At 42.2% G+C, this 60,511-nt stretch overlaps 9 non-coding genes and 1 pseudogene across 9 annotated transcripts; 7 read left to right on the forward strand and 3 right to left on the reverse strand.

Moving 5' to 3' along the window:
* Positions 1-923: 923 nt before the first annotated feature.
* Positions 924-995, forward strand: trnaa-ugc (transfer RNA alanine (anticodon UGC)). Its single transcript has one exon. It is a non-coding gene; the product is annotated as a tRNA-Ala (tRNA).
* A 1,246-nt stretch (positions 996-2,241) lies between these two features.
* trnak-uuu (transfer RNA lysine (anticodon UUU)) lies at positions 2,242-2,314 on the forward strand. The gene has a single exon. It is a non-coding gene; the product is annotated as a tRNA-Lys (tRNA).
* Positions 2,315-10,419: 8,105 nt separating this feature from the next.
* Positions 10,420-10,513, forward strand: trnai-uau (transfer RNA isoleucine (anticodon UAU)). Its single transcript has 2 exons — positions 10,420-10,457; positions 10,478-10,513. It is a non-coding gene; the product is annotated as a tRNA-Ile (tRNA).
* A 9,264-nt stretch (positions 10,514-19,777) lies between these two features.
* On the forward strand, positions 19,778-19,870 carry trnar-ucu (transfer RNA arginine (anticodon UCU)). Its single transcript has 2 exons — positions 19,778-19,814; positions 19,835-19,870. It is a non-coding gene; the product is annotated as a tRNA-Arg (tRNA).
* A 5,566-nt stretch (positions 19,871-25,436) lies between these two features.
* On the forward strand, positions 25,437-25,524 carry trnay-gua (transfer RNA tyrosine (anticodon GUA)). The gene is given in 2 exon segments: positions 25,437-25,473; positions 25,489-25,524. It is a non-coding gene; the product is annotated as a tRNA-Tyr (tRNA).
* A 3,490-nt stretch (positions 25,525-29,014) lies between these two features.
* trnal-uag (transfer RNA leucine (anticodon UAG)) lies at positions 29,015-29,096 on the forward strand. Its single transcript has one exon. It is a non-coding gene; the product is annotated as a tRNA-Leu (tRNA).
* A 3,351-nt stretch (positions 29,097-32,447) lies between these two features.
* Positions 32,448-32,520, forward strand: trnaa-cgc (transfer RNA alanine (anticodon CGC)). Its single transcript has one exon. It is a non-coding gene; the product is annotated as a tRNA-Ala (tRNA).
* A 9,883-nt stretch (positions 32,521-42,403) lies between these two features.
* LOC138243824 (5S ribosomal RNA) lies at positions 42,404-42,522 on the reverse strand. The gene has a single exon (XR_011192442.1). It is a non-coding gene; the product is annotated as a 5S ribosomal RNA (ribosomal RNA).
* A 537-nt stretch (positions 42,523-43,059) lies between these two features.
* On the reverse strand, positions 43,060-43,168 carry LOC138218761 (5S ribosomal RNA; annotated as a pseudogene).
* Positions 43,169-43,705: 537 nt separating this feature from the next.
* On the reverse strand, positions 43,706-43,824 carry LOC138216288 (5S ribosomal RNA). The gene has a single exon (XR_011179999.1). It is a non-coding gene; the product is annotated as a 5S ribosomal RNA (ribosomal RNA).
* Between the last annotated feature and the right edge of the window lie 16,687 nt (positions 43,825-60,511).

Raw genomic sequence — 60,511 nt, forward strand, 5'->3', positions numbered from 1 at the left:
CTTTAGACCGTCGTCATGTCTCTGTGAGGAACGGGTAGGTAGAGAGGTTTAACAGATGCTCACGATGTTTCACACGGGGTGTTACCTGTTGTAGTGTTTCAAAAGATGTGTTAGCGGACCACAGATTATCTTGAAAAGATTTGGGTTTGCACTGGCTGGGATTCAAACCTGACTCAATTATTTGGAAGGCGCCTGTACCACCAACGCACTTCCGAGAAGCACCTACAAATTATCACAATCCTCTCTCTCACCTACAAAGTTATGGAGACACAGACGTCCAATGAAAGCTCAAGGCTCAAATCCTTTGTTGTGATATCATTTTAATTAATATTAGCTTTGATAAGGTGTCATTTTTGCCACTTAAAGGTAAAGTCTGCTCCTTTTCTCCTGGTATAGAAAGAACGTGTTCCATCTTTGTTTAAAAACACCACTAAAAGTAAATTATTCAGCTCTACCGCCTGTGAGCATTGACAAGACATCTCAAAAGGACATATTAAATAAGAACACGATCCTTCCTGTTACCATTCCTGTGGTTGGGGCGTTGTTTCACCCTTTTGCGTTAAATCATCAGTACTGCTGTTTTTCTATGGATAGTTTAATCAAGAGCACTTAAAAGATGCAAAAAGCTTTCAAATAAAATAGAATTGAAAGACAGTCGAGTAAGGAGGTAGAAAAAAAGCACTCCCCCGTCTGGGAATCAACCACCGTCGCCCATGTAACTGGATACAAAAATAACAGATTAATTTGTGCCCAGTCTCTTTAAGCTTCGATGCGATTATTTTTCCTTCCTTATTTCTTCATTCCTATGAATTTACTCTGTTGTAGAAGAAACGCGAAAGTGGGAAACTGCAGGCATTCTTCGTGAGTGGTGTGATCAGTGAGCATTTGCACATCTCTAAGTCTGTTCCATAAACTTTAGCATCGGGGATGTAGCTCAGTGGTAGAGCGCATGCTTTGCATGTATGAGGTCTCGGGTTCAATCCCTGGTATCTCCAGGTGCTTTTATATTAGAGTACTCGCATCGCAATCTTCTGTTGAGTGAGAACTCTTTGCTCGGGTTCAGAGAGAGCCAGGTTTACACAATTAAATGCAGTTTACACAATTAAACTCGACGTGCTGCAGGGTTGCGCTGCTATTTTAAATGTACCTCTTTTAGTTCTGTTAAATCCTAAATTATTTGAACTAATATTTTAGTTCAAAGTCAGGAAATCCAGAGATTGCTTCACACTTGTCGTGGCTGTTGCAGAAAACACCTGTTGAATCTCACCCGGGATTTCTTGATTGATCATTCGGCGAGCGAATCCTCCTTCTGAACTCAGCACTAAACTGAAAGCTTCACGAACTCCTCACTCCGTGTCCTGTACTGCTCTCGTGTAGATGTGAAGCACAGCCGTAAACACACCTTGAACTTTTTCCGTTTGTTAAGGAAAATGCAAAAGAGCATGACAAGTATTGATCGTATAAAATATCCATGGCACAACTCGAGAAAGTACTGAAGGACTACACATCGACTTTTGATGATTACAAGAGATTCAAGAAACACAATCGTCCGCACCTGGGTTTGGATCCTGAACGCTAGAGTTAAAAGAACATAAGCGATGGATATGACCTATAAACTCTTTTAATTGTCTTATAGTTTATGAAATAAAACAATTTCTAAATGAATTCTAACTGTTGATAGACGATTTATTGAATTTTAACAAAATCACAATTACAACCCTTTTCGGTTAAACTGTTATTCACATGCTCTAACGTAAATAAACGTTAGTGTCTTCCGGTGTGTGAGTCAATTTCTCCAAAAAAATATTTGTTAGTCTGGCGGGAGGCTGTGCAAGGTGTTAAGAAATAGAATTTCTAAAAGACAGACTCCCTAAGCTTAACATCAAGGCTGTTTTCTCTACAGAAATGCTCTTTAAATTTCAGCACTGTTGCAACTCCCTTTATAAAGGGTGTGCACACGTATACAACCAAGGCATTGAAAGTTTTTTTTTTAATTATTGTTCCAAAAAATGTTCCATTTGTTTTCTTTTTAATGTTGTTGATTAAAAGATTTTATTAAATGTGAAAAAAATCTGAATGTGAAAAAAGGTCAAAATGCTATTGAAAAAAATCAGTAATGTGAGGAAAGATGGACTGTGGGAGCCCCTTAACTACCCATGTCATGCTGTATTTCTCACTCATTCTACTGGGAATGGTACACGTGACTTGCGAGGATCCCGACAGTGTTGACTTTCTTTCAGAGCCCGGATAGCTCAGTCGGTAGAGCATCAGACTTTTAATCTGAGGGCCCAGGGTTCAAGTCCCTGTTCGGGCGGATGTGCTGTTCTTAAGTCTATTGTGAATGTCATTCTAAATAGTCTTTTATCTTTCACTCTTCTAGCTGTACTGTGGTTATTTTAAATGTCCATTACTTGTATTTACAGTAGTGTATTTAGTGTTTCATTTCACAAACCGAAAATGTTCAAGTAGATCTTGTCACTCTACTCCACATCATTATCTAAATTAAATCACAGTAGAGTACAGTAGGACACGCAGTGAGAGGCTCACACAGTGAGTACTCTTGAATACGACAAGAGGAAAGGCACACTGCACATCTGCAGAACATCACGTCCGAGTTTACAGTGACAGCAGAGGTTGGAAGCGAAGTAGTTTTTTATTACTCGCTCGCTGAACGATCTCTCAAGAAACCTCGGTTGAGATTTAACGGGTGTCTAATAATCACGTTCAAAAAGGTGACGATGTTTTTTTTTTTTTAACTAGCCTTAATGGCATCGTGGTGTGAGTAGATCTTAAAGCAGCTGCAGACAGAGTACCCGTAATGGCAACACGTTTCTGCTTTGAGTTCGGCTTTTCTTATTTCTTCTGCAGAACCAGTGGTATCGGAATATACTGATCCGCATAAGAAGCGCTTTCGGGTTCTGATCATTTTTATTGAGCGCTGCTCTAAACTTTACATTTGCTCGGGCTAGTTTTCCCCATGAAAAAAAGACATATCCCTAATTACATGATTTCACTTTTTTTCTTATCAACGAGTAGAAAGAAATAAAATATATACTTCATTATAAGTACCACAGGCAAGATGCCGTTGCGTTCAGGTCGCAGTTACCCCTGGAGACGTTTGTTAAAATCTCACTTCTAATAAAGAGGTCTTTCTCGTTAGAGTAGGATCGATAGAAGCCTTAAGCGGGGGAAAAAATCACAACATCTCGCATTTCACGTGTTTAATGTTAACTGTCTCAGTGGTTGCTTTGGTGATTGATGGCTCTTCTCCCTCGCAGGGTGACGGCAAACGTCTTCAGGGAGGGAGTCTCCCACGCACGGCTTGTCTTTATCAAGAGCTGAGACAACAGAAACAGACTTCCACCTGACATTAATTACTTCTTGAGCGTTTATGACCGTCTTTAAAAGTTGAGAGCAGGTGAAAAAGTCTTTGGAAATGAGGAAATGACTGCCGACAGTAAACAGAGCTGACGCTCAGCTGCAGACAAGCGCTCCTCGTTAGTACAGTATAGTGCTGAGTACCCCCGCTTGTTGCGCGGGAGACTGGGGTACGTTTCTGTGACAGGGCGCTGGTTTAATTTTTTAACAACCTGACTTCACTTAAAAAGTGTGTACTGTGTACTACGTTTCGGACTAGTTAGTGCGGTAGAACATGGAGATCATCTCCAGCTTTGAGCTCAACTGCAACAAGAAGTCATGCTAAATGTAGTTTAGTGAGTAGACATCGCGAGACAACAGAACGAGAGTAGAAAGCAGGAATATAAGGTGTAAGGGCATGATCTGTGTAGTTAACAAAATAGTTAAAATAATATTAAAACGTCTCTTTATTAAGATACACAACATTTATGGCGACGAGAGATGAGTGCTTGACGGACTCAAAGCGAGCAGAACACTGCAGATTTTAGTTCTCTTGCTGGTAGAAACGAACTTTTGAATTTTCTGACTGTTCGTTTAGCTTGCCCATTGGAAGATATGGCAGCCGCGCCGAGAAGCTTTGCTTATGCCCGGCTTTTTTCACCGCTTCTACTGAACCTCGTAGCTCCGGATTTGTATACGGAATACAAGATATGGATGGAGTCGTACAGATTTTTTTTAAATAGCCGGTGGATCTACAGAAGCTCAGGATGCCGTGAGACGCTACATTACTGCACTGTATCGGGGCTCCCGTGCAGCGGATTTTCGCCAATCTCCCTGGAGAAAAAGGTACATATGAACAGACTGTAGCTGCCTTAGACGCTTACTTTACACCGCGGAGAAATGTGGTTTTGGAACGGCATAAATTTAGGCAGAGAACTTAGTCTCAGGACGAATCTGTTGATGCTTTTGTGACTGCACTAAGAGAATTGGCTAAATCTTGTGACTTTGGAGTATTGGAAACTGACATGTTAAGAGATCAACTTGTGGAAAAATGTGCACATAAGAGACTATAAATTGCTGCAGGAGGAAGGGCTGACTTTAAAAAGAGCTCTTACAGTCGCTAGAATTCATGAAGCAGCTCAAGCAGAATCAAGAATGCTTTCTGACCACAGTGACAAAGTGACACTGAACGGGGCGCTCGCTCAAACTTTACAAACAAAAGCCGAGCAGCAGGACACAGTCATGCTAGAGAAATAGAAGAACAGGGGACGGCTGACATTACATGTTACAGGTGCGGACTAACAACGCACAAAGCAGATGAATGCGGAGCGTGAACAGCAAAATGTCTACACTGCAAGAAAACAGGACATTGTGCACATGTCTGCAGAACATCACGTCCGAGTTTAAGGACAAGTATACCTTTTATTGTTGTTGCTGCATCCAGGCGATGTAAACCAGATTCAGAAAAAAATAATTTGAACAACCTTATTCCCATGCTTACTCAAAGGCGCGTTGGCCAAGTGGTAAGGCGTTGGCCTCGTAAACTGAAGAGCGTGGGTTCAAGCCTCACCTGTGCCTGTTTCATTTGTCACCACTTTCCTTTAGTTTCAAAGTCTTAAAAAAACTTGCAATGTAGGGATCTCAATAGTAAGAGAGCATAACTGTCGCCAGTGATTAGTATTCGTGCATATCCTGCCTTGTTTTTTAGTCGACAAAGCTTATCTCTCTTCACACCCATCTTCTGAATGATCACCTCAGCATTGGGAAGGAACGTGCGCTTGGTACAGCCCCAGACTCCATGGTCTGATCACAAACAGATCTGGTGAGCTGTCAGTCCAGGTTGGAAGTAACGTTCGAAAGCACTAAAAATCTGACTTAGGAACAAGAAGACCATGTTTTTTTATACGAGTAAACGATAAAATAATATACTGCCTGCAAGACTATGTCAAGTTCAAGTTCAAATTCAAGTTAAAAGTTCAAGTTTATTGTCATTATACTCATACGCAGGTATATGGAATAACGAAATGGTATTTAGCTAGCTCTCGGACATAAGTAGTACAAAGAAAAAAACACAACAACAATACAATTGTATAACAAAAGAAAGAGACAACAGCCGATGTGCAAAAAACAACAACAGGCAGTGTGCAAAACAACAAAAAGGTAACAGGTTATGTGCAAAAACATGCATCAAAAGAATGAAATAAAGGGATAGAAATGATGGGGAGTGAGCTTTTGACATGTATGGTAGAGGTAGATTTTCAATGTGTGTTTGGGTTTTTGGTAAGAAAGAAGGCACTGTGAGGCTCAGATCATAGGTGAGAGGTGAGGTGAGAGTGAGAGAGGCTGGGAGTTTGATAGTTTGATAGTGCGGGGGTAAAAACTGTTTCTGAGTCTGGTAGTCCGGACCCGAATGCTCTGGTACCGTTTTCCATGTCATGCTAAACGCCATAAATTGTGTTTGTCCAGTCATATCAATCGTTCTAAAGTTACGGAAAATCGGATGCGACTGGTACAATCAGCACACATTTTTCAGGATAGCCAAGCGGTTTAAAACAGCAAATTCACAGCTTCATGTCTTTTAAGCTTTGTGTTTCGCTCTCCAAATAGAGGCACGGGTTCAAATCCCATTCCCGACAGTCAGGCGTTTTACCCTGACTTTTTTATCTCTTTACACTGTTTCAGTGTTGTTGTGCTCGCTCACAATCACAGTACGAGGAAAATGGAGAAACTGCTTAGCAAAAACATAACGGACAGAAAAAAGCTTCGTAAACACGTGAATGTGATTAGCAGCAGTAAGGTATGCATTCAAATGTTTAAGGCTGATTTAAAAAAGCAGCAGAAGAAAGGTGCAGCACAATGCAACACAATTTGTGAGAATTCGCGGGTTTTTATGCTGCTTGGACTTCTTTCAAGCCTATGAGGTGACCCCCGTTTTATTTTCATTTTCAAACTTCAGAACCGAAAAACAAAGAGGTTTCATGTGTGACAGCATTCCGTTGCAAATACCGTTTCCACGATGTATTCAGCGATGGGAATGAAATATTTTAGTGCTGGCTCTGCTTTAAAAAAAACACTATTGTTCCAACCCCCAAAAAGACAAAAGTGGCATGCCTGAATAATTACCGCCCAGTAGCATTAACATCTGTGGTGATAAAATGCCTGGAGAAGCTGGTGTTGTCACACATCAACTCCTCCATCACAGAGTCCCTGGACCCCCTGCAGTTCGCCTACCAGAGCAACAGATCAGTGGATGATGCTGTCTCCCTGGCTCTGCATACAGCCTTGGAACACCTGGACACTAAGAACTCGTATGTGAGAATGCTGTTTTTGGACTACAGTGCAGCATTCAATTCCATCATACCCAGTCAACTGGTGACAAAGCTCAGGGGATTAGGTCTGTGCAACTCTGTCTGCAACTGGCTGCTGGACTTTCTTATCGAGAGATCACAGGTGGTGCGGATAGGCAATAAAACATCAACACCACTCACCCTGAGCACTGGAACCCCACAAGGCTGCTGTCTGAGTCCAAGGTTGTACTCCCTATTTACTCACGACTGCACAGCAAGACACAGCAACAACCACATCATTAAGTTTGCCGATGACACCACTATAATAGGACTGATCAGTGATGATGACGAGTCCACTTACAGGGATGAAGTTGTACAGCTGCTTCGGTGGTGTCATAGCAATAACCTGGACTTGAAAACGAAAGAGCTAATAGTGGACTTTCGGAGACACAGGCCACACACTCACAGCCCACTCAGTATTGATGGAACGGAAGTGGAAACAGTCACCAGCTTTAGGTTTTTGGGAATTCACATCTCTAAAGATTTAACCTGGACTGTGAACACTGACTCTATCATGAAGAAGGCTCAGCAGCTCCTTTATTTCTTGAGGTGCCTCAAGCGATGGGGGATGCCAATACATGTGTTGGTGAACTTCTACCGCTGCACTATCGAGAGCGTCCTCACCAACGGGATCACCGTGTGGTATGGCAACACCTCTTCGCGAGAAAGAAAGGCACTGCAGAGAATGGCCCAGAAGATCATCGGCTGCGGTCTCACCAAGATTAAACAGCTCTATGAGGACCGCTGCCGTGGTAGAATTCTGGCCATCACAGAGGACAGTCACCACCCCGGGCATGAGCTCTTCACCCCACTGCCCTCAGGCAAGAGATATAAGAGCATACGGACACTTACCACTAGATTCTTCAATAGCTTTTATCCACAAGCAGTGAGACTGGCGAACACATTTAGCCATCCCCATCGGACCACACCTACACCATCACCATCTACCTCATTTTAATTTATTTATTGTACGTCTCCAGTCATTGTTTACACGTCTGTATTGTTTATATTCAAACTGTCTGCATGTTTACTTGCACATTGTCTATTGTTTGTTTGTACATTGTCTTGATGCACTGTTTGCACTTTGTTTTGTTTTTTTTACACTTGTTTTACAATCGAGAGACTTTCTGTAAGTAAGAATTCCATTGTACCAGCACCGGTTACATATGGCAATAAAGTTCAAGTCAAGTCAAATGCGAGGAATTTCAGAAAAATCTGGAAAAGCAACGCTTGCAGTAAATTACAAATTTAAAGCGTGTAGTCAGCATGAACAGAACAATGCAATGCTCTGGAAAATATGATCTGAAGCTGCAATTACTCTTTTATCTCGGGCAGTTCATTCCGATACGATGTTTCCGCAGAATAAATGAAATGCCGAACTCCAAACATGTTCTTGCCATTATTATTACTCCTGCTACTGTAGTTTTAAGCTTTAATCAGTGGGTATGTAATGTTGTAAAGGGGCTGGACTACTTTGTTCCGTCAAAATTCCATTATGTGAATTTATGCTTTTTTAATATAAGCATTAACAATACAATGCATGCTCAAAAACCGTTACTTATTAGCTTAAGAAGCGGCAGTGTTTTGACAAAGTGCAGTATTCAAACAGTAAATGCTGAAGTGTTTAATACTTGATTGAGAGCAGATCTCCCTCGATTTAGACAAACTTTTGTTCGGCCGATGATTTCAGATCAAAATCTGAATCAAGTGGAAAGAAAGCTGAATTACGCTGGGTACTGGGTATCACTGTTACACCATCAGGTCATGCTAAGAGGATTTGGGGGATCAAACTGACACAGAGGGACCCAATGTGGGGTCTGAACCCACAGTTCTGAGATTAAGAGATTCATGCTCTATCAACTGCACCTATAACTCTTGTGCTACAGCAGTAATGTTTCTGGGTGTGGATGAACATGACATAATAGGCTGACAGCAGGAACACGTGGCCCACAGGCAGTGACAGTATCGCTATCACATTTGGCTGCAGTATATTGTGTTGAGAGCAGCAATAACTTTCCTGCAGAGATGGGAGTGCCTTTCATACAGCTCTTTCAATCGGACAGAGTAACAGGAACCGACCTAAAGTTTCGGCTGTGGATCCATCTCCGCATGGGGGAAAGAGACAGTAAAATAGCAATGAAGAAACAGAAAGAATTGTGCTCGCTGCAAAGTAGGAAAGAGGTGGTCAGATACATAAAACAGCTTGGTGATAATTTGCAGCGACAGTTTTATGTTATTTAGTACACGGATTTCTCTTCATGTTCCTTAAGATGTGTAATTTGTATGTTGGTTGTATGAGAACAGTTTCTTCTCAAGTCCTGTCAATTGACAGTGGAGAGCTAGCTGGTGCACATCTTCAAGAAGACTCTCTTTAAGGCAATTACAAGTTTCTCAAACAAATCTGTGTCATATTTTTAAAATAATTTAGCTAATGAGCAATGAGAGTATAAATTAATTCTCCCAATCTCCATACAAAGATAAAACTCCATGTGTGAGTCTAAGTTTCTTTGAGGCTACTGATGTACGTCATTATTGGACATTCCCAGTGATATTGACTAAGGAGCTCAATTTTTACATGTTGTAGTTCAACATGTGCAAAACATTCGTATCCCCTGCAAATATCGGCAAGGTCAGTGATATTCTCAACAATGCGTGACATTGCAATTCGTGCCATAATTTTTCCCAATGTATTCTGACATGCCAAGATCAGAGGGTCATATTTAAAAAACTGGTGCATTAAAATTGTTTGTACTTCAGGATTTTGATAGTCTGTTACATTGTCTTTCACACATCAGTGTCAGAACTGTGAGACATTTTCATAATCAGGGGGGAGGCCGTAGAAATAAGCAGAAAGTGCAATCACTTTTTCCCAGTGTAAGTCCGTGTTATGGTGAGTTTTTAAAATTGGTTTGCGATTTTCTGAAATATATTCCATACAAAAATATAGTTTGGACAGTCGCTATTTGGATATTCCCTTTCAGTGAAGATGTCTACAGTTTTCCAACCGGATTAGTACTGATCGAAGAGAGCCATCTACAGGCGAAAGGCGACATAACATCACAGCAGCAGCATTTAAGGTGGAACGAAAAACACGCATAAGAAGCTGGCGAATAAGAAGCCAACTTCAGCCTCGTAGCAGACCCTGGGAGGCACGCTCAAAATAATCATCTTTCCCAGTACTTCAGAGTCTTATTTAGATCGCTTCACTGCAATTTTATTTGATTGATTGGAGATGTGAAGCCATCAAGCCTGAACTGCGCTTCACATTGAAATTGAAGCCATTTCTCATGTTCTCTCAGTGTCGAGGAAGCAATTGAGTGTAAAGGAGGCGACTTGAAAATGAAACGTGTAATCACCTTACAGAGGGTCTTCACGACGGGGTGCGTCAGCTAGTTCTCCATTATTGTCAATTTACTGGACTTCTGAAGAAACCTATCTACAACGAAAATACAAACTGCACAGTTCAAGGCACATGAAGAGAAATCAGTGTGCCGATTGACTCAAAAATGTCGCTACAAACAATCTACCAGGCTGATTTACTTGTCCGACCACCTCCCTCCGTCCCCCTTTGCTGTTAGCACAATTCTTTCAGTTTCTTTTCTTGTATTCTCCTTGCTATTTCAGTGTTCCCCATGTATAGATGGATCCACAACCGAAACCGTTTTCACCCTGTGTTTCTGCACCGTCAGTCTGTATGAGGAGCACACTTTGCACAGCTCCAGTGGCGCAATCGGTCAGCGCGCGGTACTTATACAGCAGTGCACAGCGAAGTTATGCCAAGGTTGTGAGTTCGAGCCTCACCTGGAGCAGTGTCTTTAGCTACTGAAAGCAACTGTCAAGTTTAGATATTATTAGGTATCTGATGGAGATAAATTAACATCAAACGAAGAAGTAAAGGTTTACTTCGAGTCACAATCAAATAAGGCTCCACAGCTGAAACATTGTGTTTCCTTCTCTTTTCAGCATGGAATAAACCTTGACTTTTTCCTTTGAAGCCCATGCATTCTGACGCAGCTCCCTACTTAAATTACCATCAGCTGTGTACCTCCAGCTGACCTGTACACAAATATATGAGAGAGGTCTACTGAGACGAGAGGAGCACTGAAGACTTGAAAAAGCTCTCGAATTAGACTGTGTTTTTGTTGTTCCCTAGATTTGTTTTTAATGTTCTTTTTCTTTTGAAGTTGTTGCATTTGTTTTTTTTTTTTGTAGTTGTTAGACTACTACAGGGATTTACCTGGGTTCCTGGAAGACTTCTTGTTTTGTGTTTGTTGTGTTTTCGGGTTAAAATTGTTTTTTTTCTATTTATAGGACCCCACGCATTACTATGGGAGTAGATAACTTTAGTTCTTACATTGTACCTGAAATTACCACATAAACTACTACTCTGTTTCCCTTTTTTTAAAAGGCACAAGTGAAGTTTGTTTTTCCTTGCTGCTGATTGGTAGCTACAATGGGTCAATTGCAATAAACCCTTATACAATAAACTCCACTGAAATTTGTCAGCAGCTCTGTACTAAACCTGTTCTCAATTGCAACAAACCTAAAATAACAGCTGCTGCCCGTTAGATGTTACTGCATTAGGAGTCTAGCTTAAACCACCTCTTCATAGGTTTTAAGCTACTCAGTAGCGGACTAAGCAGAACAATCGATCACATTAGAACTGTCTTGAATGTAATGGAAATAATGTACTCATTAAGTAACAAGCTTATGCACCACTTGCTTGAAAATTATTATTATATTTAACTAAAATTGCTTTCCAGACACCACAAATATTCACAATGAATGTTATCATTACACGTATTTACTAATAAAAGTGTTATTTATTAATTATTATGTATATCTTCCATGTATATTTTTATTAGTAGCTGTATTACAAGTAATGCATATACAGTCTTTATTATAGTTAGTTTTCAGTTATCCTGGGGAGGGAAGAGAATGGAAATTAAGGAAATAAAAATTTAAAGGGCTTTTAAGTCTTCAATGTGTTCTGTCATAGCTGTGTGTTGTCACATCTGGGTGTTAGTTTAGTATATTTGTTGTATTATTTATTGTGATTTAACACTACACTTGTGTTTCTCAGGAGAAAGCAGTAAGATTTTGTTTTATTTGAGGGTACAGAAAATTGTATTGTACGCCCAAATGTAAGGTTACGTTAAGAAAACATTATTGTTACCTTTTGCAACGTTATTTATTTAAGACGGTTCTTCAGAATAGTGTCCCTTACGTATCTGTGACTGTGGTCCAACAATAACGGTGCTGAAATAGCCGGAATGTGTGGGAAGAAGATGGAGATGGAACAGGAGGCTTATTCAGTCGATAGAAAGGTTGTGTAGGACTGAACACACTACGGTTATGGTACTGGGTTTAAGAGCATTACGATCCTACAGTCTCCTGATCCGTAATCAGATGCGTTATCCAATGTACCACTGGCCCTTGTACCGCATTCCTCAAGTGCACCACTGTGAGCTTGCGCCGCTACAATAATACATCGCCCCAGTCCAAATTTTCTAAAATTAAATGAACACTTCCATTAAATTTAATGTAGAAGGATGTTGCTTTCCATAATGATAAACTGTGTGGCAAGACAGGCACCACTGAGACTCAACCCCAGGATCTCCTGTTTACTAGGCAGGCACTCTAACCAACTAAGCCACAGCATTCTCACATCCTAGTGTTAATTCTGCATCAGCAGGGTCAGCTTGTCAGCACGCCTGTCTCCATTTGGTGGTTTGAGCTGACGTTGCCATGACGTTGCCATTAAATGCGACCGAGAATACTCCAACCGGCGCGCCGCTATGCCTGCCGTCGGAGAACTAAGCCATGGCACTGGCATCAGATATCCCTTTTACAGCCACTTGGACACATCTCAATTGCTCTGAGACACCTGCATTCAGTGTGCGCTGAGCCTGCTCGCTGAGAAAAGTGACGAGAAATGGCTTATGTCCAAGGAGTTCAATATGCTTTTTATGTTCAATGGGGTGTCCACTACAGCTAACACTGAAGCGCAGCACAGGCTCTGTGGTTTGACATCTCACAAGGTAAATGTTGAAATTGTAGGTGGAAGAGGAAAATTACCCTTGAGTATGGGGAAAGAGGCAACTCATGTCCGGAGGGGGCTGAAGTGTGTATGGAGGTGGCCAAGCGGTTAAGGCAATCTCCTCTTAATACATGATACTCTGCACAAGTAGGTTTGAACCCCATTCTCCTCGAGGAAGGGCTTTGACACATTTTGACCTTTTTAAACTTGGTGTGCTTTCGTTTTGTTTCTTCGCTCCTGTATTACAGCAGTAATATTTCTATAGGTGTATTATCATGGTAGGCTGACAGCAGGAACACGTGGCCCACAAGCAGTGACAATATCAGAGGTGTCTGCAGTGTGTTGGTTTGTAAGCAACGATAAAATAACTTGACATGGAAGCAGGTGTGCCTGCATTAATACAGCTCCATCGAGAGGAAAAAGTAACACAAGAACCGACATAAATTCAACAGCACGTTTCTGCAGCTGAAAACAGAACATACTCCACGTGATGATTGAGCTCACAACCTCGGTATAACTCCACTATAAAAGCACCACAACCTGACCAATTGCGCTACTGGAGCAGCACAGCACAGTAGCACATTTTCCTCAGTGTACTCAAACAGTGCTTCTTCCCTAGCCTACCAGCTTCAAGACTTTTTTAAATTGATCAAAGATTCATTGGAAAAGGTTTGTTGATGGGTCAGGTGGGAATCACACCCAGATTCACTGCTTGCAAGGCAGCTATGTTCATCATTATACCCAGGACTGGCGCCAGGGGAATGATCTGTAGGGGGGGTCTGAAATCCTGAGGGGGGTAGTGATATTTCGGTTTAAATGGAGCCATTGCAACCATCCAAGTGAATTCTCGCAAGCATGCCACTGATTAGTATTTCATGTTAGAAGATAACGACAAGCAATCTGGTATTTAGTGATGAAGAACAGTTCCACGTTCATCAGAACTCACGTGATTATTTTTGCCTGGAGCATCAACCATCCAAGTGAATTCTCGCAAGCATGCCACTGATTAGTATTTCATGTTAGAAGATAACGACAAGCAATCTGGTATTTAGTGATGAAGAACAGTTCCACGTTCATCAGAACTCACGTGATTATTTTTGCCTGGAGCATCAACCATATGTGTTCATTTTTGCAACAACATCAACGGTAACGAGGTTCTGAATCATTAAGAAATCATTGTAAAACCAACAGAAAGTAGAAACTTCTATAACTACAGTCCTAGTTATATAACGATTGTAAGTATAAGGATAAACTACTGCAAGGCATTGGTCCACCTGAGCAAATAAGGTCATAATAATGTTGACACCCCAAAACATAGACACTATGTAACGTGCTGTTCCTGGACAGATAGCCCTCCTGCACATTAAACAGTCTGATGTAGTAACTGTGAATTCGGGGTTAGTGTAGTTATCTGACCATTGACAATTTATCCAAAACTGAGGGGGGTGGGACTGTTCAGTTGAGGGGGCGATTTTGGCATGCCAGTAACATTTTGACAAAACGTCCAAGAGTTACGAAAACACTTACTTTGTGTATAAAGTACATTGTGTACACACTGTAAGTTCAGAACGCGAGAAATACTGCTCAATATGGGATCCTGTCCAGGAATATCAGGGCTGTAAGGGGGTCAGATCTATAGATGTAGTAAACACATTAGTGGAGACAGTGTGTCTGCCCTCTGTGTGAGAGCCAGACAGGAAAAATAATCTGTGGTCTGGGAAGAAGAGACCCTCGTTGGAAGAGCGGTGCTTCTCACAGGAGAGAATGAAAAAAAATATTTTTCTCCTTGGGGGAATTAAAAGCACTTATGGGGAGTGGTGTGATGGTAGTGCATCTGATACCACATCAAAAGGTTGTGTGTTCAAATCATGTTGAGATCGGATGATGTATGTTCAGGTTCAGCTGGTGCCGAACCCAGGAATTAGACCATGCCGTTTGGTTTTATCTGTACACCACATAGATAATCTAAATGAAATAACAGAGCAGTACAGGACACGCATTCAGGAAATTACACAGCAAGTCATTTTGAACATGACAAGAGAAAAGGCACACTGCACATCCGTGAAACATCACGTCCGACTTTAGAGACAGTTACATCACAGAATGGAAGTTTCAGGCCCCTTTTTCATTACAGGTTCAAACTAACCTGAAAGTTACAGAGTTTTAGGTCACTTTTGTATTAAAATGTGTCTGAAGCCTATAAATATAATTTGCCCTTTTTTAAATTGTGGATGAAATCCAATCCCATGTACCAAGACCTTACAGTATATTCATGTTAATTAAAATGACTAATGCTATTGGACATTAGCTGGTGCTTTTTGTAACGATTTGCTATTTCATGCTGGAAAGAAGGAAACCTGACCAACGTTTGCTTTCAGGTGCGGTTCATTCACATAATGGACTTCTATTTCTGAGTAGCCTGATTTAAAAACACACGAACCCGGTAGAAGTCGAACCTCCAATCTCATGATGCAAAATCAGACGCGTTATCCATGAAACCACTGGCCAATCATGTAACTGAATTGCACCATGGTGAGTTCAGCACTGCAACTAGTAATTACTAGTAATAGTAATAATCCCATCCTAAATTTCTAAGTGAGAAACGTGTTTTCTACATTTTTATCAGTTTTAAAATATCATCTCTTTAATACAGACAAAGGGTTTGTGTTTCACTTTGAAATTCTGATTGATTTAGAATTCAAAGAAAAAGATGCTTTCTTCAACAACGCAGTGCAATTATGACATCTTTCACTCTACTTCTCTCTTGTAGTAAAGCAGACCTTGCAGTGTGAGCATTTACTCTAGTAAATTAGGTCATGTATCATGTTAAATCACTTCTTCAAAACAAAACATTCCTGGTGCACGTTTTCTCCATGAAAAAAATACATTTTTCCCTTACATGATTTCTCTTTTTTTTTGCATCAGAGTACAGAAAGAAGAAAAAAGGGAAAAGCAGTGTCGCAAAAAAACTCCATCGCCCTTGGGAGATGTCAAGCTCATCGGATATGAAAAGTGCCCAATAAAAGCAATTTCTTTTCATTTATCTTAGCGTCAGGGCTGCTATTGTGTGTAGAGGAGGCAACTTGCTCAGCCAGCAGACTCACCGCTTACTGAATACAGGTATGTTTTGAGTGTCATGCTGATCGTCTTATAAATGCAAAAGAAACTTTTAAAGCTGATAAAGTTTTCCATTGTAATTTGCATGTAGCTACAACGTCCCTGGAAGAGAGATTTTATCAGTTGCACGTAATCAGTATTTTTTACGTTTTGTTTAGTACTGGAAATATATATTTTTTTAATTTTTCTAAAGAAGATCTCAAGAAGTATTGCCAGGACCTTCCTTAAGCATTCAATAGCGATATTAATGGATCAGAAATGTAAGGTAAATTGGTGATCTGAGCCAAAATAGTCCTTACACGCCTCCTGGAACAGTGTTCATATTCATAGCAAGTTATATTCTTTTTCAACCCCAAACGTTGCTATTGCATTAAGCTTTGTGTGACCATTAGAGGTTTCGGTAGCTTCTGGAGAGCGCACTTTTCCAAACTGAAACCTATAAGAACATTATTCAAGACGCACCATGTCCCAGAATCATTCATCGGGACTAGGATTAATATCAATGGAAAGTACTTCAAAATAAAAGATTTAACTGAAATATTAAAAGAGTAGGAAAGCATTTAAAGTAGAAAAAAATCAGTTCAGATGATATTTAATTTTTTGAGAAATGGGCACATACATCAGCTCAGTGAGCAGTGCGAGGTGCTCTTCTGGAGATGATGTTAAATTAGTTAAAATCATGTGATAGTTAAAAAAGCTTAATACTTAGTTAAACAGCCAGCACAAATGGTTGCGTTTGTGATTATGTCACTTCTCTACTACAGCAGCGTCGGTAAAAGACCCTCTGAAAGCAGTAAGGCTCTGCACAGCTGAATTCGTTGCTATTTGGAGAAATCCACAAACTCGTGTTTTTCATGTGCTTTAAAAGACAGCCATACTCACCGACAAAATAAAGACACTGCTGCTGATTTTTTCCGAAGCACAGTTGACCTTTCTGAGCCAATTGATGAAGCTCACCCAATGAATACTATAGCAGAAGGTGGAGGAAAGTGCAACTTTGTAACTATCACAACCACAGGAACAACTGCAAGAAGTAGAATCAATTTCCCATCGAATGGTGGTGTTGTCTGAGGTACGCGATGTGAGCGTGTGCAGAGAATCCCACAATCTCTTCAAAACTTGGACAAAGTATTTCTGATGGAGCGCTGTGCGCAAAGATTGAATAAGCTTTGCTCCTGCCGATGATTCTGCGTGAAAAAGCACAGCATTCAAGTTTCACAGACAAATGCACCATGCCTACTGTAGCGGCGAGGCTTATTAATAAGAAAGAATTAAGTGTTCTGAGCCTTCCCAAATGAGGCCCCATTTCTGTGTTCATCTCTGTGGTGCAGCCACAGAGAAACTATTCATGCAGGCTGATTTAAGGTTCCTGATAAGGACAGCTCCCAAAGGGGATGCACTTAGCTAAGCCTGGCTATCATGATCAATGGTCATCCATTGGTGCCTATCTGTCTAGGGAGTGCCAGTTGGACATCTGGACTGCATTCCTAAGTGTCAGGAGTAAGTGACTCATATTTCACCTTGATCAACCAATCAGGGGCTGGTAGGGCCGAGTAACTCACGTGGGACTCTGATGCCCATGGAACTTTCAGCCAATCAACGAGCTGAAGTTCCTCCAGGTAAAAACAGGCAACACAGAGAGCCTGAGAGATTCAGTAAGATTCAGGGAGATTCAGTAAGATTCTGGAGAGGATTCTGTGGACTGTTCTAAAGGGAATTCAAAGGAGAATTCCAGGGCAGGACGGCCCAGGAGCAGAAGGCTCCCAAGGGCAGGACATTCTCGCAGCGTGCCTCCTGACCATCCTGAGACTCAGCTCGGACAACCACGGAACGGCCAGTGTGTCCGAGTGCCAGAACTTTCCTTTGTTCTAAGAGTCTAGAGTGGAGGTTGCCAGAGAATAACCAGCAGCAGGCCTCGTGAACAGGTCGGAACTGTGGACAGCTGAATCACTATTCAGAACTAGCTCTTCATCAGGAACGAACCGGTCCTCTTCCTGACTTTCTGGGACCCACAGTCATCTTTTCTCCTGTGCACAAACTTTGCTAGTTAAAGCCAACAGTGAGCATCAGCAGTGCACCGTCACAAGCCGCACAGCACAGCCTGGCACCGAGCCAGAGAGCGCGGATTGGACAGCAACAGCCTGCAACTGTTTGTTTGTGCCCGCAGGAGATCTGAATCCCCAGAAATTGGATGAGTATTCAACTTCACTGCATTACAGCTCGAGAATTCCATTGTTATCCAAACCAGTTGATATCAATTTAATTCCTAAGAGTTATGTACTTGTTTTGAGTATCTAATGTAGAAGTTGTAACCAAGTTCACTTTACGAAACGGTCTTAATGAATGATATACTGAACGTATGTCCTCTTGATATGTGTAACACTTTGTAACTGATTGAATATATATCTTTTGTATTCTGATAACCCTCTCGATAAGATCTGTTAGGTTTACATGCATATTCTATGTATTAATAAATGTATCCTCGTGTATTAGCACCTGTGTGTGTGCGTTGTTTGAGTTATGTCGCATGGTTGGACTCTAAAGCCATCAAAAGAATCAACTTTGTGATTTACTGCTACAATAAATAATTGTCTCAGTAAATGCCCAAACCCTGCAGAACTGGTGCCTTCAGAGAGCCACTACAGTTACATATTTGGCGTCCCTGAACGGCCAGTTTTTCTTACACTACAGAACCAATTTTAAAAACAATTGCGGCACACTACGATTCACACTGACTCAAAAGTGATCACGGCAGATGTTGTTCCCTGCATAATGCTGAAGGGACCAAAGAGCATTGCTGTTGGGAACACAAAATGAGGTTTTTTTATGCCTTGATGTTAAGCTGACAAAGACTATCTTGAAACACCTAGTTCAGTCTCTCGACAGACTGCCAAGCAAAGCTTTTACCCATTGACGTCGCAATAGAAGGAAGGTCTTAACCCACCAACACTTAGCAGTGGCAAGATTCAAACCTAACCCAGCGAAGAAAATGGAGCACAAACCCAGCACTTAGACCACCCAGCCACACTCCTTACACCTTACTCTCTTGAGAACGTCGGGTGGGTTCAGCTCTTGTTGTGCGACGCGTGGAAATGACTGCATCTTCATTTTCCGAGATGTTTCCTATCACATCTTTGTCAGCTCTGAATAAAGTGCTTCTTTGGAGCAGGCTTCAGACCTTTTATTTTATTTATAAAGGAGGGCCATTCAGAAACATGTAATTCCTGTTTTAGAAATGCTTTGGGCGGTGTGTTTTATATAATGCACAAACAGTATTCTGATTGTATACTGTAGACCTGTGTAGCAATCATACTGGACGTGACTGGGATTCTGAAATGTTTCTTGAAAAGGTATTCAGGGCTGCTTGAATCTATAATAAAAAAGTGACCCGAAACTTCCAACCTTCCAATCACTGATGTCGCTCTCCCTAAACCTGTACGGGATGTTTTGCTGATGTGCAGTGTGCCTTTACTCCTGTATTAAAAACGACCTCTCTTGTTGGGCGGAGTTGAAGGAGAACTTACTGCACAGAAAAAGTACGTAACGATAAAATATTTCTGCGCGTGAAACACATCAATCGTTCAGCATTTCTAAAATGTTTAATTGAATTGACAAAGAAATCCTCTCCTTAAACTTCGAAAAGGATTATCTGTTATCCAGCAGGCGTAACACTGCAGTTGCCCGTTTCTCACAGGTGGTTGAAGTTGTGGATAACATTTAGCAGGTTTGGCACCATGGCTTAGCTGGTTAAGACGCCTCACTAAAAACCAGGAGACCCTGGGTGTGAATCCCAGCGGTATCTATTCGTAGACAACAGGCCACTCATTGTCAATATTTATGGAGCTTAATTTAAAGACAACGGGAGAAGCATGAGTTACAGCTTTCTGTAGCTGTTTTATATAGCGATGCATCGGTTGGCTCTGTGGCGCAATGGAGAGCGCATTGGACTTCTAGGCTTTGATAGAATGAAGTCATTCAAAGGTTGTGGGTTCGAGTCCCACCAGAGTCATGTATCATTTTGATTCAACCTTTCAAAATCCTCTAGGGATCAGTGTTGATCAAGTCAAATAAAGGACTTCTTAAGAGTCCACAGTTGAAAATGAACCAGCAGCCACAAGAAAGAAATTAGCACTGGACTGTGATCACATTACTCCTGTCCTGGACTCCTTGCACTGGCTTCCTGTCAACTTCAAAATCCTCATGCTCACCTATAAGGCTCTCCATGGCTTGACACCACAGTACCTGTCTGGGTTATCGCCCTACTCCCCACCTCACAACCTTCGCTCTTCTAATTCTGGTCTCCTATCTGTCCCCCAGTCCATCTACACTCTATGGGTGACAGGGCCTTCTCCTGTTTTGTACCAAAGCTCTGGATCTTTATTCCCAAGGATATCAGAGAGTCACCTTCTCTAAACTCCTTCAAATCCAGACTCAAAACCCTCTTCTTTAGAAGAGCCTTTAATGAACTATTCTTTACCCCTCTGTTCCTACTGTATTTGATACCACCATCTATTGTCTCCTCTAACTGTGTATTCTCATCCTGCTTATCTTGTGTATTTTTTAACTTTATTGGTTTCATTCTGTAAAGCACTTTGAAAAGCCACCTTTAAAGGCACTATATAATGTATAGATTATTATTATTAATAATAATAATGAACAGCGCATTTAACACTGAGCACATGCGGTCCTTCTTTGCAAAGGATTGCAAAAGCTGGGAATTAGCCTTTCACTCGTGTTGTTGAAGACCGTATCCTGGCTTTGTTGCAGGAAATGTCTGGATGCCATCACCGGATCAAGGAGAGGATCAGGGTTTTGGGAAGTCTTTTTGATGCCTGACACTGTGTGTTTCCTGGTTGTAACGGGTGTCATTCTGGACCTAAACAACAGAGAACACCGTTGAAATAGCTGAACTGCCTAGCGGACACTTTGTGGCCTTCTTCTGACCTGTATTTAATGCGATTCTCTGAAAACTTGGCACGTTATATCTGTGCTACCTTTATGGAGGGCACACTCATAAGAATCATAGATTCGATCACAAGCATCTAAAAATGAGCCTGAGAAAATGACATCACGCTATGAGGCTGAATGGCACAAATTCTCCTGTTACTTCTGCAGCAAATGTGTGTTTTTTGCTTCTTATTTGGCAGCAGTGGGATTCCAACTCACACCCCCAAAGAGACTAGAGCTTTAATCTAGCTCTAAATTAAAAACTAGGTGACTTGTAATGGCTGGTAGGAGAGGAAAGGTATAAATGCTTCTTTTTTGGACAAAGTCTTTATCTTTTTTTTCACCAGTTGTTTTGATCAAATTATTGTAACGCAGTGCCATATTAAGGTATAATATGTACATGAACGTCATGTCTGAGTCGATGATGGCAGCTGAGTATCGCTGGAGGACAGTTCATCATGAGTGGGTAAGCCTGCATAATGAGGGAGAAGAGATCGGCCTCTCTGATGCAGTGTCCAGTGACACTAACCTTCTGTCCTACTGTTCTCTGCTAATGTAGATGGTGAATGTTTATTTAGGTGAATGTAAGGTTTCATTCTTGTAAAATATTTCCGAGCACTTTTTTTGTTGCTGAAAATTAATCCTGAGCATTTGAATGAATTCCGATATTGTCACCTAATTCCATACATTGTTTCATCAAACTAGAACATTTAGAGGAGGTCAATTGCATTTATGAATTGCATAGTGATAGTATTTCTTTCCATTTAAATACTTCAGTCAAAAATGTAGAGAAGGTGCTCCTGTTTTCACCATTATAAGAACTGTGATGCACCAGTAATATTTACTCTCATAAAAGTATTGTAATTGTATTGTTCTGTTCTGTAACAATCTTGAGTGACACAAACCTTCTGTTTTACTGCACTACACTTCTCCAGAGGCCAGTTCAGCACACAAGGATCCTCAGTCAAACAAACACTGCAATCGCTTGATAAACGCTATTTCTCATCCTTTCTCTTAGTGTCGGTGCTACTATTGTATGCAAAGGAGGTGACTTGACAATGAAGAGAGTCTTCATGAAGGTGTGTGTCGGCAAGCTCTCCACTGGCAATTGACTGGGCTTGTGAAGAAATCAATCTCATTCAACAACCATACAAATTGCACAGCTTAAGGCACATGAAGCGAAATCTGTGAGCTGATTGACACAAAACAATGTCACTTCACATTATCTGCAAAGTTGTTTTGCTTGTCTGACCACCTCTTCCTACTTTACAGTGAGCACATATATTTCAGTTCCTTTCTCCCATGTGGAGATGTATCCACTGCCAAAACTGCTGTCTGATTATTTAAATTATCTGTAAAACTGTTACATGACTTCATCTAATTGTAAATTTATAAGACGGTCTGTGAGACATTTGTGAGAGTAGCTGAATCCCAGGGCTGGTATGGAATCACACACAGGCGGGTCTTCTGTGTGATCTGAGTCCCACTGCTCAGAGCTACAGACTGGTCAAATGGTCACTATTGTAGACACGACCATCGGACCATAGGCTACAAATAATCAATATACCGATCATAGTGTCACTACTGGTGTTTATTACATAAATACTGTATATAAATAATAAGATAATTCCACACTCATAAAACATTTATAAACATTTTGGGAGGCTGACATACAGTAAAGAAAGTAATACTGAAGGGTTTGGAAGTCCTGGAAAGCGTTAATAGATCCTTCTTGCTTTCGACCTGGAACAGAGCCCACAACTGCCAGATCAGTGACCCCTGAGCCCAGTTCACAGAGAGGAGAACCAGGAGCTCTTCTATGTCTCTAAGAGGGCTGGGAGGAAAGATAAAAGGGGGAAATGTGACATGAGTCCAGGCTGTTCTGTCTGATATTGTTCATGTAGCAGCACTGATTGTCTGAATATCTTCTGGTTCTGGATTGTGAGGATAGAGAGCAGTACGGAGTTGAGATCCTGTCTGAGTGTGAGTCTGAGCTGTGAATCTCACTGAGAAGAGAATAATGATTTTTTATTCTGCCTGAGAATTTTCCTGAGAATTTTTTTCTTTTCCAAGTGGTGTTACATCCCCTTCAGATACTCTACACAGACTGCCAGAGAGAAGAGGATAGAGAGATGGACAGATAAGAGCACACACAGCAAGAGACACCGACGTCTTGATTTACTTTGAAGCAAGTGTTAATTTCTTTTCTGGAACAAGTTGTTTCTGAACTTCAAGAAATTCATACAACTTCTGAAAGATAAAATACAAATCTTGCTTCTCAGGACAGAACAAATGCTTCCAAAAAATGCCAGTGATTTTTTCTCCTTTTAACGAAAAGTGGAGAAAAACAACAGCAGTGCAACTCCGTCGGCTTGATTTAGCTTAATACAAGTATTCACTTCCTTTTCTGTAGATTACAGCCTGCGAAAGATGAAATGAACTTCTTGGTTACTCTTAGTCAGTGCAGAAGAAATACTGCCAGCTGGCAGGAAAATGACAGTATTTTATTTTCTTTAACTACAAGCATGTGAGTTGTGAAAAGCAACGGGAATGTGTCCCTGTGCAGCTGTTAAACAAAGGGCTGGTGGGTCAAACGTACTCAGGGACGTGCTTCAGATTGTGATGATGTAAACAAAATCTCCGCTAAAAATTGAAGGGATTTCTTCGCAAACCCTCTTGAATGTGGCAGGAAATCTTTGTGTTTTACTCGTGTGCAACTACAACAAGTAAACAAATAAGTACCTAAGTCAATGTCCAAGAAAACCATCTTCACGTGTGGAATTTTTCTTTAACTGGCTGTTGGGAGAATTCATTTATACACCCGTTGTATCCTTAGCAAAAATATTTTAAAATTAGAACACAGATTTGTTGGAGAACTTGACAATCCTTGACAATCATTATTAAATGAGCATTATACAAATGTGCGTTGATATTTTTAATATGTACCTTAATTGTAATATATATATATACATAATTGCTTTGATATGGATGTTCATTTGAAGGAATTGAGGAAACTATGAAGGATCGCAGAACAACCAAAGATACATTTGGGCATCTGCTATTGGTAAAGATGAAAGAGTACCTTAAGTGTGAAGCTTTCATACACACGAGAGAAAAAAACAGTTTTAATGCACTTCATTAAACTGATGGTATGCTTATCAATCGTGCATAAAGTGTACATAGCAGAGGATGGTTTCGATCCACCGACCTCTGGGTTATGGGCCCAGCACGCTTCCGCTGCGCCACTCTGCTGACAGCTGTTATAATGTGATTCAACACAACTGCTCTATCTTTGCTTTCTAAAAGTGCGCCCGAGATGAAAAGTCTAAACGGTAAACGCAGACGTCACTTTGAGCACTTGGTCTTTTATAGCACAAATCATCACCCGCTGCTCTACATGGGCGTGTCTTCAATATCGTTGAGAACCAAACCTTCTGCTTTCCGAGGCAACTGATTCTTTCGTCGTTAATTCCCAAATCTTCAATGAGAATCAGTGAAACGAAAATCAAACACATGTACACACTCGCGTCCTAACCTGAAAGAAAAATCTACACCCACTTTATAATACTGAAAATGATTCAGGAAGTACAGCAAAGTTCTAAAACCAGCGAATGCATCTGCATACAGTACATAAAATGTCAATTTTTCAAAAGTAAAATCTTCAGCTTTGAAAGATTACCATCCATATATTTTCGTTTTTCTCTTTTTTTACATAACACGCTTTCGAGAAACAAACTGTCTTTTAATTAAGGTTTCATTAGAAAATGTGTATCTTGGTTTGCCAAGTTAAAATCGGCACATCCCAGTGGGCAAAAGATGTAGAATATACGACTATTGAACGCATACCAGACGTGTAACTGTGCTCCGTAACTGGTCTAGAATGAAATTGATTATATGTTTATTATACATAAATGGTTGTAGTTCTATTATACGGATAAATTTAGAAGACTACTATACATATATAGTTAAAGGTCTATTATACATCAAAGAAAGATTTTTATAGGTGTAGAAACTAGTAAATAAAGCCAATGATTTATTTTAGAAATTTATTCTTAAAATATACAACTATTCACACCTGAAAAATATGTAGTTCAAATTATACATTATATACAATATTGTAATCAACAAATGTCTAACCATCATAAAAAACACAACTAGTAAACTTCAGTTACAAATTCTAGTAACATGGCAATATATATATATAGTAATGACAAACACAAACTAATTACATGAACACGGTAATATTTAACTCAAAACCACATTTCGAAACTTCTTTATTTCCACGAAAATATTATTAATGTTGCACAAACGCTACTTTCTAATAAAGACAGAAAGAAACTATTTGTTTTGTGTCTCATGGTGATCCTCCTCTCGATACTAATGAAATGTTTAATATGATCCCTCGAGAAAAAAAAGGAGTCAATTTCCGCCTGGAATGATTGATGCCCCATCAAACATTTTGTAATATCCCTGGAAGTTTATACAGTAGAATCCTGGTTCGTGGCTTAAATTCAAGGTAAACAAGACTAAGGAAACGAGTTGGAAACTTGATGTCGAAGTGGGATTTAAATCACCCGGAACATTTCACTACATTGGGCAGTATGTGCTAGGGAGCATTGCTTGACATCCCTTCGATAGCTCAGTTGGTAGAGCGGAGGACTGTAGTGGAGTCAGTAGGGAATCCTTAGGTCGCTGGTTCGATTCCGGCTCGAAGGAAGGTGCTTTTTGTGTACTCTAATCAAAGAGTTAAAAAAGCGAATCTGTTTCATTCAGACATTTATCAAAAGTTCAATAAACGACGAAGTAGAGGTTCCTGTTCCGAATTCAGCCCACGTCTGATTGTCTTGTTTTGGCCAAGATCCGATCTTTGAATTAAGGGACTACTCTGTCTGCTTTGTAATTCAAAAATACATACAAATGTCAAGTTTTTTGTAGATATAAAGGTGTTCTCTGTTTTCAAAGGATAGGTACTTAATTGGCATAATGATTTGGTATTGATTTTGTATCGTTGTATTATGAAGTTTGTGCTTTCTGTGTTTTTATCGTATTGTGAACTTATTTTTTAAACAAATGCTTACAAAGGCAAACAGGGCACACATCTGTTTATACCAGTGGTGAATTGTACATTTGTACAAGCTACTGTGCACTTCTGGGAGTATAACAGGTTCGATATAAAGTGGCAAAAATATAAAAGGGGAATATACCCCAGACTGCGTATAAGCTCTCGTTGTGACTGTTGTTTTATTTTTAGATAAAAATGGCGTACTGTGCACGAAATGTTGCAGAAACACAATTTGATATTTTAATAATTATTATTTTAATAATTTGATCAAATTGAGGCCCAGGATCCAAATCTTCAGTTCTGATTTTTTTAAGTGATATCTTTCCTTCCTGTCGTGGAAGTCACACGATGTGAGCAATTGTTTTTTTTACGTTGCGATCCAAAGATCCTCAGGCGCACTGTAACCAAACCAGGATGGATTCTGCTCGGAGCCGGACTGAGCTCATTCTCACTCCCTGTGCTAAAAACAGAATTAGCTCTTCCCCGAACATCGTCTACAGCTGCTGGATGGTGCTCTCCGTCTTACTGCTCTGGCAATTACTTTGACGAAAGACAGATCACTTGTGCGCTTTTAACCTTCTCGCAGCTACAGCTATAGCCCTGAAAAAAGCATTAGCTTTATCAGTTTTTACATTAATCTATTTTGAATCAAAGTTTGATATTTTTTTTATTGCATTTTACATTACAATTATAATAATAATAATCATTATTATTATTACGCACACTTATATAGCGCTGTTCTGGATACTCCACTCAATGCGCTTTACAGGTAATGGGGACTCCCCTCCACCACCACCATTCTCCTGAATGATCACAGAGAGTCAGGACCTCGGTTTTACGTCTCAGCCGAAGGACGGCACCTGTTTACAGTTTAGTGTCCCCTTCATTGTACTGGGATATTAGGACCCGCATGGACCGCAGGGTGTGCGTCAAGCGACAGAAACCAGACGTGTGTCGGGCTCGGCTGCGAGCAGGACAATGACATCACAGGGACAAAGTAGAGGAAATCAAAAGGGTTCTATAAAAGACCTGTGTAAGCTGTTGGTTTGCAGTCTGGACTCTAAATCCTCCGATCCGATTTTAAATCTCTCTAATACCTGAGCTGCGGCTTCTTCCGAGTATTTATTCGTATACTTATTATGTGTAAGTGTATAGATGAAACCTTTCATATATTGTTCAGTTTAAATCAAAATGCTTTACTAATACAAGAGAGAAGTATAGTATGAAGGATGTGACAAATCTATGATTTCTTGGAACAAAACGGTTTTTATTTGCATTCGAAATGAAGCGGAATTTTAGCGGGACACACAAACCCTTTGTCCTTTTTAGAGTTTTTAGAGTGAACAGACATAAATGTAGAAAACGTGTTTTTTAGCACTACAATAGCAGGGTCAGTGGCATAATGAATAACGCGTCAGGCCTCGCGTCAGAAAATTATAAGTTGGACTGCCGTCTGGCTTGTTGCGTTTATACCACTTACGTTGTTTTATATAAATGAACTCCACCTGAAAGCTATAGAAAACACTTTGGGTAAGTTGTCTGCAGCCTCATGCGAATTTCGACAACTTACCCAAAACACTGTACTGTCTGGAGATCAGCTCCAGCTCTGAACTCAATTGCAATGAAAAACCATGCGTAACAAAACTGGAGAACAGCTGAACTTGTGTTCAGTTCGGTGATGAGGGACCAGAACTGTCCTTGTTGTAATTAGCACGAACTGCACAGGCTCTGAATCAGACCATGTCAATTAGTCTGATCAATGTAGGACACGTTAATGTAGAATTATTAAAAGGTTTATTAGTTAGTTAGTTCAGGTTTACCCACCTGAACTAATGTAGAATTATTACTTGGTCTGTCTCTTGTTTGTATATAAATGAATGTCTCTGACAACTTAATGTTAGTTTTACGATGTAGGTCAGGCGTTGACATATGCACGAGTATACTAAATGTCTCACTCCTGATTCAACTCATGTTCTATAGGAGATTGGCGATTCCTCCTGTTTCTCATACAACCATATCAGAACAGAAGCCCATTTCACCCAGCTCTGATTCAAGATCGACTTGCATCTTTATCCCTTTTTTGTTCGTGATCATTATTTTCTTTAGTTATGATCAATATTGAACTTTTTCTAAGTGAAATGACAATAATCAAACATGCAGGCAGATTTTTGAAAAGTATTCGGAATTGACAGGGTGCCCCTTTGGAACAATCGTCAGAAATTGTGAGAAAATGAAAGTTATGTAAGCTCTCACACAAAGCATTGAAGATTGGAATCTGAGTGTAAAAAAGTTACCCGTCTCCCAATGATAGGCAGGGATACACACCATGACTCGAATAGACTCAGCGAACTTTAACACCTATGATATTACGAGTGCTTTGCACGTGTCGAATTTCAAGAAGGAACTACTACAACAGTTGTGGACATAATTCAATACCACCGGCAAAGTCCAATGCTGGCAACATCTGAGAAAATAATGTTCACTCATGGAATTTGGTCTTTGAATGGCTGGCGGGAAAATTCATTTATACTCCTGTTGCACCCTCAGCTGAAACATGTTAAAATAACAACGCAGATTTGTTGCAGAACCTGACAAGAATTATTGGGTTAGCACTGTATGTATTCTTGTATATTTACTTTAATTTTAATATAAATGTAAACATGCATGCTGTATAAGCTATTGTAATTTTAAAATATGTTAGCTGAGGATGCGAAGGGGGCTATTATACCTTGTGAAACACGCAAGGAACTGTAAAAAAGGCTGTTATTTGAATAAAATTGGCGATCACAAGAAAACCACAATTTATGTGGTATTATCATCAATATCCTTCAAAATCTACGTTCAAATGAAGGATTTGAAGAAACTATGAAAAAAGCAACAGTAATAGCAGAGGATTTTGATTTTTGCTCTTCAAGTCAGCAGATCACCGTAGAGTTACACCCCTACAAACAGCACAAAGGATGAATCCCACCACCTTCATTATTGCTGTGTTTGTGCCAGTGAAAGTAGCGTTTGTGTTATTGAAAGCATCTCGGAAGATGAAGGTGCAGTCACTTCCACATGTCATGATATCATTAGATCTGACGACAAGAGCTGAAGCCCCCCCTAGTCCAAGCCAGCAATGTGAAGATGGGTATGGAGGAAGGTAGCGTGGCTGAGTGGTCTAAGGTACTGGATTTAGGCTCCAGTCTCTCTGGGGGTGTGGGTTTGAATCCCACTGCTGCCAAATATTAATGTTTTAAGACCTGCAATACAATCAGTAAAAGCGCTTTTTGTTAGGCTGCGGGAGGTGTTTAGAGATAGACTTTCTAAAAGACAGGCTTAACATCAAGGCAGAAAAAATATTTTTTCTCAATAGAAATTCTCTTTGGCACGTTCAGCTTTATGTAGGGAACAACGTCTGCCGAGATCACTTTTGAGGCAGTGCACATGATAGTGTACCGGCAAGTACATTTAATATTGGCTGTGGTGGTGAGCTGCTTTTGTCTGTGAAACTTTTAATTCTTCACGCCGAATCGTTGGCAGGGGTAAAGCTTATTAAATCTTTGAACATAGCGCTCCATCAGAAATACTTTGTTCGTGATCAAAAGAGATCAGAGGATTAACTTCATGGATTCACATAGCATACCTTACAGGAAAGATTTAAAAGGGGAATTGATTGTGCTTCCTGATGTTGTTCCTGTCGTTTCTTTGGATACAAAGGTGAATGTTCTTTGACGTTCTGCTAGAGTATCCACTGGGTGGGCTTTATCAATCAGCTCGGAGAGGTCATCAGTGCTCTGTCTCTGGAAAATAATCAGCACTGTCGTTTTTCCCTGTGCTGTCTTTTAAAACATATAAGATCACGAGTTTACAGATTTCTCCAAATAACAACTATACATTTTAACCCAGCGGTTAGCATTCCTTCAATCCAATAGTTTTACTCCGGGTAAAAAGCAGCGAAATATATAGAGAGATTATATTCAAATATTTAAACGTTCTTATTGGATTACCTGTATGGAGATATCGCTCAGAATTCCTAATATGATTTTGAGTTCAGTTTTGCTTTACTACTTTCAGAGTCTTTTATTGACCTTGCTGAAGCAGAGAAGTGACATAATCACAAATGCGACTTACCTGTGCTGCTGTTTTTGGTTAATAATGATTATTGCAAGGAAAAAAAACAGCTCCTTGCATTAAGAGCAAGAGCAACCAACACGCTCGCTTGTTGAGTTGGGTTTTTTTTCCGTGGTGCTCTTCCTCAGATGTAAAGTTATTTGGCGAGCAAGGACCTCTGAGAAGGAGCCTGAATCCATCAAGAACTCAGAAATTCTAATATCGCACTACTGTCTTGTGTACAGAGATCTGCTTCTTCCTTTTTGAGTGTTTTGGTGTTTAAGAGCACGCTTCCTACCTCGAATGTTAGTTTCAGGAGATGTGCTACCGGATAAATGATTATCTTGAAAAGGTTTGGGGATGCACTGGCCGGGATTAAAACCCGGCTCAATTATTTGGAAGTCACCTGTACTACCAACACACTTCTAAGAAGCACCCGCACATTTTCGCAATCCTCTCTCTCACCTACAAAGTTATGAAGACACAGACGACCAATGAAAACTAATTTGATTCACCCAAGGCTTCACTCTTCTGTTGTGATGTTGTTTTAATTAGTGTTAGCTGTGATGAGGTATTGTTTCTGTCTCTTAAAGTTTAAGAGTCTGCTCCTTTCTTCCTGGTATAGAAAAAAACATGTTCCATCGTTGTTTACAAACACCACTGTAAATTATTTGTCCATCTCTAAAGCCTGTGTGTATTGACAAGGCAATTCAAAAGCACATATTAAATAAGAACACGATCCTTCTTGTTACCATTCCCGTGGTTGGAGCGTTGTTTCGCCCTTTAACGTTCTTCTACAATATTTACAGACAGGGCTTTATCACTGGAGTTGTGTGCATCGGTCCATGAACATCAACTGTACTGCTGTTTTTCTATGCGTAATTTAATCGCAAGCACTTAAAAGATGCAAAAAGATTTCAAGGAAAACATAATTGAAAGACAGTCGAGTAAGGAGGTAGAAAAACGCTCTCCCCCATTGAAGAATCAACCACCGTCGCCCATGTGACTGGATATAAAAATAAATTATTCATTTCAATTATTCATGAAGGGTGGATTGTGGTCAGTGAACATATGCACATCTTTAAGTCAGTTCCACCATCTGTGCCATAGGGGATGTAGTTCAATGGTTTTCATGTATGAAGTTCCGAGTTCAATCCCTGGCATCACCAGATGTCTTACATTATTGTGCTCACATCGCAATCTTCTGTTGAGTGAGAACTCTTTGCTCGTGTTCATAGAGAGACAGGTTTACACAATTAAACTCAGTCACACACGAAGTGCTACAGTGTTGCTCTGCTGTTTTAAATGTACCTCCAAAGCATTTTGTTCTGTTAACTACCAAATGATTTGAACTAATTTTACATCATATTCAGGAAATCCAGAGAAGGTCATCAGACTTTTAGTGGCTGTTGAAGAAAACACCTGTTGAATCTCACCAGGGATTTCTTGAGAGATCATTCAGCAAGCGAGTTAACAGGGGTTAACGTAGAGAGTGGCGGAGGTGGGATGTCAGGGCTTGACGTCACTGCTTTATGCAAAGAATGGAGGGGTGGTCGTCAGGGCTATATGACTGTGCTTCACGCAGAGAGTGGTGGGGGTGTGATGTCAGGGCCATACGACAGTGCTTTACACAGAGAGTGGCGGAGGTGGGATGTCAGGGCCTGACAACACAGCTTAACGCAGAGAGTGGATGGGTGGGTGTCAGGGCCATATGACACTTCTTTACGTAGAGAATGGCGGGGGTGGGATGTCAGGGCTTGACGACACTGCTTTATTCAAAGAGTGGAGGGGTGGGTGTCAGGGCTATATGACAGTGCTTTCCGCAGAGAGTGGTGGGGGTGGGATGTCAGGGCCATATGACACTGCTTTACACAGAGAATGGAGGAGGTGGGATGTCAGGGCCTGAAAACACAGCTTAACGCAGAGAGTGGAGGGGTGGTGTCAGGGCCATACGACACTTCTTTACACAGAGAGTGGTGGGGGTGGGATGTCAGGGCCATATGACACTGCTTTATACAGAGAGTGGCGGGGGTGGGATGTCAGGGCCTGAAGATACTGCTTTACGCAGAGAGTGGCGGAGGTGGGATGTCAGGGCCTGACAACACAGCTTAACGCAGAGAGTGGAGGGGTGGGCGTCAGGCCATACGACACTTCTTTATGCAGAGAGTTGAGGGATTGATGTCAGGGCCATACGACAGTGCTCCACTCAGGCCTCTGCTTGAATTTGTACTCCTCCTCTCTCCCTACCTCTACCTCTATGATATTTGCACTTTCTGGAGAGGCGATTTTCTCCACTTCAGTAGCCCGATTGCGTGGAGAGGGCTGTAGAATGTGGCACCGCCTTTCCTGCTCCGTCCATGACAGGCGTGCTGGTCTCTGGAGAGAGAGCACGGTCCATCAGCGCACTCCAATAAAGGCACTGGAAGCAGCTGAAACACATTGGCGAAGCTCAGCACTGGGCCGCTGGGCACATCTTACCACTGTTTCCGTAGTGTAGTGGTTATCATGTTCGCCTCGCATGCGGAAGGCCCTCGGTTCGAAACCGGGCGGAAACAGACTGGCTTCTTTTGTCGCATACAAATGGGTTGAACAACTTTTAACTAGCAAATGGAAGAGGGCTGAAGTAAGAGACAAGATGTAAATAGGGTTAACTTAAGTCAGTTCTGCCTGAAAATTAGACTTCTAAGCAACAGGGGTTTATGGCAGGAAAGGGGGTTAACTGATAAGGATTCCAGATGCGAGGGGGCATAATCTTAAACTGACCATTTGGCCAGGGTCTCTTAACTGGCCAAATACCACGACCCCCCCCTTACCATAACATCGAATGACGTCTGAAGCAGCAAGGAAGGACTATATAACCTAAAAGTTTGTACCGGCACATCGAACAATACTTCGGTTTTGTTGTTTCTTGTGGGAAACAAGACTTCGGCTTTATTGTTCCTTATGTCCGTCATGGCAGTGAACAGGTCCTGGTTACAGGATCTCTAAAAAAGGAAATAAAGACTGAAATCAGATCCGACCCACCATGCTGCCACGGTGACGGTGCACTGCCCAGTGAAAGTGGCAGCCTGTCCCTGGACTGTGGGTGGAAACTGGAGCACCTGGAGGAAACCCCCACAGACCAGGGAGAGAACATGCAAACTCCACACAGACAGCACCCACACCCCAGGTCCAGCACTGTGAAGCATGCCCGACGATGCGGAAGGGCTTTCCGGTTCGCAGGAGCTGGAGGTGAGGACTGAGCTGGGGTCCAGTGTGCAAGAGTGACTACTGATGTCGTGTGTGTGTGTGTGTGTGTGTGTGTCTGGATCATTGTGAGCGCCGTCAGGTTTGTGTATTTGTTTAAACAAGAGGATGTGTCTGTGCGGGTCTGAATCTGTGTGAGGGTGCAGCTCTAACTGTTCGCGCGCGGGCGTGTCTATCTCTCTACAATGCATGAGGGGCTAAATCTGCCTCTGAGAAACTGACTTTTCAGAAGAAAAATCTATGAAAAGGCACGGCCTGGCCCTCTTCTCTTGCTCCCGACGTATAACACACTGGGGGATGAAGCTGGTGTCTTCAGCTGTAACCCTAGCTATTTATGCAAACAGCTCTTTTATGAAAAGCAGCTCTAGGCCTAGACAAGAGGAACAGATAAAATAAATCTTAGATTTATGGCTTATTCAAAGCAGACTGAGCGCTGCTATACTGTATGTAGGAGCCAGAGATGAAGAATGAGCTATTTAAGGAAATCAGGAGTGTGAGAGAGGGAGTGTGTGTTTTTCCTCCCAATAGAGAAGGCTTGTGGTTCTTTCTGCTTTTCTGCACAGGCTGCCAACATAAGTACGTGTTGGGTTCTTGGTTTGAATGCTCGAGTTGTCAGGCTGGCGTTTTTTGTTCCTATTGGAGCCCATAATTGTGAACAAGGCGCTTGAGGACGTCTCTGTGCAGGTGTGCGTTTGTAATGACGTGTGTGCGCATCTCTGTAGCGGATGTTTCAGTAAAAAAACGCATTTAAAACATTCAACCTTTTCATGTTCCTAATATTCTTTCATTCTTCACAATAATAACTAAGGTTGCTGCTGGAAGAGGTGTGAGTGGGGCCAGCAGGGGGAACTCTCACCCTGTGGTCCATGTGGGTCCTAATGCCCCAGTATAGTAACGGGGACACTGGAAAAACTGTAAACAGGTGCCGTCCTTCAGATGAGACGTAAAACCGAGGTCCTGACTCTCTGTGGTCATTAAAAATCCCGGGGTGTTTCTCGAAAAGAGTAGGGGTTTTACCCCAGTGTCCTGGCCAAATTTCCCATTGACCCTTACCAATCATGGCCTCCTAATAACCCCCATTTATGAATTGGCTTCATTACTCTGCTCTCCTCCCCACTCATAGCTGGTCTGTGGGGAGCGTTCTGGTGCACTATGGCTGCCGTCCCATCATCCAGGTGGATGCTGCACATTTGTGGTGGTGGAGGGGAGTCCCCATGTCCTGCAAAGCGCTTTGAGTGGAGTGTCCAGAAAAGCACTATATAAGTGTAAGCAATTATTATTCATTATAATGTAATAAGTCCATTATTTCTCACCCCTCCATTGCAAGGCATACACAACACAAACACCAGGAACAATTATCTCAGAAGTGAATTGCAAATGTATTGAGTTGTGATGCAACTGTAACTTGAACCTAACATGACTGTGGCGTGCATTTTTGAAATTGCATTTTCACAGCTGAAATACAAAATGAAGCTGATCGCAGTCCAAACTCAAGGTATTGTTGTAAAACTAAATATTCAACATGTTTCTACCTGTCCCTTTTCAGCTCACTCAGAAGTCCACAGCCTGCAGCCTGGTGCCTCTCTGTCTCCCCCCTCCACACTGCTGGTCCAGTGGAGGTGCTGTTTGATCCTGCACGATCTGTCCGGAATCGTATAGTCTTACTGAGCAGCGCAGGGCTCCCTGGCCCCAGGTACGAACAGTGAGTGTCAGTGCAGAACAGCTCTCTGACACTCCGCTCCCTCACTCCAGCTGATCAGGGCAACTACACAGTGAGGGACCTTAATGGAAGCAGTATCAGCACTGTGATCGTCACTGTGGGTGGTGAGCAGGTCTACAGTAGGATCACTAGAGGGCTCTATATTCTTGACAGAGTGTGTTCTTATATCATCCTCTGTCCTGATTGTCTTTCAGCTCACAGAGACAATGTCACCCTGCAGCCTGAAGCCTCTCTGTCTGTCCCTCTGTTCACTGGAGAGCCAGTGGAGGTGCTGTTTGATCCTGCAGGAGGTGGAAACTGGACCTCAGTGTGTTCTGTCCAGAACAGCACAGCCAGCTGTGTCCCCCAGTACAGTTTTTTTTATTTTTGATGATTAGCCATATGTTGATTACAATATTGTACATAATGTATAATTTGAACTCGATATTTTTCAGGAGTGAATGATTGTATATTTTCAGAATAAATTTCGAAACCAAATTATTGTCCCTCGATCTCTGTCTCTCTCTCGTCCTGCTGTCTGTCTGTCCCTGCCTCTCTGTCTCTCTCTCTTTCAGCCCCGTCTGTCAGTCTGTCTGTCCTTCTCTCTCCTTCCTCTCTCTCTCTCCTTCCGCTCTCTCTCTCGGTTTGTTTGTCCCTCAATCTCAATCTTTCTCTTTGCCTGCTGTCTTTCTGTGCCTTCATCTTTGTGTCTCTCTCTCCTTCCTTTCTGTCTGTCTCTCTGTCTGTCCTGCGTTGTCCCAGCTGGGCCTGTCTCCCCGGCTCTCTGCCTTCAGCTCTGTTCGCCGATGTCCCACCAGCCCGTCTCTCTCTCAGCCTGTCTCTTGACTTGCAGGAGGAAGAGGAGGTGGAGACAGCTCCTCCGGCAGGAGAGAGGAAGAAGGTCAGTGCTGGTCCCACCCTGCCTCCTGTCCTGTCTGTGGTGGAGTTTCGCCATCTTGTCTGTCTTGTCAGCCCTGTCTGTCACTGTCTCTCTCCTCCTCCTCTCTGTGCTGTGGTGTCCAGTCAGTGTGTCTCTCTCCTCCTCCTCTCTGTCCTGTGGTGTCTAGGCAGTGTGTCTCTCTCCTCCTCCTCTTCTCTGTCCTATGGTGTACAGTGGGTCAGTATTAGTGGGCTACACCCAGGCTCACTCACTGCGAGTGTGATCTCAGCAGAGTCTCTGTACTCTTGGGACACTTGACTCACCTGTCTCTCTCTTTCTCTCCCTGTGCTGTCCCTCTCCTGCCCCCTCTCTCCCTACTCGGACTCCAGCTGGAGGAGGTCCAATCACCACCTCCTGTGAGACAGAAGAAAAAGAAAGTGGGTAATGCTCTGATTCTCTCTTTACTCCTGTCCAGTGTCCAGTCAGTGTGTGTGTATGAACCCCTCTCTCTCTCAGTGCAGTGTTCATGTACTGGAGTGTCCAGTCAGTGTGTGTGTATGAACCCCTCTCTCTCTCAGTGCAGTGTTCATGTCCTGGAGTGTCCAGTCCGACTCTTAACGTGACTCTCCTGTCTCTGCTTCAGAAGTGCTGGTGCGTCTTTTTAAAGTCCCTGAGCTGCATGTCGGTGGAGACAGATGATAAGGACGAGCCGATGGAGGTGGCGGAGACCGTGTGTCAGGAGAGGAAGAGCGAGGGAGAGGAGGAGCAGGCTGCCGGGAAGGACAAGAAGAAGAAGAGGAGGTGCAGGTGAGCAGACAGGGGGACGCCGCCCGGTCGTGTCTGTGATTCAAGAAGGAGTCTCCTCTTGCTGTTTGATGTCATGGTGATGTCCGTGTCTGTGTCCCTCACACCTGCAATAACAATATTCTTTCCAGGTTCCTTTCCTGGTTCTGTGCCAGCTAAGATCGGAGTCGCCTTCCCCACCAAGGACTGGACTGGACTGGACTGGACTGGAGCTGAGGGACCCCAGACTGCACTGGACTGGAGCTGAGGGACCCCAGACTGTGCTGGACCGAAGCTGAGGGACCCCAGTCTGTGCTGGACCAAAGCTGAGGGACCCCAGTCTGTGCTGGACCAAAGCTGAGGGACCCCAGTCTGTGCTGGGCCAAAGCTGAGGGACCCCAGTCTGTGCTGGACCGAAGCTGAGGGACTCCAGACTGTGCTGGACCAAAGCTGAGGGGCCCCAGACTGGACTGGACTGGAGCTGAGGGGCCCCAGGCTGTGCTGGACCGAAGCTGAGGGACCCCAGACTGGACTGGACCAAAGCTAAGGGACCCCAGACTGTGCTGGACTGAAGCTGAGGGACCCCAGTCTGGACCGAAGCTGAGAGACCCCAGTCTGTGCTGGACCGAAGCTGAGGGACCCCAGTCTGGACTGCACTGGAGCTGAGGGACCCCAGTCTGGACCGAAGCTGAGGGACCCCAGTCTGTGCTGGGCCGAAGCTGAGGGACACCAGTCTGGACCGAAGCTGAGGGACCCCAGTCTGTGCTGGACCGAAGCTGAGGGACCCCAGACTGTGCTGGACCGAAGCTGAGGGACCCCAGACTGGACTGCACTGGAGCTGAGGGACACCAGACTGGACTGGAGCTGAGGGGCCCCAGACTGGGCTGGACTGGAGCTGAGGGGCCCCAGACTGGACTGGACTGGAGCTGAGGGGCCCCAGACTGGTCTGGACTGAAGCTGAGGGACCCCAGACCCCAGTCTGGACTGAAGCTGAGGGACCCCAGTCTGGACTGAAGCTGAGGGACCCCAGACCCCAGTCTGGACTGAAGCTGAGGGACCCCAGACTGGACTGTGGAAAACTTTCACATTATCTCCACCTGAGTCCTCAGATCGTCTGCATGACCTTGTATTATTAAGTATTATTTTAAGGTCCTGTGATGATCGTAAGATGGGGGGGGGGGGGGGTGTCCCTTGACATTAATCTGTATTGTAATTTTTGTTCTTTTGTTAAGCATCATTAAAATGTTTTTTAAAAAAAGCTTTTGGTTTTTTCCCTCCCCCCCCGAAACGAACGAACAGAGTCTGTCTTTCTCTTTCATCCCGGAGAGTTTGTGGTTGATGGATTGAGGCCGAGAGCCCTCATTGTCGGCGTGCCACCAGTTAGCGGGGCTAAAGCAGGGGGGGCATCGTGTCCAATACTCCTTGAAACGAGACAGATTTCAAGCCACCTCCGTCTGAAGAGAAGGAAGTTGACCACGAACTCCAGGGTGTCCTAGGAAGCTCTTTAGCCATCGTTTACCCAGCAGCCATCTCACCCTGCAGCTCCCAGCTAGCAGCCACCTCCCCACTGGAGCCCAGCAGGTAGAAGCCTGGTCAGTACCTGGAGGGGAGACTCCTGGGAAAAACTGAGGTTGCTGCTGGGAGAGGTGTGAGTGGGGCCAGCAGGGGGCGCTTTCACCCTGCGGTCTGTGTGGGTCCTGATGCCCCAGTATAGTGACGGGGGACACTGGACTGTAAACAGGCGCCGTCCTTCGGATAAGACGTCAAACCAAGGTCCTGACTCTCTGTGCTCGTTAACAATCCCGGGGTGTCTCTGGAGAAGAGTAGGGGTGTTACCCCAGTGTCCTGGCCTGATTCCCCCCCTGGTCTTGACCCATCATGGCCTCCTTATCACCCCCTTCTCTGAACTGGCTCCATCCCTCTGCTCTCCTCCCCACTGAGAGCTGCTGTGTGCTGAGCGGACTGGAGCATCATCCACGTGGGGGCTGCACACTGGGGGGGCTGGAGGGGATCCCCCTGACCTGGGAAGAGCTCTGAGTGGAGAGTCCAGACGGATTCATTATTATTATTATTATTCGTGCTGCACTGGGCTTCAGTCCTGGTAGTGAGAGGGGGATCTGTGATCAGTACAGATACTTATGACTGTATAATAATACACGATAGAAATGGAAAACAGGGTAGCGCTGTAGTCTCTTCGAAACGTTTTGAACTGCCAGAAGAAGTTTTCACAACCCGGACTCGTGAAGGTACAGGTCTTCTCCCTTCGTCCGGAGTAAGGTGAGAGGTTATCCCCTCGGGGCGCAGTATCCCCGATGCAACCCCCCACCACCACCCAAAATGACACACACTTCTGTGACGATTGGGAGACCCCGGTTCGATCAGCCCCTGCGGTGTGGGAAACGACCCGCTGGAGAGAACACGCAGACTCCACACAGAAGGGTCACCTCGGCATTTATTCCAACAGCAAAACACCAGAGAGAAACGGGTCTCCGAAAGATGAGCGCACACCGGGAAAAACACTACGGGGTCATTACAAATGGGAATAGGAGTTCTTTTTTTCTTTTCCGGACGTCAGTTGTATCGTGTCCTGGTGATTTCTCCTGTTTCGAACGGAGTTCAATGTCACGTTTCTACTTTATTAGAGAGAGGCACTGAACTTTGGGGAACGTGACATCCACCCAGTATTACTAGTAGGTTGATAAATATAAATGTTCTTTTTCCCCCCGTATGATACCTCGCGAAATATAACGATGGCCAACTCCTTAAGTCGAAATTTAAACCCTTCTCAAACTACAAGACAGTCCGTCAACATCGCCGCGGCCCGAAGCGCGACCTTCGGTATGACGTTGGCCGAAGGAGGTGGGGTAAGTACGTCACAGCCGGGGGAAGCCCCTATCACGTGAGAGGGGTGCTGCGGGCGACGAGCCCCCGGGGGCGAAGAGAAGTTGATTTGCGTGGGGTGTGGAAACACTACACGACCGGGCAAGCGAGCCGTTTTTTTTTTTGTTTTGTTTTTTCAGAACATCAGAACAACCGCAGAGATGACCATCGATCCACTCCGGACGTTTCCTTTTTTGTCCTTTTTGGCCTCCAAAATAAAAAAAAAAACTGGGATCCATCGTGGCGTTGCCAAATTAAAACGTCAACCACTTTTCGGGCTTTCGTGCTGTCCATGATGAAACCGTCATGGTTGTGTAAGGATACGTTACGTCACAGACCGGCGGCGCTCGGACGTGAGGAGTGTCGTTACGTTTTTGAAACGGGCACGTCAGACAAGATCTCTGACAAGATCTCTGAAAAACCCAAACCTGTAAGATTCAATTTCAATTCAGTTTTTTTTATATAGCGCCTTTCACAACAAGAATGCCCCAAGGCCCCGAACAAAGGAGTTGTTCCACACCCCCGCCACCCTCTGTGTACAGTAGAGCCCCCTGTACTGACTGGAGGAGCTCACCCAGCTGTGTCTGGAGAGAAGCCGGGGTATCGGCTTCAACCACAGGGCTGGGCGGCTTGTTCCCCACCCCCATCCCCTTCTGTGTACAGAAGAGCCTCCTGGCCTGACTCCAGTAGGAAATGTCACCTGGAGGCAACACACCGGCTTCTTTTAACAGATCACCTCGGGAATCGGGAACAACGGAGCTGTGTGCGGCCGTCTGTACGGAGGGGTTCAGCGCGGGGGGGCTCCGGGCTCGGGTCTGGACCCGGGGGGGCTGTCTGTGTGGAGTCTGCATGTTCTCCCTGTGTTCTTCGGGTCCAAAGACAGGCTTTTGGGCTAATTGGCTTCGGGGAAAACTGGCCCTGGTGTGTGTGTGTCCTATGATGGAGTGCTGTCCTGTCCAGGGTGTGTGAGTGAATGTGTGTTCTGTGATGGACTGGTGTCCTATCTAGGGTGTGTGTATGTCCTGTGATGGACTGGTGTCCTGTCCAGGGTGTGTGAGTGTGTGTGTCTGTGTGTCCTGTGATGGACAGATGGTACCAAGCCTGGACACCCATGAGACACTGGCTTCCTCAGAAGACTCTCACGGAGGGCACACTGTCCCTAACCCGGGTCCAGAAGAATCTACAGTGATCTATAATTCCTGCGCCTCGGAAGGGTTTATGACGTCTATGTCCGGCGCCCGCGCCCGTGGACTGGCGGTTTGGCGTCGCGCTCCGCAGCTCGAGCTTCGGTGCGAGGCAGGGCGGGAGGGAGCCAATGTGGCCTCGGCGCCATCTTTGCTGGTGAGTCAATTGTGACCGTTGCGGTACAATAAACCATCAATAAACCTTTTCCCACCCCGTCCAGTATTTCTGTCGCGGCCCACGTCCCTTACAATCGACAAACTATAAAAAAAACAGTAGCCCTTCGCAACATTACACGCCATTTTCTTTATTTTAAACGTCCGCTAGATACGCAGGTGGCTCGATACCTGTCTTATCCTCGCCGGCGTCTTTATACCGGCAAGTGAATTTTATTTGGGGTCCCTCAGAATTGTGACAGAAATGTCAGTGAACCACAATAAAAAACGAAACTTTTTTTTAAAGGCGGTGAATGGATTTTTTGAGTAACCGTGTAGCGACTAACGTAAGGAAAAAAAGTTGTCTTTCCCTACGAAGACGTTTTGGTACAGGACTTTCTTTAAATATCAGTTGTGCATAGCGTTTTACAAAAAGTTGATGATGATCTTGGAGATAATTGCAAAGGAAAATTGAGATAACTACCAAAACATTACGTGTGAAACGACAGGACAGAACTTTGAACCCACAAAGAAACAAAGGTATGAAATATTGCCTCGTCATGGGGGGTTGATAATTGTAGTAAGTGTTCCTAATTTTCGTAAAGAAATGTATATTATGGGAGTCACACGTGAGATTTAGTGTATATACGTTTCATATTGTGCATATATACGGGGTTAAAAAGTGGAATGAGTATGATTATAAACTCGTGTGTCCTATAATCAGATAATTTTTGAACAAGCTTTGATTAGACAGGTGAAAAACAACATCAGATCCTTTATTTTAATATATTCTCACGTCTGAATATCAGCTTCTCCCCTCTGGCCAACATTTCAGGGCTCCCAGGTGTAGATCCCAAATTGAAACAAATATTAATTTGTTACCCAGTTAAACAGTTAATAGAAGTGAGTGACCAGGGTAAATAAAGGTGGGTCAGTGTAAACTGTTTATTCTGGACCAGACTTCGTCATGTGTGATATGTCATGACTTCTTATATTAAGTTTTATCTTTATATTTAGTTCTACATGTGTAATAGATGCGATGTGTGTCCATAAAAAGGTTTCTCCAGGGGAAAATCAAGTTCGTTTTAAAACCGTGTTTCCTTTTTAGGGTAGGTTTGCATTCCAAGTGTGGGGTTTTTGCCTTTTTGTATTTTTGCTGAGACAAGTTGCCTTTCTTATACGCGGAGGGATCTGCTCGTGAGATGTCCGCTTGGTCCATTTCTGAGCTCAGTATAAGGTGTAGAAAGCATGACTGTCATCATAACCCGCATCTCACCCAGGTGTGGAATAATGTTGTGACTATTGCTTCAGCAATAACATGCTGATTGCATGTTTCTAGATGGGAATAACAGAGATCTCAACTACTGAGGGGCCTTATTAATAAAGTCTCCACAGCCGAAGCGCTGTGTCTCTTTTCAGCTGGCGATAAACCTTTCCTCGATCCTTTGCGGACTTGTTAAACTGTTCCTGATCAGAATAAAAAACGCTCACGCTAATACACAAGCACCCGTGTCTCGCCAAAGCTGACAAATAAACAGACGGACAAGCCGCACTGCACGTGTGAACAGGGGAATGAGCGAGCAAGCGGGGATAGGGCGCCTCCTGCGCTTAAAAGCTTACAGCACCTGGTATTCCCAGGCGGTCTCCCATCCAAGTACTAACCAGGCCCATCCCTGTTTAGCTTCCGAGATCAGACGAGATCAGGCGTGCTCAAGGGGGTGTGGCCGTAAGCGAGAGCAAGGCTCGCTGGCACCCTTCTTATTGAGAGGACAGCTCCGTCACCTCTTTTACGACGCTGCTTTTTTTCCCTTGCGTTTTTCTCTTCTTCCCACGTTGTCTCTCTTCACTGCCTTCGTCCCTGCTCTATTTCACTTCAGCCTTTCACTCTTGCTTCCTTCCAATGAGGACGGAGCTGCGGGAGAAAGGGCGCTATAGAGGATCGCTGAGGAGAGCTGCTGCTGTGCTTTGACATCTGAGCTCTGTGGAAAACGATCTCAATACAATTCTGAAAAACGCGACTCTCCGAACGCCAGCCGAACAAGTCTCCACAGCCGAAGCGCTGTGTTTCTTTTCAGCTGGCGATAAACCTTTCCTCGATCCTTTGCGGACTTGTAAAACTGTTCATGATCAGAATAAAAAACGCTCACGCTAATACACAAGCACCCGTGTCTCGCCAAAGCTGACAAATAAACAGACGGACAAGCCGCACTGCACGTGTGAACAGGGGAATGAGCGAGCGAGCGGGGATAGGGCGCCTCCTGCGCTTAAAAGCTTACAGCACCTGGTATTCCCAGGCGGTCTCCCATCCAAGTACTAACCAGGCCCATCCCTGTTTAGCTTCCGAGATCAGGTGTGCTCAAGGGGGTGTGGCCGTAAGCGAGAGCAAGGCTCGCTGGCACCCTTCTTATTGAGAGGACAGCTCCGTCACCTCTTTTACGACGCTGCTTTTTTTCCCTTGCGTTTTTCTCTTCTTCCCACGTTCTCTCTCTTCACTGCCTTCGTCCCCGCTCTATTTCACTTCAGCCTTTCACTCTTGCTTCCTTCCAATGAGGACGGAGCTGCGGGAGAAAGGGCGCTATAGAGGATCGCTGTGAAGAGCTGCTGCTGTGCTTTGACATCTGAGCTCTGTGGAAAACGATCTCAATACAATTCTGAAAAACGCGACTCTCCGAACGCCAGCCGAACAAGTCTCCACAGCCGAAGCGCTGTGTCTCTTTTCAGCTGGCGATAAACCTTTCCTCGATCCTTTGCGGACTTGTAAAACTGTTCCTGATCAGAATAAAAAACGCTCACGCTAATACACAAGCACCCGTGTCTCGCCAAAGCTGACAAATAAACAGACGGACAAGCCGCACTGCACGTGTGAACAGGGGAATGAGCGAGCGAGCGGGGATAGGGCGCCTCCTGCGCTTAAAAGCTTACAGCACCTGGTATTCCCAGGCGGTCTCCCATCCAAGTACTAACCATGCCCATCCCTGTTTAGCTTCTGAGATCAGACGAGATCAGGCGTGCTCAAGGGGGTGTGGCCGTAAGCGAGAGCAAGGCTCGCTGGCACCCTTCTTATTGAGAGGACAGCTCCGTCACCTCTTTTACGACGCTGCTTTTTTTCCCTTGCGTTTTTCTCTTCTTCCCACGTTCTCTCTCTTCACTGCCTTCGTCCCCGCTCTATTTCACTTCAGCCTTTCACTCTTGCTTCCTTCCAATGAGGACGGAGCTGCGGGAGAAAGGGCGCTATAGAGGATCGCTGTGGAGAGCTGCTGCTGTGCTTTGATATCTGAGCTCTGTGGAAAACGATCGCAATACAATTCTGAAAAACGCAACTCTCCGAAAGCCAGCCGAACAAGTCTCCACAGCCGAAGCGCTGTGTCTCTTTTCAGCTGGCGATAAACCTTTCCTCGATCCTTTGCGGACTTGTAAAACTGTTCATGATCAGAATAAAAAACGCTCACTCTAATTCATGTACCGCACCACAAGAATAGTACACGCTGTACATTGTCTGTCGATAATGTTTATGTAGTGCTTTTTCAGCACTCTGCATGTGATTATGCCGGTGGTGTTGTGGGTTAGGTTCCTGACTCCCATATCACATAGTCTGTGATGGAATACCAGTGGAACTACAAGTTTTTTTTTAACAAACATTTCTTTGAAAAAATGAAACGTTTGCCTTGGTCAGAGATTCAATAAAACCTCACTCGCACCAAACAAATTTATATTTCTAAATATCACAACATGATCGGATTTAAGTCTTTTTAATAACAATGAATAGTCACCTATGCGTTACAAAATAAACCTTTATATTGATTTGAATCGCGTTTTGATTTCAATTGTAAACGTGTGTTTAAATATATGTGTTTAAAGGCGATATATAAAAGCGCTGATTCTTATGGAATGTGTTCGGCTCGGGATTAAAAAAAATATTTTGGTGAGGTTTTATTATAATCTAAGGTATGAAAACAAACTAGCTACATTTTTAACACACTTTATAATACACCACTTTTTTGTTGTATCCCAAATGATTTGAAGCATTTCTGTTTTAATTGAACTTCTAGAGTTATTTCTCCAATGTTTAGGAGGATATCGCCATAATAAGGGCATGCTTGTCATATGCTAAAAGAATAGCTTATAACAGGAAATGCAAAGTCTGTTTTTTTAAAAAGCTCCTTTAAAGCCTGTGCCCCAGAAGGTCCATTTATGTTGAACCTCTAGGAGACATCAACTGCAAAGTGACATGACTGAGAGCCTCTTGAGTCCTGCAGATACAGGGTACCTCATAATTTTAATGAAATCAAATGTGTACTGTACGTGTAAAACTGAAGCTGACCTAACAACCATCCCCTTTTCTGCAGAGCGTGTTTAATTGTACTGTTTCAGCACATCAGTTTTTTTTCCCCCAACAACTTTCCAGAAGAGCTATAAATATTTTAAATAAATACACACAGTATTGCTCATAAGGTCTGCTATTTGAGGTCCAGTTATTTAGATAAATACATCTTATTTTATCTCAGCTTTTCAGCTGAGATACACAGATCATACATAAACAATGCAGTAAAAAAAAATGTCTCATCAAGTATTTAATCATTAGGTATAACAGTTTCCCTTTAGGCCTCTGAAAACACCACCTTCTACCTTGTGAATACCAGTACCTCCTAATTGTCTAAAGGCTTTATTTCTTAAGAGCATGACATTAAAAACTGCTCAACTTTACAGCTGCATGTTTGCTTGCAGTATTCCAATACCTCTCAAGCAGTGAAAACAAATAACCTGCTGCAAAGCTGCTTATTATGGAGAAAAAAATCTCAGTTACATTCCCAGATCATAATGATTAGCTTTCCCAGCTGCAAATAACTACAGATGCAAAGAGACAATGTTCAGACACTCAAAACAACCTGCTGAAACATGAAACCAAGGAATTGTCTTCAGAGATGTTTATTGTCTGGCATACCTCAGGATAACACAAAACCTTCCATACAGCCAGAACTTTATGGTGTACTGAGAAGAGAGCTAATATACAAAAAGAAATCATTTTCAGACCACCATGACAGCAGAACATGAACCCTGTACTGTGCACTTAATACTTGAAGATAACGATTTGTGTGACAAACAAATTAACAAATTAACAAAGTCCCTATTTGTCCTAACAAGGTCCCAAACCTGAATTTAAGAATAAAATATCCTTTGCGGGATGATATTTCCCAAAGGCAGATGACCCCACCTGTTGCTTTAAACGAAAAAGGTTTTGTAGAGTAACAACTTCTTTCAACATCAGGTTTGCCCTCGCTAACAGCAGGCTTTCCAGCTATCGTTTGTTTGGTAAATATGGATTTTTACAAACTGCATTATTAACCAAACCATACAAATCGTTTAAACCTTTATGCAAAAACAACAAAGGAATTATATCTCGCCACTTGGCAGGGTGTTATGATGAAATCATGTCTTTGTTGTTGGGGCGACTTTTTTGGTAGTAAATTGATGATTAATATTACTAAGTAATATTCTTTAGTATAAAAGCTTTTTATTATTGATATAGAGAAACATGATCAGATTTTCCCTGGTTCAGAAAAAAGACGATTTAAATCTGTATTCTTTCCACTTGTATGTCATCGGACATTAACGAGTACAACCCCCCTCTCTGCGGGAGTGCTGGCTGTGACGAATTAAATCGGTTTCACAGGTATTTTCAAAGTAGGAAGTACAATACTTACTAATTAAGAAAGCTAGGCTCCTCAATGAAATCCCTTTAACATGCTAATGCGTTGGTGTAACAGTCCGGGCGTGGCAAGCTTCTAATGTCAACTCGACTCTATTGGAAGACAATAAACGTATTCTAGCCCTAAATGAATTAATAGCAAACATGGTTTTCATAAAATACATTTTTCCAAGAAAGTTTATAATAATACGATCTATAGTTGAAATCTGAGCCTAAATATAAAGAAAAAGCATTTTCAGAGAGCAATCACGCTGTGTTTATGTAGAAAAAGTGATTAGGTTTATGAGCAATCTAATTACCTATTCGCTTAAAACGCTATATAAAATAAAGCTTATTTAAAGATGAATGATAAGTGTAGCAGTTTAAATAATTTTCGTAGTAGGGCTTGGACAGATTCCAAGTGCATTTTTGCAATTTACGTTGCACTGTCCAATGTACTGCTGTAATACAGTTTAAAATACAGTAAGTCTAAACTGTATCAGCTTTATTTATGGGTTGCAATTTAGAAAAAGTCAAAAACCGCACTCAAAATGCAATTTAGAGCTTTCTGGCAAGAGGAGACACCCAAATTAATAATGTAACATGCCACTGTTTGTGCATGAACAAAGTTATACTGCAATTTTCCTTAGATACGCGATTAAAAAAAATAAATTTTTTGAATCCCCAGCGGAACACATTCTATAAGAATCAGTGCTTTTATACAGTATATCGCCTTTAAACACATATATTTAAACACTCGTTTACGATTTAAATCAAAACACGATTCAAATCAATATAAATGTTTATTTTGTAACACATAGGTTATAGTCATTCATTGTTATTAAAAAGACTTAAATTCGATCATGTTGTGATATTTAGAAATATACATTTGTTTGGTGCGAGTGAGGTTTTATTTAATCTCTGACCAAGGGAAACGTTTCATTTTTTCAAAGAAATGTTTGTTAAAAAATGAAGTTATAGTTCCATGGGATTCAATCACAGACCATGTGACATGGGAGTCAGGAACCTAACCCACAGTGCCACCGGTGCAGTCACATGCTGAGGGCTGAAAAAGCACTACAGAAACATTATCGACAGACAATGTACAGATTTCATAAAGCTATAAAATAATGTAATTAGGCACAGAACAAGTTTACAGCACAGTACAATAATAAATGCTGACCATGACTTTAGAAGCATAAATTGCCTTACACTCAATTTAAACACAAGCTGTCTTTAGCCCTCTAAGCTGGTTCATACAGAAATGTAGAGATCCAGGCTCAGAACACACAGCTTCATTAGCGAATACATATCCAGGACAACTAGAGAAGACGTTTTACAGAGGATGGATTTTTAGAAACATCGCATCAGTGACATCACTGAAGTCAACTCCTAGGTACTGTAACTGTCGTGTGGATAGTTTCACAAGAATCAGACAAAGGTTTAAGCATCGCTTGTTCTAGATAAAACTGCAAAAAAAAACAACGACCCATAATGTACTTCTTTGCGGCTCTGTTTGCCCAAATCATATATTCACAACGTGAAATTAGAAAATAATATTACGTAACCAAAACGCGCAATATGGAAACAGAACCTGTGTAATTGTTGACAGATGATGTACTCGTAACATTTTTACAAGACGAACTACAACATTTAAAAAATGACTTGTATGTACTTGATATCTCTAATCAATCCACGGCGATATAGTTAAAGCAGAGTCCCCGCACTGCATTAAAACAAAACGAAAACTAAAACGCCCTGGGCATACCGATTCGTGCTTCTTATCAGTTGCTCAAAAGTAATTTGACCGTATGAAATGCATAATATAAACCTAGAAACATATATGTGAGCAGTATTTAAGTAGTATCGGTGTCAAGACATACCTCTCAAATACTGTAAATCAAGTTAAAAATATCTCAAGACCGATTCTGGTCATAATGAAACCATGTTCCGTGTATGTTTTCTTTAAAGTACCGAGACCAGCCATATACTGTATGTTTATGTTCCAAAATTAATATCGTTTATGGCCTTCACACGCGTTATAGTATGCTCCTATTCTTTTTATGCTCAGCTACTAAGATTTCCCTTCAGTGGTAAAATTCCATATGAATATTCCATACTACAACGGGCAAAGTAAAGACGTTTACTGTAAATCTTTCTACGACAGACCTACAGACCACGAGTGCCCCTGTCGGTCAACCAATCACGTACCGTGGTGCCGTGCGTCATCTTGCGTCAAAATGCGTGACGCCGTAGCCAATTACCTCCGGTACGTGTCTGTACCGCGCACTTTGAATGGCTGCATCTGTATGTACATTGGTAATTACAACACTTCACTGTTGCATTTCTGAGTTGTGACATTGTGAACATGGCATGTTAAAGTATATAGAAAATCTAGATCAGAACAGGCTAAATGCAATTCATAGTGATTTATCATTTTCTTACTTTCTAAATGAAAAAAAATATTTTTTCAGTGATTATGACACTTCGGTATGACATAAAATATGCTTCAATGACAGAATAAATAATCATGGAAAAAATACCCACAGTGGACATTCATATTTGTGATTATAGGAATGTTAAATATCAGGTGAGTAGCTGCGTCAGCATGCGTAGGCTGCAAAGGAACAAGTAAAGGACTATTCCATGCTGAAAAGAGAAGAAAGGAAACACAACGTGTTGGCCGTGGAGCCTTCTTCAGGTGTTAGAAAGACAGGGCAGTAAGCAAAGATAATTCTCTTTTTATCTTTGCTTACTGCAGTTTATCTTTGATGACAACATCAAAGACATTAAGGAATTCTTACGGCTAACAGCTCCACATCAACTTCCTTTTATAACTAACCTCATCAGATCTCTCAACTCCCAACTCTTCCAGTTTCTCACTTCAGAGAAGGATAAAAAACTCAATCATCGTCTACAGAGAAAAACCATCAACACCCCTACCACCTCCACCAATCCTAACCTTGTTGTTACTGTACCCTCTGACCTTTCCCTTTCACCCCTTTGCATCCTCAGCTAACATATTTTAATATTACAACACAATTACAATAGATTGTACAGTATTTACAGTTTAAAATTAAGGTAAATATGTCAAAATATCAAAATCCAACTGCACAGTGGTAACAAAACAATGCTTGTCAAGTTCTCAAACAAATCTGCATTGTATTTTTAAAATATTTCAGCAGAGGATGTGACGGGAGTATAAATGACGATTCGACGATCATTTTTCTTGGGTGAACATGGTTTTCTGGGGAGTTGCGATGTTGGGCATTATTGGACATTTTTGACACGTGTTCTTCTTCTTATTCTTCTTTTTCACAGCCTTAGTCCCAGACTGTCCTGGGGTCAGCTGCTTTGGTTGCTCTTCTCCATTTGTCTCTGTCGAGCACATCTTCCTCACTCACTTCACATACCTCCATATCTTTTCTCACACAATCTATCCATCTCTTTCTAGGCCTGCCTCTTCCTCTGTTACCTTCCACCTCAAATTCCATTACCCTCTTTGTTACTTCCTCAACGTCCCTCCTCATGATATGTCCATACCACCGTAACCTCGCCTCTCGCATCTTCTCAACCACATCCACCACCCTACATCGTCTACGGATTTCTTCATTTCTGATCTTATCCGTCATTGAAATCAACAGAATCCATCTCAACATCCTCATTTCAGTTCTTCTCATCAAGTTCTCTTCCCTCTTTCCAACTGCCAAGCATTCAGCTCCATATAGTAGTACAGGTCTAATCACAGTCTTGTACATTTTGCACTTTAATTTTCTGGGAATTTTCCTGTCACAGATTATTCCAGTTATTTCTCTCCACTTGTTCCATCCAGCTTTCACTCTTTGTTTTACTGCCTCCAGTGTTTCTCCTCCCTTTACCAGTTTTAATCCAAGGTATTTAAAGTCATCAACTTGTTTCAGTTTTCCTCCATGTGTCTCCTCAACATTGGTCATAGTATCTCCTCTTCTCTCCATTACCATTATTTCAGATTTTTCTGCATTCATTTTCAGTCCACCCTTTTCCAGACTCCTCTGCCATTTGAACACTTTCTCCTGTAGTTCTACTTCTGAGTCTGCCATCAGTGCCACATCATCAGCAAAGATGAGTTCCCAAGGCACTTCTGTTCTTACCTCCTCTGTCAGTGTGTCAATAATGTTTATGAAAAGGAAAGGACTTAGTGCTGATCCTTGGTGTACTCCAACTGTGATTTCAAACTCTTTTGTCTCTCCCTGTTGTGTTATCATCTTCGTAGTTGCATCTCTATAGGTTGCTTGAACTAACTTCACCATGCTTTCTGGTGCTCCTTTCTTCCTCAAGCACCAATACACCACCTCTCTGGGCACACGGTCATATGCCTTCTCCAAGTCCAGAAAGGCCACATACAGCTTTTTCCCTTTCTCTAGTGTCTTCTCCTGTAACTGTCTCATCACAAAAATGGCATCTGTTGTGCTTTTCCCCGCTGAGAATCCAAATTGTGAGTTGTGGATCCTGATTATCTTCCTGAGTCTCTTGTCCAGAATTTTTTCCAGGATTTTCAATCCATGTTCCAGAAGTTTTATTCCTCTATAGTTTTTACACTCCACTGGGTCTCCTTTCTCCTTGTAGATGGTAACCATACTGCTTTTTGTCCATTCTTCTGGAATTCTCTCTTCCTTTGCTTAGTATTGTTTAGCAATCTCGTCAGCCACTGAATCCCCTCTTCATCGAGGTTCTTAAAGTGTTCTGCTGCTATTCCTGATGGTCCAGTTGCTTTGCCCACTTTCATCTCTTTGATAGCTTCTGTCACTTCCTTTACTGAAATTTCTTGGATTGGTCCACACACTACGTCTGCCTCCACTAGGTTCTCCCTCTCATTTTCTACATTTAACAGATTTTTGAAGTACTCCAGCCATCTTTGCTTGATCTGTTCTTCTTTAATCAAGACTCTGCCTTCTCCATCCTTGAGTACCGACACCCGGATAATATATTTTTTCTGTCTCGCTCTATGTTTAGCAATCTTGTAGATTTGGTCCTCTCCTTCCTTTGTTTCAAGTTTCTCATACCATTCTTTCCAGGCTCTTTCCTTTGCTCTTGCTACACTTCTTTTTGCTACCTTCTTTAGTCTTTTATATTCTTGTAATTCTCCAGTGCCATCTTTCAGTGCCTTGTATGCTTTTTTCTTTTCCTTCAGTGTTTCCTGAACTTCCATATCCCACCACCACTCTTCATTTTCCCTCGGTCTGCCTCCTCTTGTCTTTCCACAAACCCTGGTAGCAGCCTCTTCTAGGATGTGGCTCATCTCAGTCCACTCTTCTTCAACTGAAGGCTCCTCTGTTTCCTCTGTGTTGTTTTTCATTTCTTTCACCAGCCTGTTGAAATCTACTTTGTTTTCTCTCAGTTTCCACACTTTTGTTCGTGCTGGGTGTTTCCTCTGCCTTATTCTTCGCTCCTTCAATATTGTGATGTCCATCACCAGTAGCCTGTGTTGTCTGGTAACAGCCTCATAGGGCAGGACTTTAGCATCTTGGACTTTCGCTCTATCAATTCTTCTCACTAATATGTAATCTATTTGGGTATCATGGCCTCCACTCCTGTATGTCACCTTTTGCTCATAATTCTTCGTGAACCCTGTGTTCACTGCAAACAATTCAAGAGCTTGGAGTGTTTCTAGTAGCCTTCCTCCTTCTTCATTTCTCTCTCCTAGCCCTCTCTGACCATGTTCATCTGGATAATCTGGGCATTTCTCTCCTAAATGTGCATTGAAGTCTCCTCCAATTACCACCATTTCATTTCCTGGGATTCTGCTAACCACTTCTTTGAGATCTTCCAAAAAGCTATCCTTTTCCTCCTGTGGTCTTCCTACCTGTGGTGCATATACAGAGATGATATTCCATAACCCACTCTCAAAAGCCACCTGTACATTGATAATCCTGTCTGAGTGTCTAACCACCCTCACTATCTTGTCTGCTAGGTCTTTGCACACTATCACACCCACTCCATTCATTTTGGTACTCTTTCCAGCATATAGAATCTTGTATCCCTCTCCTAGGTGTCTTGAGCTGTTTCCTTTCCACTTGGTTTCTTGCACACACAAGATCTCCACTTTTCTCCTTGCCATGGTTTCAACCAATTCTCTCCCTCTCCCTGTCATGGTGCCAACATTCCAACTCCCCACTCTCATTGACTTAACATTCCTTCCAGGCCCCTTCACCTTGTTTCTTTTCTGTAGCCCCCACTCTACAGTTTTCTCCACAGTAGCATAATTTCCATTAGTACCCTGTTGGGACACAGCACTAATGGCGGACGTTGTTAACCCGGGCCCCGGCCGATCCGGTATGTGGTTTGTGTTCTTTGCAACCATGGTTTTGGCAAGATGGTTTTACGTCGGATGCCCTTCCTGACACAACCCTTTTAGTCGCCTCTTACGACAGGCAGGGATACCCAGGAGGTATTCTGATCCCCCTCCCCAGGGATAATTTTTGACACGTGTTGAACAGTTGCATTTCCTACAAATATTAAAATAGCTATGGTTTAGCTGAGAAATCCAATCGACCTATGCGAAAACAATGTTTACATCGCAGAAGAAACCCTTCCCTGGGTGGACTTGAACCACCAACCTTTCAGTTAACAGCCGAACGCGCTGTTGCAGGCTCTCTCTGGCTGCTCTCGGACGGTGCTGGTTGTGGCTCAGTGTCAGTGCAGTGATACTGTGTGTGTGTGTGTGTGTGTGTGTGTGTGTGTGTGTGTGTGTGTGTGTGTGTGTGTGTGTGTGTGTGTGTGTGTGTGTGTGTGTGTGTGTGTGTGTGTAGTAATATTTCTGCACCACAGAAACTTGCGGGTGGAGTCTTTCCTCGAATAAAAAAAAATATATATCTTACCGTTTATTTTGCCAGCTGGTAATATTTCTTTTGCACTGATAAACAAGAACTGAATTTCATGTTTCGCAAGCTGTGTGAATTTCATCAAAAACAAGTTTTCCAAAAAGGAAATGAACACATGCATTTAACGAAATCAAGCCCTTTGTGAGTGCCCAAAATGGTACGTTCTGTACTACAAGAGAGGAAGGAAGACACGGCTGGGATTTGAACCGCAGTTCTTTTGTTTAATGAAGAGGCACTTTAACCAACTAAGCTACGGTGACAGGGTTTCGACCACCTTTTACAGCCACTTGGACACACCACTCTAAGACATCTGCGTTCAGAAAGCGCTGAACCTGCTCTCAGAGCAATTTGCCTCTTTTACATACAGTAGCAGCCCCGACACTAAGAAACGAAGAGAACTGGCTTTTATCTGGCATTTTTCATGTCCAATGCGTTTGACATCTCCCAAGGGCGACAGAGTTCTTTTGCAACACTATTTCTTTTTCTTTTTTATTTCTGTATAAAAAAACGAGAAATCGTGCAAGGGAAAAATGTCTTTTTTTCATAAAGAAAACGTGCACCAGGAAATGTTGTGTTGAGAAGAGGTGATTTAACATGATACGTGACCTAATTTATCAGAGTAAATGCTCAGCCAGCAAGGTCTGGAGAAGTTGGAGAGTCTGGTGGATGTGATAATTATACGGTGTTGTGGAAAAAAACAGTCTTTCTTTGAATTCTCAATCAATCGGAATTTTAGTGCGAAACATAAACCTTTGTCAACTCATAAAAAATCAGAAGACATGTTTCTCAGTTTGAAATTTTAGACGGGGCGGTATATTACTAGTAGCGACGCTGAGCACACTATGGGGGATTTCCGGTTATGTGAAATACCAGCAGTTTAATAAATAACGCATCTGATTTTGGATCATAAGATTGTAGGTTCGACTTCTACCTGGCTCGTGTAAATTTTATTCAAGCTCCTCAGTAATAGATGTCTATTATGTAATGAACCGCACCTGAAAGCAAACATTGGGTCTGTTTCCTTTGTTTTTCAGCATGAAATAGCAAATCGTTACAAAAAGTACCTGCTAATGTCCAATAGCGTTTTTTTTTTTCAAATTACATTTTCAGGCTTCAGACACTTTTTAATAAAACAAAAGTGTCCGGAAACTCCTAACTTTCAGGTTTGCTTGAACCTGTATTAAAATAAGTTATTTGAAACTTCCGGGATTCCATTCTCTGATGTAGCTGTCTCTAAAGACGGATGTGATGTTTCGCAGATGTGAACTGTGCCTTCTCTCTTGTGTTTAAGGGTATTCGCTGTGTGAGATCCTAACTGTATGTCCAGTAGGGCTCTATTTTGTTTAGATTATCTATGTGGTGTACAGATAGAACTCAACTACATGGTGTGAATTCCGTGTTTAGAACGAGCAGAACCTGAAAAATGAAAAGCAGACCTCAATGTAATTTGAACATGCAGCCTTCTGATCTGGAGTCAGATATGCTACCTTTGCGCCACGGCTATCAGCACCTTTGAATTTCCCAAAGGAGACAAATCAACTTCACAAAAAAAAATCTCCTGTGAAGAGCGCCGCTCTTCCGAAGAGAGTCTCTTCATCCCAGACCACATTTTATTCTTCCTGCACAGTTCTTGTGCAGGTGTTGTTCTCAATTACAGATCCAGGAACACTGATTTTTTTTCCCTATTTTTTTAACTTAAGTACCCCATGGTGCAACGGTAGCACGTCTGACTCTAAATCCCCAAGTTCATTTTCAAAGTATATCGGAGTCAACTGATACTGATCAGGTTCTGCTGCTACTGAACCCACAGTCTTCACCTTAAAGTTCAATTCCCCAAGCCTTTTGACCTTATATGTCCATCCCTTCTCGTCAAAACTCGTATTTTCACAGAGTACCCTTCAGAAATCGCAGTATAGAATGAAAAAACTCCAGTAGATCTCGGCCGCTGTTGGTGATTTTCCTTTAAAAATAAATGAATCTCTGGAAATTTTACGGAGTATCACTTTCACTGAGACCGAGAAGTGTTAAGCTGTACATGAGTCTTTATGGTTCGGTTGTTAACCAAAAGGAAGGTGGTTTGAGCCCTCCCAGGGACACTATGAGCCTTTTAATGTACACACCTGTCTCACTTTATCTCCACGGCCGGTCTTGTACCGCAATCAAATACAGAGCCCGCAGGGGGCAGTAAGCTCGCATATATAGCTCACTGTGTATATAATGAAGAAGTAGAGGTTAGTTTCTCATCTGCGCGTTACAGAGCCTTACGGAACTCGTACTGTACCAACAGCTAGGGTTTGATCCCTGCACGGGCTATTAGTTGAAAAGCCATTGTAAATGACGTGTAAGAGATTTATAGATACTGTAGATCAGTGGTTCTCAAACTGTGGTACGCGTACCGGCAGTGGTACGTGGAGTGCCACCAGGTGGTACGCCAAATGACCCTGGAACTGTGTAGTGTGCACTGAAAAATCGGGACGGGTTTTCATATTTTGTATTTTAATACGTGTCAAATACGCAGCCTACGTACTACGATACAGTACGCGCTAATACTTCAGTGGACACAAGAGATACTCTGTAATTCTATACCACTCTATAGGAATGCGTGCTATGGATGCAAGTGACCAATTGTATTTAAAAAAAGCTACTGCATCTCCAGCAAATAGGGAGAACGAAGAATGTGCGTGATTTTGGAACTATGCCAACGTTCTAAACACAGCAATGCATAGAAATACGTGCTACGAACACCGGTAATCTTGTGAGCACACGAAAGCGTGATAACAGAAAAATAGAACTGTTCGAATTTGAGAAAAATACACCGAGCGTCTCTGTGTTTCGCTCCCATGCGCATGAAATAAAAACTTTAAATAAATACAGAAATAAAAACAGAAACGCGGAAAAATGCAAGCTTGCGGATTGCTAAAGCAGGTAAGCTACACTATTTTTGAAGAACCTTATTTACTGTTGGCAAAAGAGCTGACACGTATTATGTGTGGAGAAAAAGCTGCTAAACAGCTCGACCTGCTGCCCCCCTCCCCCTGAAAGACACAGTCATTCATAGAATTATTGAAATGAAGGATTATATCAAAAGTACACTGATAGAGCGCGTTAAGATGAGCAGATGTTTTTCACTGCAATTAGATGAGTCTGTAGTCGATTTGGCCAATTTGCTCGTTTACGTTAGATACGAGTTTGAGGGTATGTCCCATGAAGACTTTCTGTTCTGTAAACCGCTACCAACAGGAACTAAAGGAGAGCACATATTTCACCTTCTGAATGAATTTATCGAAGAGAATGGCCTCGACTTGATAAAATGCGTCTGAGTTTGTACAGACAGTGCTAGAGCAATGACAAGCCGACATAACGGTGCAGTTGCACGAATTAGAGAGGTTGCTCCAGAAATGTACGCATTACAACATCCACCGCGAGACCTTTGCCGTCAAGAAAATGCCTGACGATTTAATATCTGTTAGACTCTGTTGTGAATTGTATCAAGGCTCGAAAAATTAATTCACATCTCCTTTGCTCAACTAAATAGGCTCACCCCTCTCACTGAAATGGTGCTTTTTTATTAGTTGTTGTTAATGTTTTTTTTCTGTAAAATACTTTGAGAAGCCACCTTTAAAGGCGCTATATCAAATAAAGTTCATTATTATAATATTTATTATATGTATGTGTGAGTATGTGCACATACACTCATGTTGGTCATTGAGAATTTCTGGGGTTCCTATGAGATGATGACTTGTAGGTGGTACTTGGATGCTTTGGTTGGATTAGGGGTGGTACTTGGTCCAAAAAGTTTGAGAACCACTGCTGTAGATACTTTATTGATCCCATGAGGGAAATTAATAAAGCTTATCCAGCTGGCTTTTATGTTTCACACTAAATTGCGATCTTGAAACCAAAATAATTAGAAATATGGAACACAACCGTTGTTCTCCAAGAAGGAAAGCTGTTTAACGCTGACGTCACTCCTTTTTATTTAACCCAGATTGTGAAGACAACTCCACCCTATCAAAGGTAAATGTTGCACAAAAGTTGGAAAGCACACTCTGAATCCATCTGTACTGTATATTTGATTTCCGCGATCCGTTCAAGGCTGCTTGGTGCTTTCGCAAGCAAGTCATTTCAGGAAAGAAACTCAGTTTAGAGAACTACTGGTGCATTTTCACTCATTGAATTTGATCTTTGTACTCTCTTTTCATTCTCAGCTATAATATTTCAAAATTACAGTTCGGATTTGTTGGAAAACTTAACAGGCATTATTAAGTTAGGACTGTACAATTGTATTTTAATATCTTGGTATATTAACCTTCATTTTAATATGGATTTAACCATAAATGTTGTACTTTTGTTGTACATTTTAACTGAGGACGCACAACGACTATTATATCTTGTGATACAGATGCAGCCATTCAAAATGAGCGGTAAAAACTCGCGGTACAGTAACCAACCCGCAGGGCACCGTAGGGCACCGCAGGGCAAGTGATTGGCTGGCCAAAATGACCGACAGGGGCACTCGTGGTGCATTGGTTGGTAGTGAAAAGATTTAATCATTTAATGTCTTTACTGTGCACATTTCAATCTGCTTAGTTTTGAATATTTATATGGAATTTAACCACTAAAGGGAAATTTTAGTAGCTGAGCATAAAAAGAAGAGGAGCATAACGCATCTGAAGGTCATAAACAATATTAATTTAGGAACATAAACATTACTGTATGTACATAAACTGTACTGTGTATGGCTGCTCTTGATAGTTTAAAGAAAAAATACACACCAGTCTTCCATTTCTCCCTAAACATCTTAAGCATGAAAGTTTTATGAAACGGTACCCAAATATGTGATTGCTATATAGAATGAATTTTAATTTTTAAAAATTATTTAACACGAAAATTAAGCTGTTTACATCTTCCGCCTGAGAACAGTCACCCGTTGCTACCCAACGCAGAAACACAGCCACTAACTAGCAAAGAGAGGACATTAGCTAGCCAATATGACAAAGAAATAAATGATTATTTTGTTTATTTCTTTTGCACATTTATTTGAACATTTCCATCGATTGTACAAGCACTTGGAAACTGTCCAATCCCTAGTTCATCAAGCATTTACCGGTCTGGCGCCGGTCTGTGTCTTCTAGGATATAATGCCAGCGAACTCTTGTTTTTATGTCCACTATAACTACGCTGGGCAAATGTTCTGAGGTCAAATTCTTCCAGCACGGGGGTACCTTTAAAGCGGAGACGACGGCACGGACATTTTTTGGCGCGCCTTCTCTTTAAAGCCCTGGCCAAATATGAAGACAGTACGTACAGTTATAATTCAAATGGAATTAAAAACTACACATCCCAGTTACCATGGTGGTGCTTGTGATCATTGCGTTTAACCAACGAAACAGGGCGAAAAATCAGTCACATGACTTTGGGCCAGAGTTTCGAAAGCTTAACCTATCAGCAACAAAGCGAAATTTACATGATAGGCTACCTCAAACTGTCAGTTACATGACTGTGTATGTCGCTTAAGCCACTCCTATTTGGCATTTTAGTTATGGAGGCGAGAAGACGCCCCCCCCCCCCCCCCTCTCTGGGTGTCTGATTTGCCGCCATCTTTAACTGTTCGGTGTCCAAATCGGAGTAGCTACGCGTACGAAATAAAGTTAATCCCAACTACAAAACATATATTTTTGTGGTAAGAGGGTGCAAAACATCAGTATTTACTGCTATTTATTACTGTACGATTTATAGTTGAAATCTGAGCCTAGATATAAAGTTAGATATAAAGTTAAAATCTCGACAAAGCAATGTAGGAAATACAGAGAAAATAAATCCTTTCTGACATCTAAAATCAGTTTGAATCAAGTTCTCTAAAACGAACAAGAAAAAGAGGATTTTCGGAGGACAATTACACTGTGTTTATATAGAATAAGTGATTTATGAGCAATCTAATTTCTTGTTCGTTTAAAACAGTGAAATGTCAGCTGCAAAAGATCGCACCAGAAACAGCACTCTCTCTGCCTGTCATAGACGTTCAGGAAAGGCTGAATGAAGTCATGTCAAGTACAATAATTCGGTGATCAATAATAACAGTTGTAGAACAGTATATAAGGAGGATAAGGATTTTGAAGTTGACTCGAAATCTGATAGGTAACCAGTGCAAGGACTTGAAAACAGGTGTAATGCATCCCTGATAGGATTCTTGCTGTCATATTCTGAACATATTGAAGATTGCTCAGTGTGGATTTAATTTCCCCAGTGAACAGGATGTGCATTTATTAATTCTAGAAAAAAAGCCTTTCTTGATTTCTCTAGTTCCCTTTAAAATAAACTATTATTCCACAATGCAGAGTATTACATGGCCAGTATTTACACATGATATTTGTGATTTAAAGAAATTAACACAAGCAGCTTTTGGAGATTTAAGTGTTGGCTGAGTTATTGCAGGATAAAAGACTAGAGATGTTGGTAAGAAGAAGATAATTTGGGGAAAGCTGAGGAATACACTTATAACAAGAACACTTCCTAATGGGGTTAGGCATACTTTTAATGAAGATGATGAAGTTAACAGACTATATGTTTACATAGATACTGAAATAAGGATTGTATTTTAGATAATGTGTAGTTGCTGGCATTGAACTGTGTGTTGGATGTACATGAATTGAAGGAATGGGCAAACATAGCTGATGCGGATCCACAGAGCCAGCATTTTAAGATGTTTATAATTAGAGGCAATTTGTTTAAATAACTAGGTATGGATACTGATGTGCAAGAGAGGTGGAAAGGCTGTTTCCTTAAACCAGCACTATAAAATATTTTATTCTCAGTGAGATGCTGCCATTTCATAGTGGGTTTCTAACACTGTGTATAGTTCCATCCACACAGTGCCTTTACTTCCATTTCTAATCTCTTTATCCAGTACAGAGGATTTGGAGCCTATCCCAGTAAGCAACGGACACAAGGCAGAATACACCCTGGACATAGCGCCAGTCCATCACAGGACAGACAGACACAAACACACACACTCCAGGGCCAGTTTTCCCATAAACCAATTAACTTACCAGTATTTTTTGGAGTGCGAGAGGGAGTCATATCACACATATGGAGAAAAACCATGTAACCCAGAGAGAACATGTAAACCCCACACACACAGGATGGCAGGAATTGAACCTAGGACCCCAGTGCTG

This window comes from Lepisosteus oculatus, chromosome 14, assembly GCF_040954835.1.
Source record: "Lepisosteus oculatus isolate fLepOcu1 chromosome 14, fLepOcu1.hap2, whole genome shotgun sequence".
In the NCBI taxonomy this organism is placed as follows: Eukaryota; Metazoa; Chordata; class Actinopteri; order Semionotiformes; family Lepisosteidae; genus Lepisosteus; species Lepisosteus oculatus.